This window comes from Nymphaea colorata, chromosome 2, assembly GCF_008831285.2.
Source record: "Nymphaea colorata isolate Beijing-Zhang1983 chromosome 2, ASM883128v2, whole genome shotgun sequence".
NCBI lineage: Eukaryota > Viridiplantae > Streptophyta > Magnoliopsida > Nymphaeales > Nymphaeaceae > Nymphaea > Nymphaea colorata.
The window spans coordinates 23,415,434-23,487,522 of record NC_045139.1 but is presented as its reverse complement, the minus strand read 5'-3'; the positions used below and the strand labels follow the sequence as shown (position 1 = coordinate 23,487,522).

The 72,089-nt window shown below is 38.4% G+C and overlaps 3 protein-coding genes and 1 long non-coding RNA gene across 5 annotated transcripts in view; 1 reads left to right on the top strand and 3 right to left on the bottom strand.

Annotated features, from left to right (window-relative positions):
• LOC116247900 (guanosine nucleotide diphosphate dissociation inhibitor 2) overlaps positions 1–12,823 on the bottom strand; it is an 18,885-nt gene extending 6,062 nt beyond the window's left edge. The window contains exons 1-6 of the mRNA XM_031620336.2: positions 12,546–12,823; positions 11,676–11,738; positions 11,470–11,553; positions 10,581–10,688; positions 10,316–10,488; positions 6,663–6,774 (exon numbers count right to left, since the gene is read on the bottom strand). Of these exons, the coding sequence (XP_031476196.1) occupies positions 6,663–6,774; positions 10,316–10,488; positions 10,581–10,688; positions 11,470–11,553; positions 11,676–11,738; positions 12,546–12,632 (627 nt within the window). The 5' untranslated portion in view covers positions 12,633–12,823. The remainder of the gene's footprint in view (positions 1–6,662; positions 6,775–10,315; positions 10,489–10,580; positions 10,689–11,469; positions 11,554–11,675; positions 11,739–12,545) is intronic.
• A 6,142-nt stretch (positions 12,824–18,965) lies between these two features.
• Positions 18,966–50,286, bottom strand: LOC116249091 (uncharacterized). 2 transcript variants are annotated; one of them, XM_031622218.2, is made up of 12 exons: positions 50,073–50,277; positions 49,878–49,933; positions 49,756–49,789; positions 47,054–47,152; positions 46,756–46,904; positions 45,482–45,520; positions 45,260–45,352; positions 45,069–45,167; positions 24,381–24,485; positions 22,230–22,313; positions 19,600–19,665; positions 18,966–19,235 (listed from the first exon to the last, which is right to left on the bottom strand). In XM_031622218.2, the coding sequence occupies exons 1-12, from the start codon at positions 50,140–50,142 to the stop codon at positions 19,146–19,148; spliced, it is 984 nt and encodes a 327-aa protein (XP_031478078.1). In that variant the 5' UTR covers positions 50,143–50,277; the 3' UTR covers positions 18,966–19,145. The 2 variants fall into 2 exon arrangements, with proteins under 2 accessions (XP_031478078.1, XP_031478079.1); XM_031622219.2 differs by lacking the exon at positions 19,600–19,665 and having other exon boundaries at positions 50,073–50,286.
• Positions 50,287–54,346: 4,060 nt separating this feature from the next.
• On the top strand, positions 54,347–61,154 carry LOC116249226 (peptide chain release factor PrfB1, chloroplastic). Its single transcript, XM_031622436.2, has 7 exons — positions 54,347–54,640; positions 54,905–54,991; positions 57,374–57,594; positions 58,146–58,349; positions 59,497–59,712; positions 60,071–60,257; positions 60,655–61,154. The coding sequence occupies exons 1-7, from the start codon at positions 54,475–54,477 to the stop codon at positions 60,957–60,959; spliced, it is 1,386 nt and encodes a 461-aa protein (XP_031478296.1). The 5' UTR covers positions 54,347–54,474; the 3' UTR covers positions 60,960–61,154.
• Positions 61,155–63,382: 2,228 nt separating this feature from the next.
• LOC126409733 (uncharacterized) lies at positions 63,383–66,642 on the bottom strand. Its single transcript, XR_007572363.1, has 2 exons — positions 66,197–66,642; positions 63,383–65,101 (listed from the first exon to the last, which is right to left on the bottom strand). It is a non-coding gene; the product is annotated as an uncharacterized LOC126409733 (long non-coding RNA).
• Between the last annotated feature and the right edge of the window lie 5,447 nt (positions 66,643–72,089).

Sequence of the window (72,089 nt, the reverse complement as noted above, 5' to 3'; positions counted from 1 at the left end):
AACAACAATGACAATGATGATGTAGTCAATAAATGTAGAAATACTTAATCTTGATTCTAAAATAGGAGAGACAAGAAAAAGGCATACAACAAGGACAATGTTGCAAGCATCAGCATGCCTGACAGAAAATGGTAGGGCTCTTGAGGGGTCAAATGACACGGTTAAATACAAAACTAGCATCCATTTGAATTTTGAAGAGTTCAAGCACATGATCAAATGTTTATGGACAGAGTACCTAACATTCCATTGAATAGCCTCAGATATTTAGAGTGATTAATGTGAGCCTCCAAAATGACATGAAGTGGTGAGCAAGAGCAAAAATTAGCTGAATCAATCAAGTTGGCTAGACTTACTTGTTGGCCTGGCCCTCAACATGTGGGATTCGTTTTTCCACCCCTCTTTTCTCCCTCATTCATGTACTTTTTCTGTCTCCCTCTATGTCACATGGGCACGGATGTGATTTAGGTGCTGGTTTGTGTATGGGTGCGGACCAAGATCAAAAATTACAAGTACAGGGGTACGCCGTACATATATATTTATATGTATAATAATAAGATTTTACACATAAAGTTATTGCTTATATTCATAAAAATATATTACTAAACAAAAAACACTAAAATATACCCAAAAGGTACAAAATATATTAAAATATACCCAAAAATTAAAAAAATCAAGGCTGCCGTGTCCAGGACCAGACCCATACCTGCACCCACACCCGTGTCGATACAGGTTCTTGGCCTTTTTATCCGTCCCCGTGTTTCATAGCTCTCCCTCTTCTTTTTTCAGTTTAACTTTTCTTTCTTTCCACAACCATCTTCCCCACCTTAAGGTTGGTCCATCATTCTAATTAAGATGGGATGGGACCTGAAAATCAACAACCAGTCCCAAAATGGGACTACTTTACCTAATTTCACAACAAACACACATAGATACACATATATATTTGTTGAATTAGAAGAGTTTATGTTTCTAGGTGGTTCTTTGCAATATTTAATAGTTAGGAGGCCTATTTAAACATTCCTCTATTTTCTATTGATGTACTTTGTAAATCTCTCTTCAACCATAATCTCTTTATTATGGAGATTAGGGTTAGTGAATGAATAAACGTTTCTCTCATGAAGGCTGCCGGCTGTAACATGGTATCAGAGCCGGCGATCTCCACCCTTCTCCTCCGGCGGCTGTCGTGATTTTCCAGTGACCCCTTCTCCTCTTCCTCTCCCATCTCTTCCCACTTCTTCTCTTCCTCTATCCTTCCTTTCTCTCTTCTCTCTGTTGATCAAAAGATAGTGACGCAGCATGGAAGGGGAACTTAATCACATGTGAGAGGTATGTGTGATTAGGTCCCCAACGTGGATGTAGTGGAGCGTAAGCAACTGCGTGGGAGTTGCAATGGAAAGCTGTAAGTCAGATCTAGCTTCGTTGATGAATAGCAGCACATGGACTCCATTATTATTCAGATCTAGGCTTGTGGAAAAAGAGCTGCATGTGGATTCTTGTTCAGATTTGGGCTCGTGGAAGATTAAATGCATGTGGGCCATATTCTTATCATATTTTTTGATTAAATGCATGTGGACCATATTCTTATCATATTTTTTGGAAAAGTGGCAGCAAGTGGAGTAGCTGCACGTTGGGTATATTTTTTTTTAGATTAAATGTCTGTTTTATAATCTGGTGGACTGATTTGGAACAACAAAGTCTTTTCTATATGCATATGTGGATACGTAGAAGTCTGGTGGACTGTTTTGAATAACAAGTTCATATATTCCTGTTCATTTATTGATTGCTGTGATTGGTGGACTGATTTGAACAGCAAAGTTTTTTTTTATATGCATATGTGGATACGTAGAAGCCTGGTGGCCTGTTTTGAACAACAAGTTCATATATTCTTATTCATTTATTGATTACTGTGATTGGTGGACTGATTTACTGAGCAGCAAGTTCACAAAATTCTTTTTTAAGGACTGCTTTTGGTGCGAGAAAAAAAAAATTATATATATATATATATATATATATATATATATATATATATATATATATATATATATATATATATGTTGCCTAAGTTTCCTCAAGTTGATTGTTGCACGCTATACTCTTGATTGTATCATAGGGCAATCAGATTGAGATCACATTGTCAAGTCATGCACTATGGCCGCTAAAGGCAAGACAGAGATGCAGTATGAGCATAAGAAAGTTAGATACTCCTAAGTTGGAAGACAGATGTTGGAATAAGCTTGGTCATCCTTCCGCTGTACTCCTAGAAAGATGCGTTGCATCTAAGCAGGGCAATAATTCATTACAGTCTCATATTGGATCTATCCAGGCAGCTTCATCAATAGTAGAGGGATCTTTATCTTCTTCTAATCCTGAGACTGTGATTGTGAATATCAACAAGTTAGAGTATGGCACACAGATCTACTCAACTGTCAGCCTCTACAGTTACGATAGACGGTGCTATGTTCGTTGATACTGCTCCACATGATACAGGTACTACTTGAATTATTGATTCAGGAGCATCGAGGCACTTTTGTAGTAGACCTTATATGTTTATCGTGCTACACTCATTACCTCAGACACGTCATGTGAGACTTGCAGATGGTAGATGGTCTTCTATTATGGGTTATGGAGATATTAAGATTTCTCAGTCTATAACAATTCCTAATGTGTTATATGCTCCTAAGTTTCTCACTAATCTTTTATCAGTTGGACAATTGATTAATGATTTACATTGTCGTGTTACATTTGACTCTAGTGTATGTTCATTTCAGGACTTGCAAACTGGGAAGACGATTGGTGGAGGCTATGAGAAAGGGGGCATCTACTTCCTGTCTGATTTTGTGGGTATTGCAGCCGTCTTAACTTCTTCATTGTCCTCCTCCTTCCAGTGACATCTCAGACTTGGTCATCCATCTGTCTCCAAGCTCCGTCACCTACTTCCTCATCTATCAGTTCACGAGTCGTTCCAGTGTGACACCTGTCAACTTGGCAAGCACACCCGTAGCAGTTATTCATCAAGTCTTAGTTCGTCCAGTTGTGGACTATTTGATCTTCTTCATGTTGATGTGTGGGGTCATAGCAGAGTTGCTAGTAAGTCTAGATTTTGTTATTTCCTTGTCATTGTTGATGATTATTCTCGAGTCACTTGGGTTTTTCTTTTGAAAGAAAGGTCTGAAGTCATATTTACTCTCAAGAACCTTATTGTTGAAATAAAGACCCAATTTGGTATTCTTGTTAAAAGCATTCGCACTGATAACGTTCTTGAGTTCAAGGCATCTACTTTAATGATATTTTACTTTGATAATGGCATTTCTCCTCAGTTTATTTGTCCCCATACCTCCCAGCAAAATGGAGTAGCTGAGCAGAAACATCGCCAACTTTTAAATGTGGCACGCTCTCTAATGCTTCATACTAATCTACCTGCATATTTTTTGGGAGATGTCATCTTCACTGCTTGTTACTTGACCAACCGTTTACCCTCATCCTCCATTGACAACAAGGTTCCCATTAAACTTGTGTACCCACAACGACCCTTGTTTCCAGTAGCTCCCAAAGTATTTGGTTCATGCTTAGTTCACATACTTGGACCCACACGTGATAAATTGGGTGCCCAAGCCATTAAGTGTATCTTTATTGACTACTCCAGGAATCATAAAGGTTACAAATGCTTTGACCCCTTGACTCAAAAGGAGTATATCAGTGCGGATGTGACATTTTTTGAGTCTCAGTCTTATTATAGTTCCTCACCTACCTCTACTGAGATGCCACTGTCATCTGACCCACTACCTATCCCTCTCATTCTTTTGGAGTCATTCCCTTACGAGTCTCCTTCTGGAGATTCTCCTGTTGTAGTATCCAAGTTTCGTGATCCTCCGCTGGTCTACACACGTCAACAGGACCCTTCTCATGATCATTCCCCAACCGCTTCTCAAGAGGTAAGTACATCTGAAGTGAGTATACCTAGTCCATCTCTGTCAGGACTTACCTATTGCTCTTCGCAAAGGCAAACGACAATATACTCTGCATCTTATATCTCATGTTGTTTCCGACGGTGTTGGTAAAAGTATGCAACAGTTTATTTAAGCTCTGGCGGCCCATGCAGTTCTTACTTGTCACCAACAGACCTTATTAGATACTCAATGGAGACAGGCCATGCAAGATGAGATGGCTGCAACTGTTCAGCGAGACACTTGGGAACTTGTTGATCCTCCTCTTGATTGTGACATTGTTGGCTCCAAGTGGATATTCACAATGAAATATAATTCTGATGGTTCTATGGAAAGATACAAAGCTCGGTTGGTTACTAAAGGCTACACGCAGACTTACGGGGTTGATTTCTTCGAGACTTTCTCTCCTATTGCTCGGTTGGGGACCATTCGTCTTATCATCTCTGTGGTTGTATACCATGACTGGCACATGTATCAGTTTGATGTCAAAAAGGCATTTTTGTACGGTGATCTCGATGAGACTGTCTATATGCAATAACCACCAGGGTTTGAACGACAGGAGGAGTGTGGAAAAGTGTGAACTGAAGAAAGCTATTTATGGACTCAAGCAGAGTCCTCGTGCGTGGTTTCACAAGTTCTCTGAGGTAGTCTCAAAGTATGACTTTGCGAGATCCCCTTTTGATCATTCTCTGTTTATCAAGAAGAATTCCAGGGGTATGACCGTTCTAGTGGTTTATGTTGATGATATTATCCTGACAAGTGACTCCGATCAGAAAATTTCGGACACAAAGTTGTTTCTTCAAAAACACTTTGTGACGAAAGATCTTGGTCAACTACGATATTTCTTGGGAATAGAGGTAGCTCACAACAGGGAAGGTTTAGTTCTCTCTCAACAGAAGTATGTTCTTGATTTATTGCAGAACACCGGAATACTAGCAGCTAAACCGGCCAATCTACCTATGAATCCACGCATACATCTTCATGATGACCAATCAGAATTAGTGGATTCTCGATCATACAGGTCTCGTATTGGAAAGCTCCTCTATGTTACTGTAACCAGACCAGACATTAGCTTTGCAGTGGGGAAACTAAATCAATTTATGGAAAGACCCACGAAAGTTCATTGGGATGCTGTTTTAATGGTGGTCAAATATCTGAAATCATCTCCTGGCAAAAGACTTTTGTTCACAAAAGGCAAGACCCTAGAAGTGGAAGCTTATAGTGATGCTGACTATGCTGGCTCAGTCGAAGACAGGAAATCTACCACAAGATTCAGTGTATTTGTGGGAGGTAACCTTATATCCTGGAGAAGCAAAAAGCAAGGTGTGGTGTCAAGATCTAGTGCAAAATCTGAATACAGAGCTATGGCTCAAACTGCCGCTGAAATGGCTTGGGCTAAATTCATACTATCTAGCCTAAGTGTGTCGATCATGCTTCCCATGAAGATGTATTGTGACAATTGAGCAGCCACATACATTGCGAACAATCCAGTTTTCCATGAGAGAACTAAACATATTGAAGTGGACTGCCATTACATTCGGGATCTCGTTCAAGGAGGAACCATAACCACCATTCATGTATCATCAGAAGATCAAGCTGCAGATGTCTTCGCCAAAGCTCTTCATATTGGTGATCATTCTAGATGTTGTGACAAGCTGAGCATGATTAATATGTATGCTCCAGCTTGAGGGAGAGTGTTAATTAAAAGAGTTTATGTTTCTAGGTGGTTCTTTGCAATATTTAATAGTTAGGAGGTCTCTTTAAACATTCCTTTATTTTTTGTTGATGTACTTTGCTCTAATCTCGTTATTATGGAGATTAGGGTTAGTGAATGAATAAATGTTTCTCTCTCGAAGGTTGCCGGCTGTAACAATATCAATGTTTAAAAACTCACTGAATGGACTTAGCAACTCAGATGACTGGATTTGATTGGCGAAGAGGGTAAACCTAGCACATGGACTTGGAATGGAACACAAACTCGGCAAACTCATCACTGTCCAAGTCATGAGTCATCTGCAACCCAATCGAGTATTTAAAAAAAAAAAAAAAACTGGCCAAATTTTTCATATGACTCAACTTACTCTGAACACAACATGAATTAGCATAAGTCAGTAATTCCTGCAATGGTAGAGCCATAAGAACAAAAAGATAATGGTTTTTTCAATTAAAGAACCTTGTAGTAAATGAGAACAGAGAAAAGAAGGGTTTCTCTCCCTGATGCTTCAAGATGCAAGTAAAATTAAAAGCACAGAAGCCTGGGTAGACAAAGAGAAAAGTTTACAAAGTTCACTTACAGTCGTAATTTTGTTTTAAACCTGATGCTTGTAGATATAAATAAAACCAAAACATATACGGTTTTGCAGAAAAAAGGAAAAAGATTACAAAGTTTAGGAGGCATGGAAGGGATATGTCTCAGTGGTAGAGTGTCACCTTGATGTGGTAGATTATGATCATAATTCTGTTTTAATACCAATGAAAAGTGGATTTTGCACCAATTAGTAAAGTAGAATCTAGATGCCATATCCATACATTTGTAAGATGGTACTACATATCACTCACACAAAAACACATGTTCTTTTGTGCCCATACATGGGTCTGAAACAAGTGGAGTAAAAGGAATATTCAGAGGATATCACTTTCAGACGGACCAAGGAGCCACAACCATGGCATTTGAGTGGAAGCAAATAAAAACTTTGTGTATATGAAATCACATTATACCTTCATTCGTTTCACAGTATCCATAGCAGGTTCATCTAGATAGCGGTCATCCCGATGAAGTGCCAATGCATGACCAATGAAGTCTACAGTGTTGTCATCTAAGCCATATTTCCTGCCAGAATGTTTTAAAATGAAAACAAAATCAGAACCAAAAACAAGTTGAACATTAGGAGGTTACCTTGTAAGTATCAATAGACAACTAGAAAGATGCAGAATTCAGAAGCAATTTAGTTCACATCTATTCAATGTACATTCGAATCCAGGATCAAGAATCAAGAAAGACTCCTACAGAAGTATGATGAACAAGGTATCAAGTGGGATGAGCAACACATTCATGCTACATGAACCAAAATTCACTTTTGTCATTGAAATAGTGTAACAACTTGGCTCAAAGCTGACCCAAGTTCCCAGTTTAATAGATCACAACCCACCCTGGAGTCGGCTTCAATTTGTGGCCCAAAAAAGGCTCTGCTATGAAGGTTTATATGCCATTAGTATATATCATAGTCACAAATAACTAGGGCTGCACAACGAATCGAACCAACTCGGGCTCGACTCGAACTCGCTCGAGTAAACTCGACTCGAGCTCGACTCGTTTTTATACGAGTCAAGCTCGAGTTTAAATGTAAACTCGAGTACGTTAACGAGCCGAGTTCGAGTTAGACAAACTCGACTCGGCTCGACTTTAATCTCTTTTTTTTTTACGTTTTTATTTTCCCTCTTCTTTTTTGTTTTGTATTTTTTAATTTTCCCTCCATTTTTAACCATGAAGGCACACTTCCTTTTCTTTTTTCATTATTTTTTCCCTCCCCTTTTTCTCTTTCCTCACCAAGCTTCCTTCTTTTTCCTCTTTTTTCGCCCCCACTTTGTCTTCCCGCCTTTAACCATTTCTCATGGCAGGTGCCATTACCGAGGACATCCATCACCATAATGGAAAAGAGCGCATGAACTCATGATACTCATGGCATGTGCTATTACTGATGACAAAAAAGGAGCGTGAAGAAAAATAAACGAGCCGCTCGAGTCGAGCTAGAGCTCGGCGGCAGCTTCTCGAGTCGAGCTCGAGTTGAAGATGAGAAGCTCGTGACGAGCTCGAGTCAAGCCGAGCTCGAGCTCGACTCGGCTCATGTGCAGCCCTACAAATAACGTTTTGGAGTTTTAAACGGCGAGGTTTTTCTCAGGTATAATACAGTGAGGTTGGAAAAGAAATGGGAAAAAAACGGGAAAAATATGGTAAAATTTTTAAAAATTTAAAAAAACTAAAAATAAGGGAAAAGTAAAATAAGTGAGAAACTAATAACACGAACATCAAAAGATAAGTAGATTTGCAACAAATAAAAAATAGAAAATGATAAAAAGACTGTTTGGAATTAAAAAAATAAAAAAAATAAAAAAAAACGCATAAAAATCCACTTTTCGTTTTCAACGTTTTTTAAAAAACGCGTTTTTTTTTAAACGTGTCTTTTTGTGACTATGATATATATATATATATATATATATATATATATATATATATATATATATATATATATATATCTTAGCTAGAGTTAACCCATATCAGCAACTAAAAAAGTCTAATGAGAAGTTAGTGCAATTGTCACAAAAAACACGTTTTATTTGCAAAAAATGGGTATAAAACGTAAAAAACAAATCATCCATATAAAACGTGAAAAAAACGTGTTTTTTTAAACATGCTTTTTTTTAAACCGCCAAAAAATAAAAAACACATACAATACGTGCATAATACGAATTTTTCATATTTTTATTAATTTTACTTTTTAATAGTTTTCAGGATTTATTAAATGTTTTTAAAATTTTTAAAATTCACCGAGATATTCCTGAAATATACAACTTTGCCATATTATACCCAAGAAATTTCTCGCCGTACCCTGTATGTAGCGGCGAGGCTTTTCTCGCTCCAGCAAGCGTGAAAAAAAGTGGGAAAACATGGTAATTTTTTAAATTAAAAAAATGAAAATTACGGAAAAGCAAAAATAAATGAGAACAAACATCAAATAATAATTAACTTCGCAACAAATAAAAATTAGAAATGAAAACGAGCAGTTTGTCATTAAAAGACATGAAAAAATGAACAAAATTAAAAAATAGGAAAAACTCAAGAAATTTGTGTTTTTCACCTTTTCCTCGTTTCAACTTTTTTTTCAAAAGAAGACATTTTTTTAAGTTTTAAACAACTGATTTATTTATCGCATTTTTTTGGTGTTTTTAGTAGGAAAAAACGTGTTTTCTGTGACTACAATATGTTATTATATCCAAATATATGTAGTTATTTATTTATAGTCAATTAACTTGCACCCAGTCAAACCACCTAGTCTTGACAAGTCTCAAATTCTCTCAATTAGTCATTTTGGGGTTATGAGTGACCTGTGCCCCAGTTTTGATTTTAACAACTTGATTATCATTCTACCACTAAACTTGACTGAAGGTTCACAAGGTGCCATATGTAAAGTTATATTTTAAAGTCAAAGGATAATTGCATTCATTTTTATGAAAAGTTAGTTTAAAATGAAACAATAGCTTTACATCAGACACTTCATGATCCACTTATCAAGTTTGTTGGATGGTTCATAATTAATCTATATAGTTTTCTTTTAATTACTCAGTCAACGTACTCTATTAACCTTATATATATAATTCCCAAAAACGTTTCTTAAAAGGATTTATTTCTTCTTATCAGAAAAGAAGAAAAACAAAATTAAGTGTATGACTGACCCAAAAACCTACTAATTGTTCATTCACCATAGTCACAAACATCGTTTACAGGTTTTCAACGGCAAGGTGTTTCTCAGGTATAACAAGGTAGAGTTGTTGACTTTTTCTCTAGAAAATCTTGGCAAATTTAAAAAGAATTTAAAAAATCTCAAAGTCAAAATATGAAAATTAAGATGTGATGGTAAAAAATGTAAAAAAAAAAGTGAAAAGCAACAAAAATTAAAAAAACAAAAATATATAAAAATACATGGAGAAAATGCAGAAAAATGTAGAAAAAATCCAAAACAAAAAAAATGTAAAAAGAATAAAACACATTTTATTCGTTTTGGCGTTTTTTCAAAAAAAAAAAAAAACATGTGCTTTTGTCATGCTTCTCGACCGACTTATTTTTCAAAATTTTAATGCATTTTTTTTCAAAAAAGAAAACGTGTTTTTTATGACTATGTCATCAAGTAGTAGCCACTAGTCTAAGGTCCAAGGCCTATCGACCATGTGGCTATCGACTGGTCAGGTGGACACAGAGAGGCAGGTTGACAACATAGAATACCAAACCCTCCAGCCAATAAGAATGAGACTAATGCAATGACATAAACAAAAAAATAAAGAAAATAGGATTAGACTTTGGAAAGGAGCAAAATAGATATGTTTTTACCCAGAAAAGCATGAACAGGACAATTCCATATAAGACATAGACTGACTAAATTCTACAGAACTGCAAGCAAAGATTTCACCAGAACTTAACTTGAGGATAAATTCATTATGAATTTTTGAGAATAGCAAGGGCAAAAAAAATCCATGTCTTCCATTTTCTGATTTGTGAAAACAGTATGAAAAGAAAGAGAAAAATGAAACATAGGGATATAGACAAGCAACTAGCAAGCTACCAACTTCAAAGTAATTGAAGTAAGGGAGATATATACGCTATTAATTCTCTTGTTGTCACTCTTGTAAGATCCATTCCCTCATGTGTCCTCGGATCATTCTCATCATAATCTTGGACGTATATGAAGAACTTACGAGCACGACGCTTTTCAAATAAGCCCATGAGTGGAGACTTCAGTGCTTCCATATCAGTTGCAGGAACCTTGTGAATCTGAATGTTGCATGGGGAAAATCAAATAGTAAGAGGAACTTACAGCCAACAAAATTGTTTCTTCAAAAATAGGTAAAGAATAACTATCTTACCTTTCCCTTATTGAAAACGAAGCTACCGTCAACAGCCTTGAAGTAAAGATATTTGGTGACGTCGGTATGGATAAGAACACGGACCAATGTACCATTTGCCATCATAAACTATTCAAGCAACAAGTGTATAAGAAACTTGGCCGATACAATACAAAATTAAAGAATGCAAGATAGGTGATGTAGGAAAAATAAAATATGGACAAATAAAGCTTAATAAAGAAAAAGACAAACGGATATCCACTTGCAGGCCTCAAGGTGCAAGGGCTTCCACAAGCAATAGGTAAGCTACAAGAGAGACAAAAATAACAACTAGAGAGCAAGCCGACTATATTTAAATCAAATACATAGCTTGTAAACTAACTCAGCAAGCCTGGGCCATATTTGATTCTAATATGCAATTCTTTTCATGTATTTGTCAACTATATCATCTTTGAAACTAAGAATAAAAAAGTAGAACAAAAGAACAATAGCATCAGTGGAAATATAAGAAAAGCTGTTCTCATTTTTAATTCTTAATCACAACTGATGGACTAGCTTGTGGCTATCTGAACCCTATGCATACGCTCAAGCAAGTTCTTTAGAGGATGAGATCTGTCCATACGAATGCATGGGCAGCCAATATGGACACAGAGAGCAAGACCAGAATCAAAGTATGTAATGTAGTAACATTAGGAAGCTTCACAACCTTTGTGCTCATACTTGCGTTTGGAAGCTTAAAATTCAACAGCAATGACAAAAATATATTGTTATTGGACAACTCAAAATGTGAACTTCAATCCTACAAGCCAAAACTATGTGTTACCACAAAGTGCTGATAACTGAAAAGAAGAATCTTGATTAGAAGTAATGAAGAACAAAATTAAGCAAACAGTTTTGAATTGTTAGCTACCTTGGGAACCATGTCAACATTGTAGTCCCTACTAGAACCCAAATGAGCAGGAGGCTTATCATTTCCTCTGAACCTCTTCCAGAGCTGCGAAGACAGTTTATGGTTTCAAAATTTTTGAAAAATGGATAGCACCAAAAGTTTTTCCTTCAGAAAATGCTAACAAAAATGAAGAGATGGCCTGCAAAAGCCTTCCATGTGTACGGCACCTGAATGAGATTTAGAGATGATGATTCCCCACCATAATAATCATTCCTGTCCATATGCAAGACCTGAAACACACACGGATAAAACACATTTGGAGTAGTTCATGTGCATGACCTGGCAACCACGAAAACTTAGGCACCTCATGCAGTCGATAAGTTGCAGGAAACCCTTAAAAGCAAGTACCATAAGAATCATGAACCGGATTGTACAGGATCACATCAACATGCCGAAACATGAAGGTTACTGGAATAACTATTTGATGCATAACCAAACGCGATAGTTAATCGTTGGTGGCCATTCGATGCATAACGGATAAACTAAGAGCAGATCGATAAAAAAGCACAAGCCCTCTTAGTGGATGCCTTTCGGCTTTTGGCATTGTGGATCGGTCATCAACCTTGTCGCTTTCTCACTTGTTCATCAAAAATCAGACGACTAAAAGAGAATCTTTATTACGAAGTTTGGAGCAAAAAACAAGTAAAGAAATTAGCCTTCAACTTATCCAGACATAATCAACGCCATTCAGGTAGACAACCAAAGAAAATTAACGGCATAAACACAGCGATCTCCTGCTGAACGCAATATTCTGTACAGATAATCAACAGTTCAAATTCGACACCACAACAGCAGAATTGAGATCCTATCGTCGATCTCGCATTAGTAGATAAACAAACCAAAGATCGATCATTCCTGATCCAAGCCTCACCAGAATAAAAAAATGGAAAAAGTAACCAAATAACTCGCGATCGATCCCGATAAGCAACAAAAACAAAAGGCTGAATCCATTCGCCCCAAACTAGACAAAGAAATTCGCAAGAAAGAGAAAAACAACGGAAAAGAGTGGCGAGCGGGTGAAAAGAAACTGGATTGACCTTGAGTCCATCCACAGAGAGCAAACCACTGAGGATGCATTCCTTAAGTCCAGTGCCCAGAACGATCACGTCGTACTCTTCGTCCATGGTGGGGAAGAACTAAAGAAGGTAGCTTCCACTCCCCTCCTCTTCAGGGATCCCCGCCCGCGACGGAGAACCGAGGACAGGAACAGATGAGATGAGAACAGGAAAGAAGGAAGGAAGACTAAAGAAGGGAAAGAGACAGCAGAAAGAACTTAGGAAGAGACGCGGTCGGCTGCTGACCTAGTGGGGAGGACAAATCTACGGAAATCAAGCGGCCCTTCTCTCTCTCTCTCTCTCTCTCCACCTTTTCCAAAATGACCGCCGGCCCCCACCTTCAGTCTATGGAAAAATTACCATGCAGTCCTTTGATGCCCTTTGGGAAATTTAGATTTTCAGACGCCGGAAAACAGAAATATAAAATCTTTTAGGGGCTCACTGTAACCAAATCCACTTTCTGAGAAAATAGCATCCCTACATTTTTTACTTTCAATAATCTTTAAAAAAAAAAAAAAAAAAAACTTAGACGGACGGTTGTTTGATGATTTGGAAATTTGATTTAATAATGAAAAACCCAGAATAATAATTCTTCTTCAAACTAAAATGGAATTAAGATTTCAGGCTTTAGTTTCCTAATTTCAAAAATAAAATACCTCGTTGTTTAAGAATTATAATTTCTTAAAAATTAAACATTTTGATTCTAAAATTCCATGATTTTGAATGTATCAAATGCCCCTAGGGAAGTTTGGATGGCAGCTGAAAAACCCTAGGTTTAGATGTACAATGAAGTTGTTTAGAGTGTGGCACCATCAAAATTAGATTAAAAAAAAAACAATTTGACAAGTCGGGTTTTGTAAAAGGAATTGAAAAATCTGGCCCCTTTATTGAAAACTCATATTTTGAGTGTATTATATAGATGAAAAATATATTTTTTATAATTCATTAAAAAAATGGTTTTCAGAAAAGCTAATTTTTACGAAAACTGAGTTAGATGAGGATATTGTGAGAAAGTTGAGCTGAAAGAAATGTTTCAAATGTCTCACAATTGAACAAAAACTTAGACTAAAACGCCTTGATGATAAAAGGATGATATGAGTGAGTGGAACATGCTCTCCGACCCTCACCTTATTTTGAAAGCAAAATTAAATACCATCAAAGTTGGCATGAAAATACCATTTGTCTATTTAACAAGAATTATATGATCAAACTAAGTTGCATTAATGTGTCAAGACAATTAGCAAAGTGTTTATCATGTCCGTCCTTTCCATGTCATCCAAGCGTCACTCAGGTATACTCATTTATAAATTTACAAACAGCCTGACTAACTTATGAAATATCAAAAATGTGCATAAAGTTTAGAAAATTGCAGAAAACCACAATAGTTTATAAAATAAACCACAAGCACGTACTCAAATATATGCATACAGCACTATCCGAAAAAATGTGAACTCATCCAAACAGGAAACTCTGTCAAAGTAGCAGGATTCTAAGAATTTGCCATCCAGCTCGAGTCAAGTCATATATATTGCTTGGCTCAAGCTCCACTCGAACTTTATGAGGAAAATTTGAGCTCGACTAGTTTAAACTTGTGTCACTTATTCATTTTTTTCCATTAGTTGAAAAAGGTGTTAAAATTTATCAAAAGCTACCAACATGTCCCCAAAGGTTAACAAACATAAAAGACACAAGCTGAATCCAGTTTAAAGGAGCTTATGCTTAACAGATGAGTTCAAGTCAAGCTCAAGTTTGAGGGATAAGCCCCCTATCTAGGGATGTCAATATACCCGATTTGAACAGGATATCTGACCGATTCAATGCGAAAAAATCAGATATAGAAAAAAAAAATATCCGATTAAGAAATCAGATTTAATAAATTGCATCCGATTCGGATTCGGATATATGATCGGATTCAAAACGGATTTATTTTTAGACAAATAGCTTGTATCTAATGCTATTAAATTTTAAAAATTGGCAAAATTCGGTTCAAAATCCGGATTCATATTCGGATATAAATATAAAAATCAGATTCAGATTGCAAAATCGGATTTTTTGACTCGGATTCATTTTTTTACTTTTCTTTATTTTAATTGAGTCCGAATATGTGAATATTCGAAAAAGTAAATATATCCCGATCCAAATCCGATCTATTGACATCCTCCCTACCTTTGACAAGATTTGCACTTGCTCCATTGCAACATTGGATTTAAGTGGTAAAAGAAAATAGTTTATAAAATGAGAAAAAAAAAAACTAAAAGTTATCGAATAACTCAGTAGTCGGTAGCAACTAGGCGAGCATGGAAGAACTGAACGCTACTTTGAATCTAAAAGAGTTATGGAGTGGGTGAGGGCTTATGGTAACAGGAATACAATTTAAAAAAAAAAAAAAACCATATTGCTATTCATTTTATTGTATATGAAAATAAGACTGTTTTTTAAATGAACCACAAATTGCCCATATCACTCGTCTAAAAAAATATGAATTCCTTCAAAACTGGACACTCGTTAGCGGAACCATGATTTTTTTTTAGTGGAGGCATTCATTCAATATCTTTAATTTGTTTGTAACAATTTTTATGTATAACAATTAAATATGTGAAAATGTTAACATAATATTAAACTAATTTTGTGAGGATGCTCACATGTGGCCACTGAAGTAAACAGGATCTTAGAATTTGCTCTCCATGACATTTGCCTCTTTCACTAGAGATGTTGCCGACCGGTTTGCGACTAAAGTGGCTTTTGAACCATCACTAACCAATGGTTCCATGAAATAGAAGCCGAGGACCAATAAGCTTTGTCAAAATTTGTTGAGGGGCAAACCTCCTATCTTTATTAACAAAATCTACGTCACAAGCATGGCCAAGCATGGCAGAAGGAAGGGGGGCTGGTCCTTGGTAGGGGTCATAGCCACCCTCACAGGACAAATATATTTTTGAAACTTTTAACTTGGTATATGTAAAAAAAATTAAAATTTTTATTTGGTTCCATACGAATTCAAAAAATACTATTAGCCCCCTCCCTAAAAAAAAAATTGGCCCACCTCTATCACAAGGTAGAAGATAATAGTCTTAAAATTGAGGGGAAAAATTAGGGTCCCACATGTCAGATGAGTAGGTTAGCATGGTTGAATAACTGAAGGCTAGTTTGAATTTAAATGGCATAACAAAAATGACTTGTTGACATTGTAGACGAAAATATAAGGTATTAAAACGCTTGAATAGGGGCACAATCGGTAGTTTTTTATTAAAAACAATACATTAAATCATTAATGGAATGATTTGCAGCTGGCTGGAATAGTTTCGCCTTCTTGTCAGCGGTGGAAAAGCTCATTCACAAATAACAGCAGACAAAAGAAAGTTTTGTTTTTTTTAAAATACTTGAATTACCTTTTTTATCCATGGAAAACCAAAATATCCCATGACCAGCTCCAACATGCAACGCGGTAGAGAGCCGAACCATGATTACAAAAAGAGAGAGAGAGAGAGAGAGAAAACGAGAGTATATATAAAAGGTCTCCTTATTTTAATGTTTTGAACATCTGTGAGCGTTCATGAATTATTTCATTAGTTCAGGCAGTTGTCTGTAAGTTTTCATACGTTAGGGAGCTCTTCGCAAATAAGCTAAAATGCAAGTGAATTTTAAAATTTGTGTCAGAAAGAGAGGGAGCTGGTTAGAATCTCACTATGAAGCTACAGTAAAGGGTAAAACGGTCTTTTAGTTCACTTTCACAGAAATGCTCCATTCAAAGGTACGTGCGCGCTCGTGGCAGCGTAAAAAAAAGGGCGTCAGTTTTCCATCATCCCAATAACGTTACAGGTGTGCTTTGGGAAAGTTTTTTCAAAACCTTACGTCGAGCACTCGTAATAATTAATTGTTCAATCAGCATTTTGTTGGCGGGTGTTTAATGGGCACACAAAACTGTTTATGAACTTTTTTTACGCAGAAAAAATTTATTAGAATGGGGTGGATGGTAATTTTTATTTGATTTGTGTTGGATAGATTAAATATAAATGATCAAATAAATGATTTAAATCATATTACAACAAGTTTAATTCATTGGTTTAACTATATAAACCAAATAAAAGGTTTAAATCTCATTTATAGTACATGAAATTGTGATTTCAATTATTTGAATCAATTAAAATATATATAACAATAAGTTAAACTTATTAGATTAACTACAATGGATCCAATGCATGAGTTGAATTTCATTCATATTAATGCAAATTTATGATTACAATCATTTTTTGTGCAGTTTGATGGACTTAACATAATAAACTTGCAAAATGAACCTCTATGGCAAATCACTTCCATCTACTAACCTGTTGTTTGCCATGTGGTTTTTTTTTTAGAATACTTAGAAATACGAAACAAAAGCCGGAAGTTGATCCAATTTATTTTGTGCTTCTATGAACATATTAAATCTTTAACAAGTTGTTTTGCAACAAAGACATTTTGTGAATATCTCATGAATATGTCCAAAAATTCGAGTATATTTATAAGAGACTAGAGCTAACATATTTTATAAATCTGCCATAGTATTAAGAGAGAGATTCAACAAAGTGTCCTTGCATTTGATCCCAAAATTTTATGTTTTTTTTCTGGGGGTTTCAAACGCAATTGATTTTTCCCTGATATTTGGGAAACATTGTCATGGCTCTGGGTCCAATTTTTTGCATCTAAAAGGAGAGAGGTAATGGTTCATTTTCATTAAATATTTAGACATACATATGCAATAATAAATACCTTTTAAATACATGGTCTTCTCTTAATTTGCAAAAATACACGATTGGTATGACAATGTTGATCTACCAAAATTTCAGATTGGTATGCGCGTCATTCTTCAAACAACGTGCGATTTCTGGGTGTTCCTCAAGTTGGTGATCTTGATCTTCCATCTCCAACTTGTTTCACAATTTAATGAATGCATCTCTACCTAAGGGCTCTCTAGCTTAGTGCAAAATTTTCATTTCCAATTTCCTCCTGCTTCATTGACAGAAATAACAAGTCTGAAGTTTCCCGTTGCGGATTTAATCGTTAGGCACTTTACCCCTCGTTAGAAAAAGGATTGGCTTCTATTTATCATTATTTCCACTCATAGCTTCCTTCACTACTTTCATACTTAGAGGGGTGTAGCATATCTAGTCGGGCTGGTTGGCCGGTGAAAGTCTGTTCATCAATTTAATTTCTGTGGGTGTTATTCATATGTACTGCAAAATATGGCAAAAAATATGGCAAATACTACTCTGAAGTTACAGGGAGTAACCGTAAGTTCATCAAAATCTGATGAGCAAGAAATTTTAGATGAACAAGAAGGCTTTGTTCTGACCCTACGGAAGAACACTAATTCAAAAATCTTATATCCTTAAATACATAGTAAAATAGTTGATGAATCACTAGTATGCAAATAAGCAAACAGTTGAGAAGGTACAAGTATGTGTATCAGTAAATTTATAGAACCGTATGGGCAACTGCCCACACGAGCCCAAGTGCAGTGCCCCTTACCACTGGCTCACTGCTGATGAGTCCAACACAGTAACACCGTGCACGCCCTTCATTCCATATGGATGGACGGACGGAAAGTAAGTTTCTACCCTTTTTCATTGTATTTATTTGATTTTTTTATTATTTTACATGAAATGGGAATTAAAAAATAAATTTTGTTCTCAAAATTTTAAAAATAATCTTGTTCCGTAGGATCGTAAAGAATTGATGTTGATCCAGACATTAGGTTAATCTTTTCTGGCTATTTGGCCTTCATATTGGAGCTCCATTGTCGGCATGGGATTTGGGCCAATTTCTGGCTGGCATAGATCCAGAGCATGCATTTGCACACATGACATAGATGTCCGTGCCCAATGTCCAACCTTGTTTAATTTAGTCGATTTTTTTTTTTGTGCGATTCCTTGCTTCTTGTTGTTGGAAACTTTTCAAGGTTTAATCTTGGAATTTCGAAAAAACCCAACAGAGATCTTTAACAATTGTGTTTTAAAATTGCCCACACCACAATTGTGTGGGCAATTTCCCACACAGATCCACAAGAAATTTATATTTTTATGTTGATATTTCATGGAAATTTTCTTTACATCGTGGTGCCTCTTAAAAATTCAAAAATTTTATAACTAGTACCCCTTACCCAGAATTATCTGGCTCTACCCTGTTGATGAATGATCACGGTGGTTGTCACCTTGTGATCCACATAATCATCTTTCTCAATGTTAGTGCCATGCATTCCGATCTAGCCATGGTTGTCTATGCCATATTCAATGCTTTCATGAAGGAGATGGCTGTCGACATTTAGGCTATGCTTGGTTTGCTTCTGACGTTAGATCCTTGGATCTAAAATGTGGAGGTTTCATATCAAACATTTTCAGATTCGATGTTTGAGAGGAAAGGAGGGGCTGTCGCTTATAAGGTTTCATATCAACTTCTCAGTGAAAGGGTTTGATCATCAACATATTTGACAGGAATAATCAGGTTTTAGGGACTCGAAAAGATATTTTCTGGCAGGAGTGATTTGGAATAAGTGTTTCATTGGTCGATATGCTAGTCACTAGAGCTCATAGTCACATCAACGCATCAGGCTCTCTTCTTTCCTTTACCAAATAGCAGATCCCACGCATAGGTGCTGGATTTTTGTTCTGCAGCCTCCACACGCTTCCTTCCAATCTGTAAAAATTGTAGTTGATTTAGTTACAGAGTTTGTTGACTAAATCAAATAAGACAGATGCACACAAATCCAATAAAATCACATTTACAGACTGCAAAAAGAAGCCACTGAGCCCATTTAGCAGCAAAAAAGTTCCTCCAAATTCTTCTTCTTTTCACAGGAGGTGGCTCCCATGTAATATTAGTCAGTTTTCCGTGAGCAAAAGAATAGGAGATTAAACCATTGAATTGGCTGGTTTTCATAGACCTTGATTCTTTATGAAGAAACTCTTTGCGAACATTGCGCCAACACTATTTACTGAAAACACATTCAAGAGTTTTCTGGAAATGTTTATAATTCATTTCCTTCCACTAGGAAAGGTACCTTGTCCATGAGCCAGAAACCAATGGTTGGGAAATATTGCGACAGATACATCACAAGAAGCACTGGCTGCAAACAATTCAATCACAATTTGTCCATATCAGTAAATAAAACATTCAAACCCAATACTATATCCTGAAGGATATTCCGAATAAGAGGTTCAATAGAGGATCTTAAGAGAGCAAATTACAAGCACTATAGAATGAAAACATAGATGAGACAACTTTTCTTCAGCAGTAAATGCATATCATAGGATGCCATTTCTGCATCAATGTTCTGCTGTTAAGATACGTAGAAATTTTTTTATTTAAAGTCACATTTCGTGGCAAAGACCTTCATAAACTTATTTGCTTATTTCAGACATCCAGCTACTTTATAAATTCAAGATTTCACATCTTTTCTTCATGTTATGCTTCACGGAGGAAGCAACCCTGTTTTTCACACTGATTGTGGAATTCCATGGAGGATTCGGTCTAGTAACAGGAGGTTTATGGATAACTAATATTGCACATGATCCTGCCACTGAACAGTGACTTCCCGGGCGAGCTTAACAGGCATGGTAGCCAAGATAGAAATTCAGCTAATGGCAATTAAAGGATCTGTCTGTCCTGAGCTAGTAGCTAGTGGCATATCACGCAATGTTTACTTTGTTTTGGATGCATAGGAATTCCCTGACAGAAAGCTATGGAGCCCAGGACTAGGTATTTTGTCAAAATGAAATGGCCTTACCATTTATAGATAATAGTTGCTAAATCCATTTATACTGTTATTCAAAAGGTTATTTTGTAGAACAAAAAACTGAAATAAAAAAAAAAAAAGCAAAGAAGATGTGACAAGAAACTCTTCAAACAATGTAAATCAACATCAATCAATGGTTGGGGTAGAGGGAGCTTCTCTTTGGTGTTCCTTCCAGTCAAGAATTGGGGCCTCACAATCCCTAGCCAGTATAAGAATTGTTTTGCAGGGATATAAGGTGCCATTCTATGATTCCATTTCCTAGTACAAATTTACTACTCAAGCTGCGTTATACACTCATAAGAAATGCATCCTAAGGTTCATCATGAAAGGGGCCTTTGCTCATCGAGCTATATTCTTCATTGCTGATTACAATCCACAGAACCAGCTCCTGGAGACATTGCGCATATCATAATGGGATGCACAATTGACTATGCAGGCAGTCTACATTCATAAATAATTTATACCATTCGTAAGTTTATATTTTCATTAAGTGTATTGGTTAATATCTTATAATTCATGATTTTCTTTGGGATGGATGTGATGTCAAATTGTGCAACTAGTTGGACAGCGACCTACTTACGCCACATATAGCTGTTCTTCTACATTCTGCATCTCAAACATGCAACGTCAACTGGGAGTGGAATTGAAGACATAAAACTTCAATCGGTGAAAGCTTTACTAAAACAGACTTCAATTGAAGCACAATCTTCAAAATAGATATTTCATGTTCCTGTTTTTCCTGTTTGTGAATAAATTGAAAGATCATTTAAATTAGTATATTCAGTGATCCTCCTATGAAATTTGTTTATTTATTATTTGTAGTGATTCCTCTATTTAGTTATTTATAATTGATCTACCATTTAATCTCTTAATATGTTATGCCCTTATTAGTTTCTTCAAACTACTCAGTACTTGTTTCTCTACTTTTCTCTGTGCATTAGGATGCTCCACCACAATTTCTCCTTAATTTCACTGCTAGATCAATTGATTCAATAAATTAAAATGAAACACACAATTTTCATACTAATTGAATATAATGAAATCAGTTTTCCTTCTTACGAACATATATAGGTGGACCAAACTTGAACATGTAAGCCTTTCCTTGTCTATCCCAAAGGAAAAAGTCTATCTTGTTCTCACACTTGCTTGAGACTGTTGCATGCACATCTAGTCTAAAATTTCAACGGTCTGACAAATTCAACATGTGAAAAAATAACTGCACCATATGAAGTGTTGATCCTGCTGTTTATATAGAGAAATTCCTACTTGTTCCAAAAAAAAAAGTAAAAAACATGAAAGTTCAACATATAGATCAAATTTTGTCAAGCAAGCAAAGGTAACTTCCTAGGAAGACAGCTGCTTTTTCTTTCCCCTTTAACTATTGCACAAAACCAAATTGACTGATTAAGTGCCAGGTGCCCTGCAGGTAAGCTTACATACTCCTTATTAGAGTAGCATGTGAAGGAATAAATCAACATGATTGTCTAAGTTATAATGGCAGTAAAATATCGGTCAAGAAAGTACATGTTATAATGTGAAGCTTCATCAAACATTTAAGGATGGACAATACCCAAGAGAAGTTACTAGATGAAAAGGGCTGCATAAATAAAAATATAAAGATTATGCATTTGGGACTAAAAGAGTTTCCCCACCTAGTCTATAAATGAGTTTTACTCTTTCAAGTAACTCCTTTAAGTTTTCTGGACCATAAAATTAGGCAGTAGCATCCAATTAAGAAGCACTTAAGAAACTCAGTAAGGGTTTTTTTTTTTTTTTCCTTTTCATTTTTAGAATCATAACTAAAATGTATCAATATCCAATAACTTAAAAACTAGACGGAAGATTAACAAAAAAGGTTAATATTCTCTTAAGCTTGAAGAGTTCCGGACAATGACCTGATATGAAATCCAGGCTTCCTTAAGTCCATGTGTAGCTGCAACGATAATAAGCTCAGCACACCTATCAGCTAGAACACGTCTCTGCTAAGGGAAAAACTGGTCAAAACCTATATCAAGCAAAAATGTAGTGTATGTGGCCAAATATTCCACATGCACGAGGCAATATAATAACTTTCATTCGCAAGAAAAAGGACTTCCAGAAATAGACAAGAAAAGCTACCAAGGTTTAATCAACTGAAGTAGCACTCAAATATGACAGTTATAATTACAGAAAAAACATAATATGTTCCAAAGCCTAATTCCCAAGCTATGTAGTCCACACGATTGAAGTGTCCATAAATTAATGTTTTCCTGTGATTGATGACATACATATTTTGGACCCATCAAGGACTTAGTACTGACCAGGCCATTGATCAAAATATATTCTAGATTTTCTAGTCCCTTTTTCCCTCTCTCTCTCTGAGCTACTTTTTTTCTCCTCCCCCTTTTCTTTATGTTTTTCCTTTTCAAACCATTCTCTTGACCTCAGGGTTGGTTGAGGGAAAGGGAGTTGAAATGCACACAGACACATTTTATATTCCTTTGTAATACTTTCTTCTGTTTTTTTGTCAATTCTTTTTCTTTTTCCTGTTGCAGTTGATTTTTCTCCCAACGGTTAGTTCCTCTTCCTCCTTGTATATACCTCTGTCAAAGTGCCTCTCTGCAAATCTGTCTTTAGCACTGCTGCTTCCACTATTGCCTGCAGCAAAGCAGGTCTCCAAGCTAGGTATGTTCTTCTTCCTCTTCTTTTTCTTATTTTTGTCCCTGATCTTGTTTTTTCTTTTCTCTTTTTTGTGGTACTGAGTGGCTGTACCCCTTTTGCTTGGTCACCTTCTTTCCCTTATTCTTCATACCTTCTTTTTCTGATACTATTTTTTTCTTCCATTTTCATTGCATACTGCCATCCTACTCCATCTGATTGAGCCAGTCTTCTATTCTTCTTTTACCTTTTTATTCTCCAGTTTTGTCCCCCACTTTTGTTACAATAACCCAGCCCTAAGGATGCAAGAGATCGTTCCCTTCCATCATTGGGTGATTACAAAAACATTGTTGGAGTTTCATTTATTAAACAGCTGTCTCAGTCTAGCTTCTATATTTTCCCCAAAGCTCAAAAAACTAAAGATTCTCATAGTTCATATATAATGCACCCTTCAAATGAGCATAGACTCCTTGTTTCTCAACTGTAGTGTATGTTGTGCTACATGGGCACACCTAAAAGGGGCAGAATGCATCTGCATCTACATGGCAGGACATGCGTGCACGCAGATGCTGCTCAGACGTGATCAAAGCCATTCAGGTGTAGTCAACACATCTTATGCCCTTTCCTCTCCAATTTTGGATTCAATCAATTTTTTCGGAGTCTAACCTTGTCCACTAAATTATTTAAACCTTCTAAAAATTATTATATATATTTCATTTGGTCAATTGTATTAGTCTTTTTTTTTAAACATTTAATATAAGAATAGTCAGCCATCCCATTAGACTCGTTTTTACAAACTTAAATATCTCCCACACACTTATTTATTTTTGAATACTGTTTAAGTCCCATAAATTGCCACAGCTCTACACTAGCCAGTTTTAAGTTGCTTCCACTTTCTTGACATACTTCATACTTTAGATATATCTTCTCTCCACTTGTTAGATCGCTTGTATGCACAATGTAACAATAAGTTAAATATTTATAAAATAGAGCAATGTGCTACTCATTAGTGTATATTCTGTTGTTTTACTAAGTGTTTATACTTTATACTAAATGTCATGATCTTCAAAAAATGACATACATTTAAATGTGTCTAACTGGCATATTGTAAGCAAAACCTTGTTTTCCAATAATGAGAACAGTGACCCATTTCCAAACAAATTATCATTCTCAAATATTCAAGGTACCTCAGTATGAGAAGATTGCCCAAGTGAGCTAGCATCTAACAATAAGTTGAATATTTGTAAAATATAGCAATGTGTTACACTAAATGTTATAATCTTCAAAGAAAAATGACGTACATTTAAATGTGTGTAGCTGGCATTATTGTAAGGCAAACCTTGTTTTCCAATAATGAAAACAGTGGACCCATTTCCAAACAAATTATCATTCTCAAATATTCATGGTACCTCAGTATGAGGAGATTGCCCAAGGGAACTAGCATCTCCTGTGCTCTTTGAAGTGTCTATTGGCCCTGGACAGACTACAGTTACCTTGATCCCTCTCTGACATAGCTGTACCAAGAAGCACATTATTAGGAGCCAAGAAAAACAAATAAAAAATTGGCTTCCGCTATGGCTAGAAGAAGCACTAATTCAAAATTACTTAAGAAAGGCTAACATGCAAATCAGAGTGATAAATAATCCTATAAAAATGATGTTGAATTTTACTTTAAGTTTCTAGGTGGTCCCTTGCAATATTTAATAGTTAGGAGTTATCTTTAAACATTTCTCTATTTTTGGTTGATGCTATTTGGAAGTCTCTACCGCTGCCCTAATCTCTTTATTAGTAAGATTAGGGTTAGTTAATAAGACAATTTTCTCTCTCTAAGACTGTCGGCTGTATCATGGTATCAGAGCTGGTGATATCCACCCTTCTCCATCGGCGCTGACGTGACTTTCCGGCGACCTCTTCTCTCTCTCATCTCTTCCCGCCTCTTTTCTTCCTCTACCCTTCATTTCTCTCTTCTGCTGATCAGGAGATAGTGGAGCAGCATGGAAGGGGAACCTAATCACACGCTGGAGGTATGTGTGATTAGGTTCCCAACATGGATGTAGCGAAGCGTGAGCAACTGCATGAGAGTTGCGTTGGTAAGTTCTAAGCCAGATCTAGGCTTGTGAAAGAGTGGCTGTATGTGGACCATATTCTTATCAGATTTTTTTTTTTTTGTTGAATGTGGAAAAGTGGTTGCAAAATGGGTATACTCTTATCAGATTGATCGTCTTGTTTATAATGCTGTATGAAGCCTACGACATGAGATTTTGGTGGACTGATTCACTGAAGAACAAGTTGATAGACTTTTTAAAGTACTTTTATTGATGCTGAAAAATTATGCTGCCTAGATCCTGTCAAGTTGATTGCTGTGATTGGTAGACTGATTTACTGAACAACAAGTTGATAGATATTTCTTTTAAGTACTTTTATTGATGCTGAAAAATTCTGCTGCCTAAATCCTCTCAAGTTGATTGTTGTGCGCTATACTCTTGACTTTATCAAAGTGCGACTACATTAAGGTTATATTGTCCAGTCTTGCATTATGGCTGATAAAGGCAAGATAGAGATGCAGTATGAGCATAAGAACACGGGCAATCCCTTCCCTTATGGCTCTACTGTAAAGTTGGATAGATCTAATTATGAGATTTGGTCCCGTGTGTTTATGATGTTTGTGATTGGACATTGGAAGGAGCATGTTATAGAAGAAAATGAGCTTGTGGTAAAAAGTAGAAAATATAGTACATGGAAGGAAGATAATAATACAGCCAACCAAATTCACTGCCTTGGATAGACAAATATACTTCATTCTGCTTCACAGACCTCTGGGTTTTGAGCAACTAATTTTGTATCAAGAGGCATACAACAAGATCTACAAGAAAACACAATGACAATAAAAGGTCCACTAAGACCTAGGGAAGAGACCCTCAACACTCTCAAATGGAAACCTCGAAAATTACTCACAAAGTTGAACTTTGAAGAATGATCCACTTAATTGTCAACAAATTGCATGGCAACCCATAACACAAGAGAGGGTGTCAACCAGAATACAAGTGGAAGGAGCTCACTCCAGTGGCTAGAAATCTCTACTTGGCTGAATGAAACTGAAATACAGAAACAATGACATAGAAATACAAAAAGACAAAAAGTAAAATAAAAATACTTTAGAGAGACTTGACTATGTTCATGTGTGTTAGTTGTAGGCAGTATTGCAGTTATACCAGGGGGTCTTTAGAAAAGGTTTTGCAATAATGGGTCGGATCCCCTGTGGACCCAAATCCCATACTTATATATATACACTCTTAACTTAGATTAAGGCTACGCGAGGTATAGTGACATTAACCTCTCGGTGAGAGGCTTACTAGCCTAACAAGAGTTGGGAGGGTGCGTGTGTTTTTTTCTGCATTATATGATTTCTGTTACGAGAGAGAGAGAGGCAGCAAAAAGTTGTCTTGCATTACGTTAAGAGATTAGGGTTAGGGAAAATTACAAGAGAAGTCCACTAAAAGTAACAAAACATTTAAAGAGACCTTCCCTAACTTTCTAATATTTCAGAAAACCCCTTTTTTGTATCTTTAACACTCCCCCTCAAGCTGGAGCATATATGTCAATCATGCTCAGCTTGTTACAACATCTCAGGAAATCGCCTATGGGAAGAGCTTTAGTGAGAATATCTGCTGCCTGATCTTCTGAGGAGACATGAATAGTGCTAACAATTCCTCCTTGAACTAAGTCCCGAATATAGTGGCAATCCACTTCAATGTGTTTAGTCCGCTCATGGAAGACAGGATTGTTAGCGATATATGTAGCTGCCTTGTTGTCACAATACATCTTCATTGGGAGATTCACTGAGACATCCAACTCTACAAGTAGTGATCTAACCCACGACATTTCAGCCACAGTTTGAGCCATAGCCCTATATTCTGACTCAGCACTAGAACGAGCCACAACATTCTGCTTCTTGCTCCTCCAGGAAATAAGATTACCGCCCACAAAGACACTGTTAACATATCATGTGTAGGGAACCGGGTCTGGATCCAGACCCGGTCCCATGGGCACGAGTACCGAGAGGGGCTCGGTACCCTAGGCGTTTTTCCCTCTTATTTAATCTCACTTATAGTGTAATTGTTGATTAAGTGATATAAGATTTTCTCTCTCCTAGGGTTGCGGTTGTGCACCTAGGTTAGAGCTTCTCCGTGGTTTTTCACCTCTCTTTGAGGTTTTCCACGTATATTGTGTGTTCCTTCTCTTTCTCTCCATCTTGGTGTGTGTTTCTACATGGTATCAGAGCCAACGCGTGAGAGATCGTTGGTGTGATAGTCGTGTTTCCGCCGTTTTTTTGCCGCTGCTGTTTCCGCCGTTTTTTTTTCCTCTGCCGCTGCTGCGCCGCCACCGTCCCGCGCCGCCGTCGCCCACTTCAGCGCCGCCGCCGTCCCGCGCCACCGCTGCCCACCGCCGTCGCTCTCTCCCGCACCGCCGCCGTTCAGCGCCGCTGCCTCTTGTTTGTCGTCTCTGGTGCTGGGTATTCTTTCTCCTTGGTGGTTGTGATGGCCGAGGAGATGTCCCTCAAGATCGATGATGCCCTAGACTCGGGCAGCAATACCAAGAGCGAGATCTTGCCTGTTCAAGTCACCTCCATCCGGCTGAACAAGGATAACTATCTCTCTTGGTCGGCTGCCCTAGAAATTGGGATAACCAGTCGTGGTCGCCTGCCCTACATCACTGGGGAGAAGCCTGCACCTTCAAAAACCGATCCGCGATGGGCTACTTGGACGTTGGAAGATAGTCAGGTTAAAGTATGGATTATTAGTTCTGTTTCTGCAGATATTCAGCCTTTGATCTTGCGTAAATCGACTGCCTACGACATGTGGACTGTGCTTGCACGGATGTATGGCCGTAAGAAGAGAGTATTGCGTACGTACCAAATCAAACGTAGCATATACTCTCTTAAACAGGGTGACTTGTCTGTAGCCGCTTTCTTTGCAGCCCTAAAGACTAAGTGGGAGGAACTTGACTACCATGTGAATGATGACGGGCACTGTGGGTCTGATCATGCCTTGTACTGGGACAAAGAGTGGATGGATCAGACGTTTCTTTTCCTCGGAGGCTTACGCGATGAATTTGAATCCATTAGGAGCCAAATTCTCAATTGTGACGAGGTCCCCGGAATTGAAGAGGTGTATGCCCGTGTGGAATCTGAGGAACAGCGTCGACAGGTGATGCATATTGACACCAGTCAGGGGAGTTCTCCTTCAGCCTTTGTTAGTCGTGCTTCTGGGATTGGACAGCGTCCTGTTCGGCGGTGTAGCCATTGCAACAAATCAGGACATTCTGTTGATTTTTGTTGGGATCTTCATCCTGAGAGGTGGCTTGTCCGGGGTCGTCCTCCTTCTAGCCGCCGGAGTCCTTCTGTGCCTGAGCCTAGTCAGAGTAGTCCTTCAAATGTTGCCAAATCTAAGCTTTCCTTCGATCAAATCAAAGAACTGCAAGCGTATATCAGCCGGCTGTCTACTACTCAGGAGGATACTTCCACGTCTGAGGGGGCTAAGTTAGCCCAAGCTCTCGTGGCCACTAGTGACCAAGGTAATTCCTCACATGGTGATTGGATTGTTGACAGTGGTGCTACGCATCATATGACAGGGGACCCTAAGATGTTCCAAGAATACAAATTGTCTTCGGGGCAGCAACGTGTATCTATGGCTGATGGTTCTTCTATCTCTGTGGCTGGAAAAGGGAGTTTGTCCTTGTTAAATAAATACTGTCTTCATAATGCTCTTCATGTTCCCAATATTCCTGTGAATTTGTTATTCGTCAGCAGTATTACTAAAGAGCTCAACTGTAATCTGATCTTTTCTGCTGATCGGTGTTTTCTGCAGGACTTGGTGACGGGGCACAAGATTGGGATTGGTTCGGCTATTGATGGACTCTACAGACTGCCTGTGCAGGTTGCGTCCGCTCTTATTTCAGCCACTAGTGGACAGTTGTCAGGCATGGGAGACAGATCTACTATTATGCGATGGCACGAGCGGCTTGGTCATCTTCCGTTTCCATTGATTAAGAAGTTGTTTCCTAGTTTGTTTCATTCTGTTTCCATGGACTCCTTCACCTGTGAAGTGTGTCAGTTAGCTAAACATGTTAGGGCCTCGTACCCTATTTCATTCAATAAAACCACTCGTCCATTTGCTTTGGTTCATTCTGATGTTTGGGGTCCTTCGGGAGTACCCACTTGTCGTGGTTTTCATTACTTTATGACCCTTATTGATGATTACTCCCGTTGTACGTTCGTGTATCTGTTGAAAGAACGTAGTGAAGTTCCCGTTATTGTCAAAAATTTTGTGGCCTTTGTTGAGACTCAGTTTCAAACGTCTGTCCAAGCTTTTCGCACCGATAATGCTCGAGAGTATGTCTCTCAATCCCTAGATGATTTCTTGAAGAGCAAGGGTATTGTCCATGAAACGTCATGTAGTTATACACCTCCCCAAAATGGCGTGGCTGAACGAAAGAATCGCCATTTGCTTGATGTTACCCGGGCTCTTCTGTTCCATCGTCAGGTTCCCAAGCGCTACTGGGGTGATGCGCTTCTCACTAGTGCCCACCTTATCAACCGTATGCCTACCCGTGTGTTGCAGGGCCATTCCCCGTACTCTATGCTTTGGCCTTCTCAGAATCCCTGGCCTCTTACTCCTCGGGTGTTCGGGTGTGTCTGTTTTGTTCATGACCATAGTCTCACCCTCAAGAAACTTGATCCTCGGTCTGTCAAGGCTGTCTTCCTGGGGTATTCCTCCACTCAGAAGGGATACAAATGTGTTGATCCTACCACCTCTAAAGTCTATGTTTCCCGGGACGTCACCTTCCATGAACATGAGGCATACTTTCATGTGAATCCTCTTCAGGGGGAGTATCTAGGACACAGTAGTGAAGAGTATTCCTCAAATCAGTTGATTCAGTTTACGGATTTCTTGGATTACAAGGCCAGTGAAAGTGTGGCAGACACAGTCAGAGATGATAGAGACCGTCACATGGACGAGGGTCTTGATGATAATCAGCCTACAGCCCGTGATCATTTGTTTGGCCAAGTGTACAGAAGGAAGAAGACAGATGTGATTGAAAATGTTGATGTAACCAATCCCAATCCTGTGAGCTCCCCGGATGACCCAAGTCTAATCAATGAAGAGCTTCCTATAGCCCTGCGCAAGGGCACCAGGTCTTGCACTTCTCATCCTATTCAGAGATTTGTCTCTTATGCGAAATTGAGTAAGGATTACAAATGCTTTATAACATCCTTGTCTAAGTCTGTTATTCCCAGGTGTGTGGAAGATGCTAGAGAGGATCCTAAATGGCTACAGGCCATGACAGAGGAGATGAATGCCTTGGCAAAGAATGACACTTGGGAAGTTGTGGATATTCCCAAAGGGACTCATTTAGTTGGTTCAAAGTGGGTGTTCAATGTGAAGTACAAACCAGATGGTACTGTGGAAAGGTATAAGGCTCGGCTTGTTGCAAAGGGGTTTAGCCAGAAATATGGTATTGATTATCTTGAAACCTTTGCCCCTGTTGCCAAACTGAAAACTGTGAGGGTCATATTAGCACTTGCCGTGAAAAAGGGGTGGAGCATGGATCAACTTGATGTTAAGAACGCATTCTTAAATGGCAATCTAGAAGAAGAGGTCTATATGAGTATGCCTCCTGGATATGTTCAAAGCGGAAAATGCTGTCATCTTAAGAAAGCCTTGTATGGATTAAAGCAGTCTCTTAGAGCATGGTTTGAAAGACTGAGGATAGTGATGAAGACAAATGGATACAAACAGGGAAATGGTGATCACACCCTATTCATTAAGCAGAGAGATGGCCTGGTGAGTCTTCTTCTTGTGTATGTTGATGATATGATAGTCACAGGTGACGATGAAGAAGAGAAAAAGAAGATGAAGGAGAGGTTAGCTGCTGAATTTGATCTTAAAGATTTGGGTAAACTAAGATACTTTCTGGGGATAGAGATTGCTCGGTCAGAGACAGGGCTGGTTATGAGCCAAAGGAAATACACTCTGGATCTTCTAAAGGAGACAGACAAACTTGGATGCAGACCCTTTCAAACTCCAATGGAGTCTGGTACAAAGATAAGCATCAAAACTGGCAACATCCTAGATGAAGAAGGAAAAGGGCGGTATCAGAGGCTGGTTGGTAAGCTCATCTATCTTACTCTTACTCGCCCTGATATTACTTATGCTGTGAATGTGTTGAGTCAGTTTATGCATGCTCCTACTGATTGTCACTGGAAGAGTGCAGAAAGAGTGTTGGGGTACCTAAAGAATAACCCAGGAAAAGGATTACTCTATACTCAGCAAGACCAACTTAATATTGAAGGATACTCTGACGCAGATTGGGCCGGATGTACTGATACTAGGAGGTCTACCACAGGGTACTGCATCTTTCTGGGAGGTAACCTGGTTGTATGGAGAAGTAAGAGGCAGGAAGTTTGCTCTAGATCCAGTGCTGAGGCTGAATACAGGGCTGTGGCTATGGGAGTTACAGAAATGTTATGGTTAAAGATTCTCCTAGCAGATATTGGTGTTGAAACAGAAGAGAAGATGAGGATGTACTGCGACAACAAGTCTGCAATTAATCTTGCGAATAATCCCGTTTTGCATGACAGAACTAAACATGTGGAGATTGATCGCCACTTCATACGGGAACGCATAGATTCAAAGGAGTTGATCCTACCTTATATGAAGTCTGAAGATCAAATTGCAGATGTTCTAACCAAAGCCTTATGTACATCTCAATTGGAGAAAAATGTAAGCAAGCTAGGCATGTTTGACATGTATGCCAAGCTTGAGGGGGAGTGTTAACATATCATGTGTAGGGAACCGGGTCTGGATCCAGACCCGGTCCCATGGGCACGGGTACCGAGAGGGGCTCGGTACCCTAGGCGTTTTTCCCTCTTATTTAATCTCACTTATAGTGTAATTGTTGATTAAGTGATATAAGATTTTCTCTCTCCTAGGGTTGCGGTTGTGCACCTAGGTTAGAGCTTCTCCGTGGTTTTTCACCTCTCTTTGAGGTTTTCCACGTATATTGTGTGTTCCTTCTCTTTCTCTCCATCTTGGTGTGTGTTTCTACAGACACAAAACCCGGTAGTAGACTTCCTATCATCTACAGATCCAGCATAATCAGCATCACTATACGCCTCGATGTCAACACATTCTCCTTTCTTGAACCATAGCCCCTTTCCCGGGGCTGATTTCAAGTATCTTACAATCATTAGAGCTGCATCCCAGTGAACTTTTCGGGGTTTTTCCATGAATTGGCTCAACTTATTCACAGCAAAGCTAATGTCGGGACGAGTGACAGTCAAATATAACAGTTTCCCTATCAGAGATCTGTAAGATCTAGAGTCAAACGGCTCTGAGTCATCATCATGTATATGAATGCGAGGATTCATGGGAAGTGTGGCAGGTTTAGCCCCCAATAGTCATGTTTCCTGTAGAAGATCAAGAGCATATTTCCTTTGAGACACTACAACTCCTTTATTACTACGAGCCACCTCAATACCAAGAAAATAACGAAGTTGTCCAAGGTCTTTCGTAACAAAGTGTTGCTGTAAAAACTCCTTTGTTTGAGCTATCTCTTGATCATTTTCCCCTGTAAGAACAATATCATCCACGTAGACAATCAATATCACAAGTCCTGCTGAGCCTCGCTTGATAAACAATGAGTGATCAAGTTGGGATCGGCTAAATCCACACTTAGATAACACTTCAGTAAGCTTTTGGAACCATGCACGGGGACTCTGTTTGAGTCCATAAATAGCCTTCTTTAACTTGCATACCTTGGAACACTCCCCTTGTCGCTCAAAACCAGGTGGTTGCTGCATATAAACAATTTCAGAAAGGTCTCCATACAGAAAGGCATTTTTGACATCCAATTGAAAAAGAGGCCACTCTCGTTGGACAGCAAGAGAGATAATCAAGCGAATAGTGCCCAACCGGGCCACAGGCGAAAAGGTCTCAAAGAAGTCAATACCATAAGTCTGAGTATAACCTTTTGCGACAAGACGGGCCTTGAACCTTTCAACTGACCCATCAGAATGATACTTGATGGTGAATACCCATCGTGAGCCAACCACATCACAGCGTGTTGGGGGGTCTACCAAATCCCAAGTCTCCCGAGAAAGAAGAGCATCCATTTCCTCCTGCATAGCTTGTCGCCAACGTGGATCTAACAGGGCGTGATGGTGCGAGGACGGGATAACATGACTAGATAAAGCTTGATCAAACTGTACTAAGTGTGTACTCAGATGAGCAGTAGAGACAGAATTAGATATAGGATGTAAGGTACACTGTCGCTTGCCCTTGCGAATAGCAATAGGGAGATCTGCTGCAGAATAGTCATCACTTAAACCTGAGTCAGTCTTATCAGTAGAGCTTACCTCTTGAGACGATGCTGGTGGACGGTTGAGAGAGGGACCTAGACGACGAGTGTAAACCAACGGAGGCTCAAGAAAACGTTCATGTGACCTAGGTTGAGATGATGGAAATGACTCAAGTGACACTGGTGGAATAGGAAGAGGTATAGGTGCATGCATCTCAGATGAAGAGGGACTTGACGGAGGGAAATAAGGACGAGACTCAAAGAAGGTAACATCCGCACTGATAATGTCTTTCTTGGTCACGGGATCAAAGCATTTGTATCCCTTTTGATTAGCTGAATAGCCAATAAAGATACATTTGATAGCTTGGGCAGCCAGTTTGCTTTTGTTCGGGCCTAGGATATGTGCGAAGCAAGTGCATCCAAAAACTTTGGGAGGTAAATGAAATAATGAACGCCCTGGATATAGAATTTGAATTGGAATACGGTCTTGAATGGAGGAAGAGGGTAATCTATTAATGAGGTAACACGCAGTAAGGATAGCATCACCCCAAAAATAGGCAGGCATGTGAGAATGTAACATGAGGGTACGAGCTACGTTTAGGAGTTGCCGATGTTTGCGTTCGGCTACACCATTCTGTTGGGACGTATGTGGACAAGTATATTGAGGTCGAATTCCATGGTCGGCATAAAACTGAAGTAGAATGGAAGACTTGAATTCAAGAGCATTATCAGTGCGAATATTTTTGACAATGAATCCAAACTGAGTTTTTATTTCCTTGATAAATTTTTGAAGAATACATATGACTTCAGATCTTTCCCTTAACAAGAAAACCCAACTGACTCTAGTAAAATCATCAACTAGAACAAGATAATATCGAAAACATGATCAAAAAGGAACCCGACTAGGACCCCATACATCCACATGAATGAGATCAAAAGGACTCTGACTCGATGGACTCTGACTCGAAGGAAAGCTGCTCCGTGTATGCTTGCCCAACTGGCAGGCATCACATAAGAAGGACTCTGATGCAGGAATGTCTGGAAACATGCGACGAAGTTTTGGTACGGAAGGATGACCCAATCTGAGATGCCATTGGAAGGGAGAAGGCTTGGAAGGGACTGAAGATGCAGCAACATCAACTGGGATTGACAAAAAATAAAGGCCCTCACGCTCATGGCCGCCACCAATCATCTTCCCAGTTGGTAAGTCCTGAAAAGAACAAGAGTCAGATTCAAAAATGACTTTACATTGTAAGTCGATAGCTAGCTGCTTCACAGATATCAAATTAACAGGAAACTGAGGTGCATATAGCACATGTGTAATAGTGCCTAAATGTGGAAGATAAATATCACCGCTACCCAAAACAGGGGACAACTTGCCATCAGCCAGCTTAACATACTGTGGTGTAGAAAATCTGACAAATGATGAAAAATTTTGTGGTTGATTACAACAATGTCTAGAAGCGCCCGAGTCTATCATCCATGTCATACCTGGATCAGCAGTAGGAGCACCAACAGAGAATGCTGAATCTACAACAGCAGCATTGGTAGATGTAGAGGCAGATGTAGAGCCAGACCTCTGAGCAAGAACACGATCATATTCATCCTTACTTAGGTTAAGAGAATATGACATAGATATAGAAGGATCAGTAGAAGACTCAACCATAGATATTGTTGCCTTTGAATGAGTTGCCTGGGATGAAGAAGGACCTCTGCTTGTGGTGATTCTACCTCCACCACGTCCAGAGGAAACATTAGACCTGATGTGAGGATGTTTGTCCCAACAACGGTCCTCTAGATGACCAATTTTGCCACAATAAGAGCACTGAAATCTGCCACGTCCAGCACCACGGCCTGTACCACGCCCCCTAGTGCCTCCAAAAGAACTAGGGCCCCGTCCTCCTGATATCACAAGTGCAGAGACTGGTATGTCATGCGTAGTCTGAGAAAGAGTGGCTGCAAAGCGACTCAGCCTATTATACGTGTCTGCTAAATCTGGAAGTTCACTGCCTGTTAGAATTTGAGACTTTGCCACAGAGTATTCTGAAGATAGGCCAGATAAGAACTTTGCCACCATACCAGTCTCAACGTGTGATGCATAACAATGCTGGCAAGGTGGGCGAAGAGCCTTTAACCGTTCATATGCAGCAGTCAAAGTAGCAAAATATTGAGATAGGTCCTGATCCCCTTGTCGAATGTTGCATAACTCCTCTTCTAGTTGTAGGATCTTGATTACATTAGTGGCATGCGAGTATGTCTTTCTCAAGAAAGACCACATATCCTTGGCCTTGGTATAATATGCAATAGTTGGGGCTATATGAGACTCCACACTATTCATAATCCAAGACATAACAATATAATTATTTTCATCCCACGCAGCATATATTCCTTTTTTCTCAATAGGTTCATCCTCCTCAAGAATATATTTCTTCCTATGACCAGCCACCGACATTATGAATACCCTAGACCATATTTCATAATTTGAGCCATTAAGTTTCATCGTGGTTCCATAAGAGAATGAATTCCCAGCCATCTTGTAGTCAGTAGACCCTTCAGATTTACTGTTTTCAGCCATAGTAAATAAAGAAGACCAGATTGACGCAAACGTTTAAAGAAGGAGGGCTAGGAAATTACTGTCACTTCAGATCTGATTTAGCCGATGACAAAAACAAGAATGAACTCCCAACGACTGAAGACTGTTGCTCCCAACGACTGAAGACTGCTGCCACTTATAACAGCAGCTAGTTCTCATAAAACTTCCTGTCCACGTGTCAAAGAAATCCACGAAATCAAACAAAAACTTGTACTAAGGATCAGCAACAGTCCTCACGCAGCCTTTCTTTACTGAATTTGTATCCACGATCTATAGAAAAAATCTGATCATATTCAAAAACCTGAATTTATAAGCAGCACATAGACTCCACAAAGCATCCACAACACCTCACGCAGCTTGACTTTACCGAAACTGTATTTACGATCATCACAAACCACAGCGTCACACGTCACGCTGCATCCACAATAGTCTCTTCATACGACCAATATGAGGATCTGATCACGCCTTCCACATAGGCGTGATCAGGTCCTCCTTCTCACGGCACGCCCAACCCCTATTCCCTCACTGTCTCCTTATTGGGTGATAAGAGGGAATAAGGAGTAGCGGTGACAAGGGAGAGAACGAGAGAAAAAAAAAGGAACGAACTCACTTGGCTGTTCGTCGGAGAAGATGGTGATCGCCGGAGAAGGTCACCGGAAAGTGCACTCTGCCGTCGACGCCCACACCCGCTCTGATACCATGTTACGAGAGAGAGAGAGAGGCAGCAAAAAGTTGTCTTGCATTACGTGACCCTAATCTCTATTAAGAGATTAGGGTTAGGGAAAATTACAAGAGAAGTCCACTAAAAGTAACAAAACATTTAAAGAGACCTTCCCTAACTTCCTAATATTTCAGAAAACCCCTTTTTTGTATCTTTAACAATTTCAATTGCAGGAACCAGAAGTAGCTTATCGCTATGTTATTAAGGCCTTGCCTAGGCGTGGACTAAGTGTGAGTCCACGCCCGTCGCCCAAATCCACCACTTAGGCGCCAACACACCTAGTCCATGGAAAAGTGTAAAGTCACCTTCCCTTTTCAATTAAAGTTTCCTAATTGAGTATATATTTTTATGTACTTTATATGCTGTTATATAATGTTAGTCACTAGTCTGTTATGTAGTATTGGATACCTCATACCTATTATATGTATACATTAGTGTGTTTATGTATGTACTTATATCATATAGTTATATGTATTGTTAATTTGTTATACCTGAACTTATATGTATATGCTCTTATTATGTTCGTTAAAGTTCTTTTTAGAGTCAATTTGAGGCTTTCTGTAATATTAGAAAGTGGACTAGGGACTACTTATTGTTTTCTTATATTTTAGTAGACTGAAATTGTAAATATGTAGTCTATACCATAATCTCTTTTAACCTGAGATTAGGGTTACGTGATCAATAACAGAAACGACTCTCTCTCTTGATTGCGACATGGTATCGGAGCCTCCACTGCCAGCGACAGCCAAGTAAGTTTTCCGGCGACTCCTCCTTCTCCGGCGACTTCTTCCTCCGGCGGCTTCTTTCTCTTTCCTCTTCTCGTCGCCCATCTTTGTTTCTTCTTACCCACCAACAGGGAGGCTGTAAAGAAATAAAGTTTGGGTGTGCTGCGTGGAGAAGGACTGATCACACCTATGTGGAAGGCGTGATCAGATCCTTAAGTAGATCTCGTGGCTGCTGTTTGATATGAGGAAAAACAGATCGTGTGGAGCAGATCTGTTTTTTTATGATGTTTGAGGCGTGATGAACGTGGATTTTTTTTTTTAGTGGATGATGTGCTCCCGATGGTGCGTGAGGAGACTAAAAACAACAACAGTTTCAGTTTTCTGAAGGTGTAAACAGTCGGCAGAAAGCAGAATTTGTGTTGACGGTGTGTGAGGAAACTGAAAACAGCAGCTGTTTCAGTTTCTGACAGTGTAAACAGTTGACAAATAGCAGCAGAAACCAATCGCAGTTTTTTTCCTAAACTGGAAATCAATAGCAGTCGACCAAAAATAACAAAAGAAAATTCTGTAATCTATCTTCTACTCTCCGTTATGCTGTTCAGACGTGGGCAGTTCCTGTGATTACAGATTTGTTTTGCTATCCATCATGCTACTCTCTGTTATGCTGTTTAGATGTGGGCAGTTCCTGTGATTACAGATTTGTTTTGTTATCTATCATGTGATACTTGTATGATCTTTGAAGATAGTAGAAATATATTTCTCTTCGGTATTTGACTGTTGCATCCTTACTATCGTGTGTCAGTTTTTTTTCTGTTTCCTTTTTTTTCTGTTTCCTACTATGGCTAACGGTAGTAGGTCAGAAAGTTCTAATGAATATAAGATGACTGGTAACTCCTTTTCGTATGGAACCACAATCAAACTTGATGGTTCGAATTATGAAATAGCAGCAGAAACCAATCGCAGTTTTTTTCCTAAACTGGAAATCAATAGCAGTCGACCAAAAATAACAAAAGAAAATTCTGTAATCTATCTTCTACTCTCCATTATGCTGTTCAGACGTGGGCAGTTCCTGTGATTACAGATTTGTTTTGCTATCCATCATGCTACCCTCTGTTATGCTGTTTAGATGTGGGCAGTTCCTGTGATTACAGATTTGTTTTGTTATCTATCATGTGATACTTGTATGATCTTTGAAGATAGTAGAAATATATTTCTCTTCGGTATTTGACTGTTGCATCCTTACTATCGTGTGTCAGTTTTTTTTCTGTTTCCTACTATGGCTAACGGTAGTAGGTCAGAAAGTTCTAATGAATATAAGATGACTGGTAACTCCTTTTCGTATGGAACCACAATCAAACTTGATGGTTCAAATTATGAAATCTAGTCCAGGGTATTTATGATGTCTGTGGCTGGTCATAGAAAGAAATATATTATTGAAGAAGATAAACCCCTAGAGAAAAAAGGGAAATATGCTGCGTGGGATGAAGATAATAACATTGTAATGGCATGGATTATGAACAGTGTAGAGTCTCGTATAGCTCCAACAATTGCATACTACACCAAAGCTAAAGATATGTGGTCTTTCCTAAAGAAGACGTATTCTCATGCTACTAATGTTATTATAATTTTACAATTGGAAGAGGAGCTTTGTAACATACGGCAAGGAGATCAAGATCTGTCACAATATTTTGCTACATTTATGGCTGCATATGAACGGTTAAAAGCTCTTCGCCCACCTTGCAAGCACTATTATGCATCACATTTTGAAACTGGTATGGTAGCAAAGTTTCTTTCTGGGTTATCTTCGGAGTATTCTGTGGCGAAGTCTCAAATTCTCACAAGCAGTGACCTCCCAGACTTAGCAGATACTTATAATAGGTTGAGTCGTCTTGCAGTCACTCTTACTCAGCCTATGCAGGACACCCCAGTCTCTGCACTTGTGATGTCAGGAGGACATAGCCATAGTTCTTTTGTTGGAACTAGGGGACGTGGTGCAGGACGTAGGAGATTTCAGTGCTCTTATTGTGGTAAATTAGGGCATCTAGAGGATCGATGTTGGGACAAACATCCTCATCTCCATTCTGCTGGTCCACCAGGACATGGTGGAGGGAGAACGAGTACAGGAAAAGGGTCTTCTTCTTCTACTGCAACTTTCTCACAGGCTACAACTTCTATGGTTGAGTCTCCTACCTGTTCTCCATCGTATTCACTCAACTTAAGCAAGAAAGAATATGAGCTGGTTCTAGCTCAGAGGTCTAACCCTGCTTCGACCAACACAGCTGCAATAGATTCGGCTTTCTCTGTTGGTGCCCCTACCAGTGACCCAGGTATGATATGGATGATTGACTCGGGAGCATCCAGACATTGTTGTAACCAACCACATATGTTTTTATCGTTCACCAGGTTCACTACACCACAACACGTCAGGTTGGCTGATGGCAAGTTGTCCCCTATCTTGGGCAGCGGTGATATCTACCTCACACATTTTGGCACCATTACACATGTGCTATATGCACCTCGATTTCCTGTTAACCTGCTATCTGTTAAGCAATTGGTTAGAGATTTACAGTGTAAAGTCATTTTTTATCCTGGTTCATGTTCTTTTCAGGACTTACAAACTGAGAAGATGATTGGTGGCGGCCATGAACGCGAGGGGCTCTATTTCATTTTAGTCCCTGTAGATATTGCTGCATCCTCTTTCACATCGAAGCCTTCTCCTTTGCAGTGGCATCTCATACTTGGTCATCCATCTGTGTCCAAACTTCATCGCATCTTTCCAGATATTTCTGCATTAGAGTATTTCTTATGTGATGCATGCCAGTTAGGCAAGCATACACGTAGTAGTTTCCCTTCGAGTCAGAGTCCATCGAGTCAAAGTCCATATGATCTTCTTCACGTTGATGTTTGGGGTTAGGGGTGGGCATTGGGCCGGGCCGGGTCGGCCCGTCGGGCCCGAAGCACAGGCCAAGGCGATCGGGCCGACCCGACCCGAGCTGTGTTATTTGGACCGGCCCGGCCCGGGACCCGGTTTTCCTGGCCCGGTTCCGGGCTCGACCAGGCAAGGTACCGGGTACCCGACGGCGGCCCGGCCCGACGCCCACCCTTATTTGGGGTCCAAGTAAAGTTTTCTTTCGTTCACGTTTCTGGTATTACTTTGTTCTAGTTGATGATTTCACTAGAGTCAGTTGAGTATTTTTGTTACGGGACAGGTCTGAAGTCATTTGTATCCTTCAGAAATTTGTCAATGAAATAAAAACTCAGTTTGGTGTTACTGTAAAAAATATTCGCACCGATAATGCTCTTGAATTTAAATCTTCAGTTCTACTTCAATTTTATGCCAATCATGGGATTCGACCACAATATACATATCCCCACACATCCCAACAAAATGGTGTTGCTAAACGCAAACATCGACAGCTTCTAAATGTGGCCCGCACCCTCTTGTTGCATACTCATATGCCTGCCTACTTTTGGGGTGATGTCATTCTTACCGCTTGCTACCTCACCAATAGATTGCCCTCGTCTGCCATCCAAGATCGCATCCCCATTCAAATACTATATCCAAATCGACCATTATTTCATATACCTCCCAAATTATTTGGATGCACTTGCTTTGCACATATCTTGGGCCAAAAAAAAACAAACTTGCTGCCCAAGCTGTCAAATGTGTGTTCATTGGATATTCTGCCAATCAAAAAAGCTATCGTTGCTTTGATCCCCATAACAAGAAAGAGATTGTCAGTGTGGATGTTACATTCTTTGAGTCTCGTCCTTATTTTTACACTCCAAGTACCATTGTGTATGAGCTTTCCGTGTTTGTTCCTCTTCATATTCCCCCAGTATCACTTGAGTCTATCCCGTCCTTTCAACCACTGTCAGGTGATCGTTTTCTTGATCCTCCACTAGTCTATACTCGGTGTCAAGGTTCCTCTTCAAACCGCCCACCAGCATCTTCTCATGAGGTAAGCTCCTATGATAAGACTGACTCAGGAAGGAATGATGACTATTCTGCAGATACTCTACCTATTGCTATTCGCAAGGGCCAGCGACAGTGCACAAGACATCCAATTTCTAACTCGGTTTCTATGGACCATTTGAGCACAAGTTTGGTGCAGTTTGATCGAGCTATGGCTAGTCACACTATTCTGACTTCTCACAATCAAGCCTTATTAGATTCACGATGGAAGCATGCTATACAGGAGGAAATGGATGCTCTTCTTTCTAGGAAGACTTGGGACTTGGTGGACCCACCGATGAATTGTGATGTTGTTGGCTCCAAATGACCAATGGGTATTCACCATCAAATATCATTCTGATGGGTCCGTAGAGCGATTCAAAGTTTGTCTTGTTGCTAAAGGCTATACACAGACTTATGGGGTAGACATTTTCGCCTGTGGCACAGCTAGGTGCTATTCACCTAGTTATATCTCTCGCAGTCCAACAAGATTGGCCTCTTTTTCAGCTTGATGTGAAAAATGCATTTCTATATGGTGATCTCTCTGAAACAGTCTATATGCAACAACCACCTAGTTTTGAACGGCAGGGGGAGTGTTCCAAGGTATGCAAACTCAAAAAGGCTATCTATCGACTTAAACAAAGTTCCTGTGCATGGTTCCATAAGCTAAGTGAGGTTGTCTCTAAATGTGGATTTCAAAGACCTCAGCTTGAACATTCGTTATTTATCAAGAGAGGGACTTCTGGTATAATGATATTGATTGTATATGTTGATGATATTGTCCTCACTGGAGAAAGTGCTCAAAAGATAGCTCAGACAAAGGAGTTTCTATAGAAACACTTTCTCACAAAAGATCTTGGTCAACTTCGTTATTTCCTTGGTATTGAAGTGGCTCGTAGTAGCAAAGGGATTGTGATGTCTCAAAGGAAATATGTTCTTGATCTTCTGCAGGAAACAGAGTTATTGGGAGCCAAACCTGCTACACTTCTTATGAATCCTCGAATTCATATGCACGATGATGAATCAGAGGCTTTTGACTCTCATTCTTACAAATCTCTGATAGGGAAACTTTTATATTTAACCATCACTCGTCCAGACATCAGCTTTGCTGTAAATAAGCTTAGTCAATTCATGGAGAAACCTCGAAAAGTTCATTGGGAGGCTGCTTTAATGGTGATAAAATACTTGAAATCGGCCCCCAGAAAGAGGCTATGGTTCAAAAAAGGAGAATGTGTGGACATAGAAGCATATAGTGATGCTGATTATGCAGGGTCAATAAATGACAGGAGATCTACTACAAGTTTAAGCATCTTTACTGGCAGGAATCTTATTTCTTGGAGGAGCAAGAAACATAATGTGGTTGCTAGATCGAGTGTCGAGTCTGAATATTAGGCGATGGCTCAAACGGCTGTTGAAATGTCATGGGTCAAATCAGTGCTTCTAGAATTGGGTATCAGTGAAACTTCCTATGAAGATGTATTGTGATAACAGAGCAGCTACCTACATTGCAAATAACCCTGTTTTTTTATGAGATGACGAAACATATTGAAGTGGATTGCCATTATGTTCTAGACTTGGTACAAGAAGGAGTCATACGCACAATTCAAGTATCCTCTGAAGATAAGCAACTGATATGTTTACTAAGGCTCTTTCGATTGGAGATTTCTTGAGAGGATGTAACAGTTGAGCATGATTGATATCTATGCTCCAGCTTGAGGGGGAGTGTTAAAGTTCTTTTTAGAGTCAATTTGAGGCTTTCTGTAATATTAGAAAGTGGATTAGGGACTACTTATTGTTTTCTTATATTTTAGTGGACTGGAATTGTAAATATGTAGTCTATACCCTAATATCTTTTAACCTGAGATTAGGGTTACGTGAACAATAACAGAAACGACTCTCTCTCTCTCTGATTGCGACAATGTTAAATTGTATTGTAATTTGTTATCCCTGTTATATGCATTGTAATATGTGTCATATGTATATACTGTTATGAACAGTCTGCTATACCTGTTATAAAGTATTGCATTGACCTATTATATGTATAATTGTTAGCCTATTATATAATATGTAGTATTATGATACCTATTATATGTATACGTTAGATGGTTATGTACTTATATGTATTGTTATTGTTGTGTACTTATTTGTATATTATTATGTACTGTTAGTTTTTTTATTACAGTATGTCTTTCTTTAAGTACAGATGGATCAAAGCCTTCTTGAAAATTTACATTCCTTCTTCTAGAGATTAGATTTAGTTTTTTTTTTTTTATTAAATTACATTTTATGAGTAATGTTAAACTTCTTCTATTGATTTTGCATATTTAATGAAGTGAACAATCAATTTTTTATTGTTTAAGTTTATTATGCTTGCTATATTACTACTCTCCACATTTCAAATATTAGTAATAGTTGATCAAAATAACTTGACATATTAACATAACTAATTTTTTTTTTTTTTTTAAATTGTCACCTTTTTTTGCCTAGGGCTCCTAAGCGCTATGTGCTGACTGGTGCCCAGGCAGTGCCTAGTCGCCTTGACAACATAGGTGTATCCCTATGCATGTGTGTGTGTGTGTGTGTGTGTGTGTGTGTGTGTGTGTATATATATATAGAAAATGAAATAAACAGAAAGAAAATAAATGACCACCATAGAGATAGTTGAGTATGTGTGCCTGTGTATATATATAAACTCAATAGATGGTAAACATATTTCAATTTTCAACACCCTCCTCAAACTTATGGTCTAACTGAAAGTCTGAAAGCTTGCTAAGAGAAGAAGGAAAACAAGAAGCCAAAGCCTCGGTCAAGAAGCCTACCAACTATCATTATGAGGAGACAAATGGTAGGTTGATGGTTTTTCCAAGTGTTTTTCTCAGCCACAGAAGTAGTTTATTTCAATATGTTTGGTTTTCTCGTCGAATGAGCAGTTGATAACACTATAGAGATTTTTGTCATTAAAACGAAGTTCTGAAGACAATGTGTAATCTATGTCCTTGAGGAAACTTTCGACCAAACAACTTATCATAGCTATAATCGCCATAGCACAATATTCAGCTTCATTAGATAAAGAGATCTTCTGTTGCTTCTTACAACTCTGAGAAATGAGAGACCATCCTAAAAAAAGACAAAACCAATGGCAGGGTGACAATTATTTAGGTCACCCCTCAATTTGCATCAATATAACCAATTATATCCAATGAATAAGACGAAGATAGGAATAGCCCCTTGGAAGTTGTATTCTTGATGCACAGACCAATACACATTATTGCATTCATGTAAACAGAAGTTAGAGTGTTGGTTTGCAACTTGAGCAACAAGAGTGATGTCTGGACACAATTGTAAGATAAGATACTGCTTCAAGTAATTGTCAATATGGCATAGGATTTTCCGATAGTTTCCATCATTCTTCATCTTCCCTCCAAGAACTAGTGTCTCAAGACTCGCAACAATCTTACTATCTGTTATACCTGTTCTTTCATAAATACTACACAAAAATTTATATACATTCACATATATTCATTTCCACATGCTTTGCAACAAATAGCTGGCTTACAACTTTCAAATAAAAAATTTGAATTTTCAAGTATGTTCAGGGAAAGGAATGTTGGAACATATTGGCATTACAATAAAGTTTGTTTACCTTTACTCAAGAATTTTGTTAGGTTAAATTGTAAGAAGATGCCCATGAAAAATGTCACTACAGCTTTCGAGCTAATAAATATCATACTAAAGTATGCTCACCTCAGAACGTAGTGTATGGAAATATCCATTCACAGCATATTTGGAAGCAGAATAAATAGCTTGTCCAGGAGATGGGTTTTTCCCTGCTGCACTGCTCACCTATGGCAGAACAATAACCAACAAAAGTTACTTCTAGAACAAGGTAGCAATTAAATAAAAGAGGCAGACAAAGAAATAGTGATTCCAGATACCACAACAAAATGACCTCTTCCTCTCTTCAGCATGAAAGGTGCAAGGTGTCGTGTAAGGGCAATTGTACCGAAAACGTTCACATTAAATGTTGCCTGGAGAAAATGAGAATACATATAATTTTTTCCCTTCAAAAAATCTAGAAAAGCCCATGTTACCCCTCAATCTGCTCCCATGAAAAATAACCATGACAAAGAAAAGAGGAAAAAAAATCCACTTGTTACCAGGAGAGCTTCGCTAGTTGCATCCAGAACTGCAGTTTTCTGTAAAGGAAAATGACAATCAGCAAAAAAAAAAAAAAAGAAAAGTTGGCCTACATTTCCTTCCGATCCTAAAAGACCAAATTAGATGGTACAAAGAAACAACAGCCTGAAGCGGAAACTCTAAGTCTCCATTTTCAAAAAGCATTCTCATCAAGTTCTCACTGATCATGACTTCAAAGACGTTTAAAGGAAATATCAAAATTTGAAACAAACTCTTTTCCTATTAAAATAGTCCAATGAAAAAGGAACAAGGTCAAGATCCAGCAGTCAGCTAGTGGATTAACTTACCCACATCTATGACAAATTGCATTTTCAGCTGCGCTTACCGTTGGTGTTTGAAAATCATGGTTAACTTGGTCATAGAATCTTGTATTACACAACGAGGTGCAACACTCTTTCTTATTTAGGAGAAACTAGTTTAAAAGAATGAACTTTGTTCATAACTTCATACAGTAAAAAAGATCTCACTTTTTTCTGAATTTACGTAAGAGCTAAGCACTCTTACTGTTTAATGCACATTTAAAGCTGCTATTCCAACCAGAGGGAAACTATAACTGTCCTAAATAATGCAAATCAGAAGAACAACCCACTGACTAGAGTGTGAAACAAGTGGGGATAACATATTTTACATAATTAACACCCTAAGTTGATCATATGAAAGATGTAAACTTGGCAATAGAAAGAGACACACAGTCCACTTCATAGCCTTGGAAAGAAAATAATGACCTAATAAGACAAATTCCTTATTTTTATTGATGAACAATACACCAAAAAGGTGAAAGAGGGGTATCATAATATGCATACATGCATGATGCATGCATGCACACACACACACACACACACACACACACACACACACACACATATATATATATATATATATATATATATATATATATATATAATTTGGAAACAGCTGGCTACCTCTGTGACCGGATGGTTTTTTTATTTTATGTTGCTCAAAAATGTTGCAAACGGTGCATTCCATCACTACAAACTGCGGCCAAGCAAGTGCCATTGCACATGCTCCTTTAGCAACAGTTTTTGGTGAAACAAAATTAAAAAAAAAAAAAACATCCAGCCACAGAGGTAGCCAGCTGTTTTCAAATCCTATATATATAATTAATACATATATGATGGCAAGTGCATGAGTCCCACAGATGAACAAAGAGACATCCTGCATTTTACTACATTCTAAGTGAAAGAAATAGGACCTTTCTAGAAAAAGCACTTACAGGGCGCTCATATGCTGCATTATGAACCATATAATCAATACCAGCAGGAGAGAAGAATGACTCAGCTTGCCTCACTGCTTCCCTCAAGGACTCATCACCAGAGGTTAGATCCAAAGGTAAAATTTTCACTCCATCCGGGACATGTTTACCTACAAAAATACAAGGCTTTTTGCACATCTGAAAAGAACAATTTTCTATATAATTATGTATATGCATGCAATAATTAGTTATCATTTACTTGTTGTGTGTGTGTGAGAGAAAGAGGGAGAGAGAGAGAGAGAGAGAGAAAAGTAACTACCTCTAAGTTCTGATTTGACTCTTTCTAGTTCAGATTCTTGTCGTGCAGAGAGGATCAGCTTTGCACCTAAACTTGCAAATTGCTTAGCAAGGGCCTCTCCTAAAAATGAAGTGTGAATCAGGAAGGCAATTAGTGGTTATTTTTTCCTGCCCCTCTCCCTTCTTTATCTTCTAAAAACTAGCACCAGCAAACAGCAAATGAAGCATGAAATGCCATCCATAAAATGTGGAATTCACCAACCAGGAAAAGGTTGAACACAAATGCAAATAAAATTGTGAGTTTCTGTGCATAAAAAATGTGGAAGTACATTGCACTATCATAAATCAAATGTATAATTACATGAAGAATAAAAAGGGAAGAAAAAGGTGCATTAAGCACTCATGGTTGACATTTCAACTTCTATAAGACTGTATGAGTTTACCACAATAAAACTGAAATGAACTTACCAAACTCTTGCTTGAGTTCAAATATTACATCACATAATAGCTGAAGTAACAGTTAACTAAATTGAAATTGCTCCTCTGTCAGCTATGCACTATGCAATTGAGATCATGCAGCTGTGCCTTCAATATGAGTGCCAACAGGCCCACTTCAATAATCACTACTGTTTTGCCACATTAAATAAGCAAAGCCTGTTCTCCTAAAATTCCCATTATTTTCCATTTTATATATATATATATAAACTTTCTGTACTGATGAAATTTAAGCAAAATAGTGGATAGTCAGCTTAGTCCTTAGAAACCGAACCATGTGATACCTTTGAGTCCCCTCTGGTTTGCTTTTCTCAGCATAATGCCATTACCATTCACAACTTCAGTCTCTCCATGGTATGACTGCGGGTTGTCCATGTGGACATAATGTGATCATGCTAGAATTCAGTCTCAATGGCAAGCCACTCCCAGGAAATGGTGGATTGTCAACTGCTACTCAAGGCATGGCAGTGCATGCTACAGCATGTAGTTTGGTTCCAGAGAAAGTCCAAAACTAAAGATTATTTCCACTCAATTAAATGGACTGAACTGCTTAGCTTGGTTGAAGGCTGCTTTCTTATTCTTGAGTGGACTGTCCATGTCATATTATGTGCATGGCAAAATTCCAAAATAAATGTTGATGATTGGAAATTTTCCAATTGTTTGGTTATGGCATGGCTCTTGAACTCAATGGAGCCATGCGCGGTAGAAGGATTTATCTTACCTGAAACCATGGAAGGAATATGGAAAGACACTAAGAAGGTGACATTGTTCGCATGTATCCACTCACCCAAGAAATTTGAGTACATTAGAAATTTGAACAGATCTTTTAGTGAATACGTTGGTAACCTTATCTCATTTGAGATGAATTTGACTCCTATCATAGATGTGATTACAAGTTAAACTCATGGGATGAACTACAATGTGTAAACGAAGGACCTAACACAAACTCAAGATGTGGATTATGAGAAAACCTTGCCCCTTGTTGTGAAGGCAAGTGCCATTTACAGTCTCTTGTCCTTAGTCTGCAACTGTGCTTGGAGTCGGATTGATTCAGATAATGCTTTCTTTCAAGGGGAGTCTGACTAATCAGGGAGAAGGTTCAAAAGAAAAGAAATATGTGCTGCTTAAACCAGAAGTTCGGAACAGTTCACAGATGCTTTGACTAAAAATTTATCAAGAGACACATTTAACGAAATCAATTGCAAGTGGGTATATAATGATCCCTAACCACCCAACTTGAGAGGGACAACATTGCTTCTCTGTCAAGTGTCAACGACCCACCATCAACCATGCCATTGAGATCATGCAGCATAAAACATCAAATTCATGCACAATTTTGCCTTCAATATAAATGCCATCAGTCTCCTCCAACGATCATTCCTCCCTTGTGCTATTGATAAAAGAAGCACAGGTTATTCTCCTGAAGTTATTCATTAATTTCTTTTTCACTATGGTATCAAATAAAGAAGCAAGCTTATTCTCCTCAAGATACCATTAATTTCTTTTTCACTACCTTGTGTCATTGTATCACATATATCGACTTTCTGTGTCAATGAAACTTAAACCAAAATAGTGGCAAGCTGTCATTGGCAGTCCATGGAAGTTGGTCCTTACAGACTGGACCACGTTAGAATTCTTGGCCCTCTCTATTTCAATTTCTCTTCTAAATGCCATTATTGGTCACAACATCAGTTTCTCAAAAATGGATTATAGAAGTCTAAAACACACCTAGTGAATCAGTTAACTCCTTTTCTTGCTGTCCCCTTTTAATGGACGAAGCATGCTTTCCCTAAGATTTTGTCACAATGTGGAAAAAGGTTTAGCCATATGTAACTATTTCATTCCAATTTACGTTTGGGCATTAATCCCGACAGGCCTCCTCCAACCAAAGAAGGAAAAAGGAAACAGCATCTTGAGAGGGTTGGATCTAACCCATGAGGTTCAACATATGATTCTTGAATTAATAGCAAAATTCTAATGAAATGCTTAGAATTGGCAGTGTATACGCTGAACCACAAAGATACATCACCACTGTGTTGCGAACGGATAACATTTTGCTTAACTTCTATAGTGGAAAACCACACAATTGACACGCCTAGAAAAAAAGAAAGTTCAAATCCTCATTCAGAACAAGAACAGAAGTGGTCAACCAGATTAAAAGGACTTCAAAAAAAAAAAAATTGGTACATATCAACAGCTAAACCAAAACTCAAGACAGAACTGGCTTACCAATCCCGCGGCTTGCACCCGTAATCCACACGACCTGAGCACAACGAAGATCCAAAAAAGCCGATCAAAAACCAAATTAAACGAACCTGAAGAGATTAAAATTCATAGAGGTAAGACCCCACCTTGTCTTCCACTTCCTCCCGTTTCACTGACCCTTTTGCTAACAAAGTAAAATCCCCTGCAGTTAAACAGAAGAAAACGTGACAAGATGCTCCAAGTTTGCAGTCTATGCAGTCACCTTTATCAAGAAAGAAACTTTCAAGGACCCAAACGGAGCAGTGTACGCCACGAAATTGGCAGGAAAAATTAAAACTCACCATCGGCTGTAGCGAATCGAAACACAAGGAAGCATGCCAAGAAGACGAGGACCAAGACGAGAAGCAGCATCCTCTGTGTGTGTGTGTGTGAGAGAGAGAGAGAGAGAGAAAGACCGTTGAGTTGATCTCAAGCGGTCATTATGTATAGAAGCTCTTGGGAGCATGGGTCGCACGCGTGCTCCGAATAAATACGTCAAGAATCGGCACAGTAGCAAGCATTTATGTCTGCAGCCAACCGCTCCGCTGACTGGGCCCTTCATAAAACCCCGGCCCCCGGGTTTTCTTGTCAAGGAGATGAGGAGCTATCGCGAAAAGGGCAAACAGCATCCAGTAAAACGTAACGTTGCGACTAAATTGCATCGAATGGTCACACATTTAGAAAAAACATAAGTGGCTGCATTGTTGGTTTAATTTCGGATCGTAGATGTGATCTTAGTGCTATAATATGTAATATTTACTTGAACGGAACTTTTTATGTTTGCTTAAAGCATTAGAAAATAACCTTGCATGTTAAACTATGGACATTAGGACAACAATTTATAACTTGCAAAGTATCTCGAACTTGAATCCCTCTACAGCCCCCATTTTCCTTTTCCTTTTTTTTTTAAGTACCAGTGGCGGTATGATCAACTGATGAAGAAGACTGAATTGGAGCTAGAGGCAACTGTTAGTTGGATGAGTCCTATTTTCAAACCAAAATTTTCACATATAGGTCTTATAGTTATCTTCTTTTTTGGTGTGAGCACAAGGTTAACAACTTATTGTTTTGAAAAGAGACCCGAACATCCCCTACTTTCCTGTCTCTAAGGTCATGGACTGTATCGGGGCTTGAATGAGTTTGAATGGACATTAAGTCAGCTTTAATTTGACCAAACATTACCACCTTTTGCAGTCCAAAAAAGTAGCATTCACGGTAATAAAAAAAAAATACACGGTACCCCACCTCTGACCAGTTACGCAAAGTAGTCAATATCTTTTTTTTCCGATTAAGAAAAGAAGGGCATTTTGAGTGTTCATGATCTTCCTCCGCTACCCTTTTCACCGTGCCCTTTAGCCCACCCAGTCGGGGCCAACGAGGACAAGTGGGCAATTGAAAGAGCTATGAGGCATGTATGGGTATACTGCCTTGAGCTAGGTGAACAAACTGTGGACTGAACTTAGTAAGCTTGATCCTAACTCATGTTTTTGTGGACACATTGGGAGAAAATCACAACTACATGGCCTGAATCCTAAAATTAGAACTAGATGTATCATGCCACTTCTAAAACCATTCTAACACCTAAAAATCATATCAAAAAGATCATGGTATCTTTTCTAAATGCATAAAACCAATAAAAAGAAAACCTGCATCCCAGTTTTAGTTCATTGTGGAAGTGGATAGAGAAAAAGAGGAGATGAGTTTCGCCTGATACAGATTAGAGAGAGGTTGACACTAGTTTTACTCAAGCGTTCAAGCCAATAGGAGGGGTTTTTCGAGTCATAAAAGGATGCACTCTTATTGCCACATTAAAGAGAGTAAAAGACAGGATCATACCCGTTTCTCGAATCATAGAAGAATAGCGAGAATCAAAGCCAAAGTCGTGGATTACTGATCCTTACAAATCTCTTTGCTAAAAGTATGTAGCCAATATAGTAAAATAGTGAAGGAAAAGCCAATGACCAAGTGGGGAAGGAAGGAAGGGATGAGAAAGAGATGAAGGATCTTACAAAACAATTTCGAGGCGTTTGATTACTTTGAATTTGAAATCTATGGATCTGACATGAGAGGAGGGTCTGATTTTAAATCCATGGTTCTGAAATCCTGAGAATCTCAACTCTTAATGTAATCAGACCAAGGGAGAGCGAAAGACAAGTCAAGATGTGTAAAGAGGGTAGAAGGCGGCTGAAGGTCACTTAAAAAAAATGTAATTCATCGACGTGTGGGAAAAAGGCTGTCGATGAAAGTTCATTTTTTTACCGATGTCCTGACAATGATGTCGGCATATGTTTCTATTAAGCATGGGCATCAAGCCGGCCCAGCCCAACCCAGCCCGACGCCTGAAACCCAAGCTCAAGTGAGGCCTGGTTAAAATAAAAAAATATTTTTTAAAATATAAAACATTAAATTTTTAAATATAAAACTTATTTTTAATAATACATATATATTATTATTAAATAAAATGATATAAAAAAATAAATCGGCTCGGACCCGATGTCCAGGCTTAGGTTCTACTAGGCTTAAGATGAAGGAACTCAATAAATCATGAAGACATGAACTGGCAGTGATGGTAGTTATGGCTAGTGAGAAAATGGCACAAAATCGAAGACATCTTTGGATTTCCACCAATGTTTTGGATCTAAATTCAATGCCCCTACTTTCCGGTATCTGAATATTTGCTTTTTTTTTTTTATCTTCAACTCAAACCTCTAATTTTCTTCTTGATTTTAACTCGAATTTTCACATAATTTTAAATAGAGCACCTGGGATTTAAAATTACTTCAATACAAGTTTTAACTATTTTAAAAATATAAAAACATGACTTAAAGATTATGAATTGCATTTCATCAATGTGTCATGACTTGCACTCAGTATTCTAAAAGAATTAAGACCATGAAAAGCTAACTAAAGCACCATCACAAGGATTACATATCAGATGTCGTATCAAAATCCTAACATCCGTTTGTTTGTATATGAGATAACTCAAGAGTAGATTACATATCCATCATCCTTGTATGCTGTGAAGTGAAGCCGGCTAAGGGACAGGTTGAGATCAACACATTAAGAACATATACATTAAAATGGATGTGTGAATTATTTATGTTTTACCGCGTCATGTCTTTGTATCTCTTTTGTTTCTCACTTGGTCCTCATAAATTTTGATAGTTTACTCATCTTTCTTCCTAGAACTTCTAAAGAATCATGTCATCTAGAGAGAACTCCATCAACGGTTTATTGCTTATACGCGCTACAAATCAATTTAATTCATTTGCTTGCATTGATAACTGCCCATGTTCAGACAACATAGATTATTTTCTCAAGTTGATCAAAACCTTCAATTACGTTGGCCTTTATAATTTCGTCAGGTTGGGCTCATATGCCTTTGTGATTTATGTAATCACAATGTTTGCAATTTAATAACACTTACATAATTGTTGACAATACCCTAAATCCCTTGATGTCAGGCTCAACATCCACACGAACAATACAACCAAATCTATGCTTTGCATTAAACTTAAAAAGCCTCCCTTTTATCATAAACCACAATCCTACAAAATCGACCACACAATAAACCCTATTAACCTTTCATTTACACTGCTTTATAAGCTAGGCTAATGGAGTGGGCAATGGCCCACCCTATGTTTTGAAAAAAATTAAAACCTGCCATGTAAATTTTGTCAAATTCACTTGGTCCCAATGAAAATTTTGGAAATTATATAACGTCCTGTTAAGAAAAAATTCCAGCTCTGCCCTTGAGCTAATGGTAAAACACAATGTAGGCAATATACGTCGTATATGTACCTGCATATGAGTCAACAACCCATTTCTTGAACTAAAAAGTTGAAATTTGAAGAGAATGACACAAACACGAGATACGGTAAACGCTATGTAGGCAATATACGTCGTAAATGTACCCGCATATGAGTCAACAACCCACTTCTTGAACTAAAAAGTTGAAATTTGAAGAGAATGACACAAACACGAGATATGGTAAACACAATGTAGGCAGTATACCTCTTAAGTTTACCTGCACATGAGTCAAGAACTCACTTCTTGAACTAAAAGTTCAAATTTGAAGAGAATGACACAAACACGAGATTATGAAGTGCAAGGGCGTTGTTGTAGTGCTATTGATGACCGCAATGGCGGAGTCAAAACAAATTTGGCATGAGGGGCATTAATAAAAAATTTCTCATATCTAGATAGATAGATAAATACACACATATATATATATATATATATATAACAGCACCCTACCTGGCTTCGCCACAGCCTTTAGGGTTTAGCACCCCTGTGTGAACGACTAAGTCTCACTCAGTTTCAAAGGCCAGGGGTGGTCTTTCAAGTAAAATCTAAAAAAAAAAAAAAGGGTGAAGTGCATGTAGACATGCTTGGCAATGAACTTTGCGTATTCAAACAACTATGGAAAAACGTTGTATTTTTAGAAAATTGGGGTACTTTTTTATTATTTCACTAAATTTATGGTTCTAACGAACCGTGTACGAAGGAAGACTCAAAAACGCTCTGTATCTTTGGTCTATAGTCACAAATAGAATGCCTGTCTTGAAATCCAGGAAAGAGAAATGGAAATCGTGGATATGAGATCCGAGGAAATCAAACGCGTCCAAGAGGAAAAACCGATCTTATGACGCGAAGAAGAGAACAGCATCATCTCTCATCGTGAGCTGCTGCCTCTTCGCGGCGATGGCGGAGTGCGTAGGAGCTCTCGCCCCTATCCACAGGATACTCTCTTTACCGCTATGCAGGAGCCACGGAAGGCACATGCGTGGCCCCTGTTGTCCTTTCTTTCCATCTGTTCGACATGGTTTTCTACCAATCGCTTCAACGACTCTCTCATTTTCTCCTTCTGGTAAAGAGTTTCGTCCTTCTCTCCCATCTTGAAGTTCTTCATTTATAGCTGATATTCGGCTTTCAACGATATCCTTGTTTTCGGCAATGTCCATCACAATTTTCTCTTTTCCTTGCTAACGCTTTTGGTCTTGCTTTCTGCTTTTTCTAGTTTGCGAGCATCTTCTAATGGCAGCGGCATCCATGACAAATTCTCAATTTTATGAATATTGGTCTTCTGATTTTTTTCTTTCATTCTGTTTACGTTCTTGTCTTTTTTTCTCAGGGTCTTCTGTTTCAGTTGTCCTCGCTGCGGCTTCTGGACAATCAAGCACTGAAAGCGCCTCAGAAACGCCTGAATGGGCCATCCAAGGTGTGCACTTTTCCTGTTCGCTTATTGGTTAGCATCGTGGTTGAATTCATTCTGTTTCTTAACCGAAAGGAAACTATCAATTAATTTTGTGGGTAGTAGTAGAAGAAGAAACATTTGCTGGATACTCATTGGTTGAATTAGTGTTCCGTCGCAATTGCACCATTAGTGGCTCGACTATCTGGGATGCCGCTTCTTCTTCTTCTTCTTCTTTTTTTAACATAAATGTTTTTCGCATACGAAGGTATATTTTTAGTTTCGGTGCTTTATCTGTTAACGATGATGAATATCTTTATGGTTATTTGTTTTGGAATTTCTCGTTCGCCATGCAGAATTTAAAACTGGAACTAGATTAAACATTCTAAAACAATTGTGACGAACTTCAACCTCCAAATTTTATGTTGGTTCTGCGTATTTTGGATTTCTATAGATGAAGTTTTCTTGAAAATGTCGTCCTCTGGTTTTTCTTTCTTTCTTTCTTCTTTTTCCTGAAACGTGGTATATCCACTTTCATTGACGGTTTCTATTAGAAGTAGAACAGAGCACTTGAAACATGCTTGTGACCAAGACGGAAGTGCACACCGGACCAAATTCCTCTGGAGTCTGGACCATTGACCTTATTTTCCTGAGGTCACGTTAATAAGGCGGAAAAGGTTGGGAACAGTAAAATTGGCAAAAGAGCACACTTTTGTCGTCGTTCTAGACAAGGGAAAAGTTTTGCGGGCAAAACATTTCTAAAACCACAGACTTTTCTGAGGAACATTCCAGAACATTGTGTTCTTCTGCTTTGTGGTCTCCTGCTATGCTCTCTTAAACTTTCCTCGCATACGTCTATATTTTCCAATGTCATTGAAGTTGTGAAAAACTTCTCCTGGGAACTATGGTTTTGCGTAACAGATATTTCTCACTTCCAGACATAAGGCAATTTGTAGCAGATATTTTGGTTGAGAATTTTTTAATTAGCAAAATTTCCTCTTCTTTGTATGACATAAGCTGATCAGGGTAGGAAGAATGGGTAAGATAGTTTCAGTGACAAGTTTAAGTAGCAGGCTTTAAAGAATTTGGATACCAAATTTTTCCCCTTGTTTGGAACTGCAAAGGAAAAAAAAAAAAAAAGAAACTTACTTTCCTGTTCCACCTCAAATTTCTTGTCATTTTCCCACTTCCAGAAAGACTTTAAAGCTGAAATTATATTCTTCATTGTCACCTTTGGCAAGTGTCAAAAAGCTGCAAAATGCTGTTCTTTTTGTTGTCGTCAAATTCCAGGTCCACAGGAAAATTTCGGCATAGTTACAACCATAATCACAACTATGGACTATATATTGGAAATTTTGCACTTTTATTTCCAAAAAGGCATAAGCCGTTTTAAGTGGAAAATCTTGTGATATTTTCAGAATATCACCAAAAGGTATTTCTTGCAAAAATATCATGATATTACCATGATATGAAATTACAAGTATACCCTTTAGGAATCTTAGTAATTTCCAGTTCCATCTTCCCCTACAAGCTGCTGCAAACTCTCCTTTTGGCATGGGGTTGATTAAGGGTAAATTAAATATAAAATAAAAATCGAAGGAATATCAAGTTAGAACCTGAACATAACTTTGAGGTCTTGCAGTTAGACACAGAACGAAATGTAAGACAAAGAATTTGGTTACATTGTCTTTTTTGTTACTAATTGAACTATGTCAGTGACTGCTGGAAATAGGCTGCCACACTCTAGTTGGCTGCATACAGGTGTGAGTGCAGACTGGGTGCTTTGTGGACACTGCTGTTAATAATCAATTATTATTATACAATCATCTCTAGTTCGAATGCATATTTTCTCGTGTTTGTACTTATAAGCTTCTTTCGTACACACACAAAATGCACACACACATTATATTTTCCATTGTGTGCTGCATTTTCAAGCTATGCCAGAAAGGTTAAGATGCTTTCTACTGCTAGTATGACTACTGGTGTTATTAATATTATTGACTATCTCTCGGAAAAGAGATTGAAAATTATGTGCTGATAAACTAGCAAAAGTTATTTTTACATGAAGCTCAAAAGAAGTTAATTTACTTTTTGTGCATCTTTATCAGTGCCTTAGATGAAAAATTGTGTTCCATGATGATGTTCCACGATTGTCGGAGTCTCTTCTAACTCTTTCTCTTTCCACATAAGATTTAATCTTTTGGATAATTTCTTTCCAATATCAAAGATTTTATTTGAGGCTTATCGCTTTTCTCTCATCATTGAGTTGTTGTACAATCATCAAAGCAAGTCCAGGTATCATGAAATTCCTTATCATCCCAAAAATTAGTTTTACTCTTTTTGGGTTCTTCTATACCTTGTTTTAGAAGGTTTCTTAGACAGTCACTTATGTACATGGTTTGTTGACAGAGTTTTATACACTGAGGAAGGATGTAGAAACTACGAAGAAACGTGTAGAAGAAGTTACAGAATCTGCTGGCATGGAGCAACTGGAAACTGAGCTTGTTAATCTGGAAGAAGCAGCTGCTGATAGTTCTCTCTGGGACAACCCTACGAAAGCACAAGAAACTCTACTTTCCTTGAATGATATCAAAGAAAAAATTAAACTGCTTTCTGAATTCAAATCTAAGGTTCAATACTTTTCTCAGTTCTGAGGTTTCGCTCAGTCATCATATTGTTATAAATGTTGATATCCGTACATTCTTCTATTAAATGTTTTTTTTTTACGCTATCAAGAAAAAGTGATATTTTTCTTTCAGGAAAATCCAGTTGGTTATCCACATTTTGATTTCTCAAAGGATTATGATAAGGAATATTTTAGATTTTTTGTCATTGATTTCTATGGTTAAGACAATATTTTTTTTTAATCTTCTTAAACTGTGTCAGAACCTAAGCTTTTCATGTGTCAGATTCAGCCTATTCCATGTGCGTGTGTGTGTACCTGTAAAGTGAAGGCTATTTTCTGGTCTGCCCATGAATCTATGCCACTGTAAGGTTCAGGACATCTTTTTTTATTCTCATCCATCATTTTTAATTTTATTCTACAAGGAAGTGCATTTTTTTCTAAACCTAATTGTCAAGAGACACAGCAGCTTAAATTTAGAAGCCTATATGATGGTTCTTTAGCTTTTTTTTTTTCCGTTTCCTTCTCTAGCAAAATTTATTTGGCCAAGTGAATTAGGTTGAAGATGCAGAAATGATTGTCAATCTAACGGAGGAGATAGATTCCATAGATACTGCGCTTCTTGAAGAAGGCTCTAAAATTATTCGGGAGCTGACCAAGTCATTGGATCGTTTTGAGTTGACCCAGCTGCTCTCTGGACCATATGATAAAGAAGGTGCTGTTCTTACTGTTACTGCTGGTGCTGGCGGTACTGATGCTCAGGTATTGCATGCTATCTGTTTGCATGACTCTTAGGAATTAATTATTTTCTTTTCCCTTGAACATTTTTTATGTAGTTGACAGTAGAAATCACAAGTGGAGTACTGGATACCAAGATTCAGAAGCAAATACTTCAAATTTGAAGATGTTTCAGGAAGCAAAAACAAGTAAAAAGCGACAAAGAGAACCTCTTTGGAGAGGGTGTCTGGAACCATGTTAACTTATTGATGAAGTATGTGAGAACTTTTAAGGGATGAAGACACTTAAGGAATGATATCCAGAGAAATTTAAAGTAAAATGACTTGGGAAAAGTCCCACGGTTGGGTTGTTTGGTATCAGAATATCTGAATAGTTTTGGTTTTGCTTTATGGGAGTTATACGTCCTACTTAGAGTGAATCCAGAAACTATGGCATATTTCCCTAGCGAAGTTCAAGATGGGTAGAATTTAGTAGTCACCTTATTGCATCTGTGTGGTTGCACAACACGGGCAAGGTTAGACTGCAGACTTGTATCTTTCTTAAACAAATTCTTTTGATGTTGAGGAATGTCACTGGTCAAGTTTTCGCTTCTATAAGTTTTGTATTGGCAAGGTTAGACTGCAGACTTGTATCTTTCTTAAACAGATTCTTTTGATGTTGAGGAATGTCACTGGTCAAGTTTTCACTTCTATGAGTTTTGTATTATGTCCTCCCATGGAGCTTAAGGACCCCACCTAAAGGAATTTGTCTTAATATCGTGGACCTTGCGACTCTGTTATGCTATATGGAATTCATGAGGTAGGTATTTTAGTCGAGTCTAGGATTCTATTTTTCACAACAGGTACTTTCTACATTTTTACTGCTTCACCATGTTGTATGGGGTATCTTTATCTTAATTACAGCACCATTGCAAGAGAAAGCTTTTTAGCACATTATTGAGGGAACCGGTGCTTTATTTTCATGCTTACATTCATGAGATACAGTTCAAAATATGGTGGCTGTTTTGTATTAAAAGATTTATTTGGAAATGACAATATAGTGTCGTGGTTACTCTTCAACAATTGTTTTGCTTTTATTTCCCTAGATATTGTGGTATGGTCCCATTCTATTACGGGACTTTAGTTCCAGGCTTGACAATGTCCTCAGGTTATTTGCTTTACTTCCAGTGCAGGATTGGGCTGACATGCTTCTGAGAATGTACATACGATGGGGAGAGAAACAGAGATACAAAACAAGAGTGGTTGACAAGTCTTTGGGTGAGGAAGCTGGAATAAAGTCTGCTACTGTTGAGATTGAAGGCCGTTTTGCCTATGGTTACTTGTCAGGCGAGAAAGGAACACACCGTATTGTTCGGCAGTCTCCTTTTAATGCTAAAGGACTTCGTCAGGTGAACAGACTTTCCTTTTATGTTGGCTTTTTTCCCCATCTGTTTGCACCAGGTTAGACAACAGCAGCCTCCAAAGGCTTTTTCCTTCATATTCATGTCCTGGTTATTCCTAGTGAAAAAATACTTTTTCCTGTATATTCATGACCTGGTATTCCTAGTGAAAAAACGTTCTGCTTGAACCTTATTGCCTAGCATAGGTACTTCTGACGCTACATTCTTCCTCTGCGTTGAGGTTATCTACCTCCTTTTTCTGTTTTGTTGTTCTATTTGTGAAGTTTGTGGTTGGTGGGAGTTTTCTTGTTTGCTGATCTATCAATATTTGCTATTGGGTAAAACCATTTTTCCCCCTTTTTCCCAGACAAGTTTTGCTGGAGTCGAGGTCATGCCTCTTCTTCCTGAAGAGTCGCTGGATGTTGAAATACCAGAGGATGATCTGGAGATAAGCTACTCAAGGGCCGGTGGTAAAGGAGGCCAAAATGTGAACAAGGTTGAAACAGCCGTTCGTATCGTTCACATTCCAACAGGCATTATGGTTCGTTGCACTGGTAAGATACACACACGTACATAACAAGGGGTGTAGGGTAGTCACATTGCATATGCACCTGCATTTATGCACACATCATATGCACGCGGTGGCACTTGTCAAAAGTTATTTGTATGTTATATGCATCCATTACCGCTTGTCAAAGCTTCTTTTGCCATTCTTTCAAACCTTAATGCTTTCTCTGTGTGGCATTGCCTGAACTGAAGGACATGGTTGCAGTCCATGCTCTCTTGAAGTTCTTCCACAAGTAAGGTTGCATAAAAATATTTCAAGTGTCGTGCCTTTTATTTTGCCACACACTTGCATTCTGCATCCTATTCTTCCAAAAGTGAACAGCTGTCCTGAATATGCATGTGCAACTAATTTATGAGGTTCTGACAAACAACTGCGTATTGCAGAAGAGAGATCCCAACTTGCAAACAAGATCAAAGCTTTGAGCAGATTGAAAGCGAAATTGCTAGTGGTAGCTGAGGAACAACGTGCATCTGAGATCAATCAAATAAGAGGTGATGCAGTCAAGGCGGAATGGGGTCAGCAGATAAGGAACTATGTATTCCATCCATACAAGCTTGTGAAAGATGTGCGCACGAGTCATGAGACATCTGACATAGTAAGTGTCATGGATGGAGAGCTGGATCCTTTTATCAGGGCTTACCTTAAATTTAAATACAACAAAAGCTCAGCTGCCAGCATCACAAAGTGATGTAAATTTCTACGTGCACATCTTTCGTTTTGTATGCAGACGTTTCTGCTCTTCCTTCCTTTGGATTGCCGGGCGATTCTGTCTAGTGCATTTTTTCATCTAAATCTTCGTGATGTCAGGTAAGATGCACGCCGACACATTATATATGCATGTGTATCCAGAATGGTGATCAAGCATCTTACAGATTTTGGTTTACACTGATGGATGGGACTTCGTTGGATGCACCATCTTGAATTAGATTTAAGCAAAGATTCTTTCAGAACTGACACCTAAGTTTGGCTTCTCATTGCCGGAGCGTCGTATCCCACGAGTAGTACATGACGAGTGCCTTAATGATTTCATCGGATCCCTTGGCAGTGGCCCACAATCGGCCACTTGAGAAGGACATTTTCTAAGCATTCTGTCTATTGCACTAGTTACCGCTTCACGCCTCCGGTGTCACTTCACAAACAACCAGCATTTTTTCGGAGGATCGCTTGTGGCGCATGAGCCCAGTCGCCAGATCTGCAAGATCTCCAAGATTACCAGCCACCAGGGGGTCCCAACAAGATCCAAATTTTTCACAGTAAGTTGGTGCATGTTGGTTAACGCCCTCAGTTTTTGGGTATCACTATAACCTGTTTGAATTAGAAAATTCGTTCTCATGTTAGGACCAAAAGATTGAGATGTGCGCTCAATTTCTCCCTTGGTCATGTTTTGAAAGGAATTTTAGATTATTCAAGATTGGTTTGGGATTTTGAAAGTGGAATTATTTATCCTTCTGATGCTGACAAAAATTCCCCAGGTTGAACTGGGAACAGATGGATCTCCAATATGTATTATGTTCAATTTTTTTTTTCCTTTTTAAAAAGGATAACAAAAGAAAAGGGGAAATGGTTGTGTTGGATAACATATAATTTTTGAAGAAAGAGAGGAGGAAAGGGGTAGAGGAGGTGCAACCACAACCCTTATCCTGAGAACCGGCAAGACGTCACCCTCAGCCTTTAACCTCCAACGCTGACAAGAGGGTAACTCCCATCCCATAGGAATCAAACATGAGATGCTTTAAAACCGACAAGATGTCACCCTCAGCCTTTAACCTCCAATGCTGAGGAGAGGGGAACTCCCATAGAAATCAAACATGACAAGAGGGTAACTCCCATAGAAATCAAACATGAGATGCGTTGTTCACATGCCATAGGTCTGACCAGTTACACTACCAGTCTTTAGTGTGCCCAAGGGTTTCAACCCCTTTATGAGCAAAAGGATTAGAGAAAAAGAATGGTCCGTGGCCCCATCTCTATGGTGAATCCGAGAAGGGGGCACATGCCACTTTATTTTTCCAAAAACGTGATGTAAATACGTAAATTTACAGATTGATGATCTTTTAAATTGGAAATTTACATGTTGATGGCATGTTCATCAAAATTTATAGCTGTACAGCTGCTCCAATGGGAAAGAGAGAGAGAGAGAGAGAGCACTGGCCATGAGACCTGATCTAGTAAGGATGGTGCATGTTTGTTGGAAAGGTCATTTGGACCAAGCATCTTATCAAGCCAGAAAACTCTGAGTGTCCCACGTGGTGGTAGGGCACCAGTATAGCATTGTCGGTACTGGGATTGACCGTGGACTCTCAAAAGTAGGCTCTTTCTTCTCATTGGCATTTACATATTTGTTTAGGGGCAGCTTTTTCTTTTAAAAAAAAATATATATATTTTTATCTTTTCAAATTTGTCCTTATATAAGAAGAGGGTTCTGTATTTTTTTTATCTTTCTTAAAATAAAAAGGATACTTTGATCACTCGGCACTCAAGAATTGACTTGAGTGTTCGGGGCAGAGGATTGGATCTGTTTTGGTGTTAAAAGGATGAAAGTTCAACACAACCTCCAATTGGGACCCAGCATCTTCAGATTTTTCCATGGAGTACTGGAGCGACTTTCCAAGATTGATCCTAGTGGAATCTTTTCAATGTTTTTTACCTTTCCATTGACAGCGATGGTAGAAGAGGTCGAGTGTTCGAGCCAGAACACGCTCCCATAATTGATCCCCCACATGATTGAAGGGTAATTGTCTTCTGAAAAATACCTTTTCTCATTTTTCTTTTTTTAAACAAACCAAGGAGAACAAAGTGTCAAACATGGTTCCCAAAAGTCCCACTCTAAACCCTAGTCAAGTATCACATGCTTATCCGATCTAAAGCTCAAGTATTCCATTCCTGTGGACCCGCTGAGTTAGGTGAGCTCGTCCTAATCAGGCAATTCAATTCTTAAATCAAAAGAGAGGCTTATCCTTCTCCATCTGAAATCACTATCGAATTCAAAAGGGACAAATTAGAATGGAACTTACAGCAAAACTGGTTCACCCAACACTCTAAAAACAAACTTTATATATATATATATATATAGAGAGAGAGAGAGAGAGAGAGAGAAAACTGCCTTACGCATAAAACTTTAAAACTTCTAAAGCCCTACCCTTATGCATTTAAGGTTTTCTTGGATGGAACGACAATACACATTTCAACTCAGGTGTCGCATTTGCCACCATTTGCAACCCAAAAGAATAACATACAAGAGCTTAACAACAACCACAACAAGATTCAAACATCAAACCCCTAATACACTAGTCATCATGTTGCCCGGTTGAGTTATGCCCCTTGAGGCAACCCTCTAAGGGTAGAAAGGTACAACAAATTGGTGAGCTCACCCTCAATTAGTGGTATTCCCTTTGTAACCCTCTATTGGTACAACCACATCCCAAGCCACTTTATGGATGAGCCTTGCATTCTCCAAATTTACCGGCTTCACATATGACTCCCCTTCTCCAGGATGAGGTGTGTGTTCTCCTTTCTCTTCTTATGAGACAAAGTTGTGTGGATCACTAGTATCCACCATTGTCATTGTGGACTTGCCATTCATAAGAGCATAGAGTTATTTCAGAGGTGCAACACCGGCGTTTGCCACACCCTTCAAAATATTGAACACAGAGTTCTTTCATCTTCAAACCTTCGGTTTCTTCATTGTCTTGCATAGTCTAGGCTGGACGGCCGAGTTTGGTTGCTCCCAATATTCGGACATTTTGATGCATAGTGCTTTCCACTACAATGCCAGCACTTTAAACTAGTCAGAGACTGATTCGGCTTGAGATTCATATTATCTTGTCCACCTCTGCACTTACTCTCTTGAGCAGGTGCATTGTCATTTCTATTATGTTGTTGCTCATTCATCTTAGCATTGTCATTACTGCCCTCATTCTTCCTTAAGTTGCAGGGTTTATACTCGAACTTGGGAGCGCTCTGCAGACACAAGTGCAGTATTCAGATCCTTAGGGTCTTGTCACATGATTTCCTGTTCCACCCATGGTTGCAGTCCAACCATGAAGTAGAACAGCCGATCTGCATCAGACATATTTGAAATATCTAGCATTTTGCTTCTAAATGCTTTCACCGTTTCACGTACTCATGTATGGAGCCTGTTTGCTTAAGCTGTCGTCTAGCCATACGCTCTACATCCTTTGGTAGAAAATATTGACGCATTTCCTTCTTGAACTCATCCCAAGTCTCCATAGAGCAGAGACCCTTTCCAGCATCATTATGTCGCCGACGGCACCAGCATGGCATCCTCCACCAAAAACATTGAGGCTATAGTTATCTTCAGGTCATCGCCTTGAACTTGGTTTACCTTAAGATACAGCTCCATGTGCCACAGGAAGTTTTCCAACTCATTCACATCACGAGCGCCATTGTAGCTCTTTGGTTCAGGAACTTTTGCTCGAGGCCCACCCATGCCTCTGGCTTCTACCAGCAAAGCAAGTTGATTTTCTAAAGACTGGTTTTGGATCTTGAGGACGTGCACCTCATCCTCCACAATACTCAGCCGAGCTGCCAAGTTTTCCAACTGAGCCTGCAACTGGTCCAACGGTGGATAAGTTCCTGTATTGTAGTCTCCAAAACCTCCAGCATCTTTGCTCATGGACTGATTCAATGAATCGATGTAGGTGACTACTTGACCTACAGTGCTTTCGACAGTGGACTTAGCGATGTGTCCACTCGCCTCTTTCCTTGTATTGTCTGGATGCCTTCAGCCAAAGACCCCATTTCCTTCTCAGCCATTGGATTGAGAACAAGTTGTCGGCTTGCTCGACACCAACTAGATTCCTGCATTTCCTGGTATTATCAAATCACTTCGATTACTTCACCTAAATAAAAGTAAGGAATTAGAATAGGAAACCTTAGAATCGACTAATATTTTATTTTATGTATATATATATATATATATATATATATATAGTGTGTGTGTAGAGAGTGAGAGATGAGTATATTTTAGCACGAGTGGTTGGTTATGAGAAGGTGAAATCTCCAGCCATCCACAGCCGCCCATCCATTGCTAAAGACACTACATCATGCATTTAGAGGCCCAACTAGTCCTCTGTCCTGGATGGAGAAATCCAGGAAACATACACACATTCTATCTATGTTATATATACAGACACCCCCAGCCAACTAAGTGATTTGATCTACGAGTAGAATGGATGTGACAGATCCAAAATCCACATGTCAGAAAAAAAAATTAAAAAACTGATTTTGATACAATATTGGTTCATATATTTTTGGATATTTGAGACTCATCTATGCAATTAGGTTTTTCCAAAATAGACATATCAATGGATGACCAGATGGTTGTCCAGAGGAATCCAACTAATTTTACATGGTCCCATTTATCTGGCGCTTGATTATTGTCAAACATTAGAAGGTCGTCTTTTATAAAATCAACCTTGTTCAGCGGATACAGAATATTCAAACTCATGGAATTAAACAAACATGAAAACAAGATGTGCAGATTTGAACTATACAAAATTTTCAAAACTAACAGTCTTAGCTTTTATATTTTATGGGAGTTTATATAGTTGAATTTTGAAAAGAAAAAAGTTGAAGAGAAGGTTTGGTTTCCTGTTCTTGAGATGCCAGGAACAGAAATGCGGCTACAACAATATTTTCATCCTTTATCACATCAGGATCAGATAAACCCACAATACCTTCATACATCAACATTTTTGCCAGCGTTATTTCTTTCTCCGACACTCTTTCAGAAGAAGAAAAATCCAAACAAAATACTCAAAAACATCTCCCATAAAATCGTAAATCGCTATCGCATTTACAACATCAATCCCGTTCCACAGTATGAAGAGTTCACATGCTCATATGGAAAGACGAAAGGCTTTCTTAACAACTAAATTAATGGGAATGGTGCGTTTACTTTACCAAAATCAAGAACGAAAGGCATCGCGTGGTTCGTGGCGCGGAGTGTGGCCGGACCGGGGTCGCAGGAAGGCCTCAATTGATCGCCGGAGACCTGAAATGCTCGCCCGTGGAAGCGATTCGCGGCCTCCCTCACCACTCTTATCTCGTATGAGTTCCTCTCCTTTCCCTAATTCCCTAGAAACCAGCACCAACAACCACAGCAACAAAAGCCCACACCCAAAAGGATTCCCCGTTCTCCCTGAACTTTCGACCTCTCCTGCATTTCCCCCACCCGATTCTATGAAGATACAAAAACACAGAGAAAGGGAGAAGTAGAAGACGATGATGCACTAAATTGGGTAGGGTTTGGTAAAATTTTTTTTATTAATTTTAGTTAGATCCTTATATATATATATATACATTTTTTTGATTTTTGACGCCGTCTTTGAAAAAAAAATGGTACTCCATAAAACAAAGTTCAAAAATCAAGAGAAACTTGTTTGTTTGAGCGAGAGATCATCTTTAAAAGCGAGGTTGGAAGCTCTTTTTTTTTGCACCCTTTAACTTAGATCCACTAGTCATCAAATGTAGTATTTTCAAATATAATATTTTAGTGCGGTTTTTATTTTTTTTGGAATTACTTTTGTCGATGGACTCAAGTTCCTCCATGGAAGAGTGGCGCTAGATCAAGCAATTAAAACGGAAAATATCAAAACCTAACCACGTTTTTGGTTATTCCACTCAAAACTAAAGCTATTTTTTGCAAAAAAATTGTTGATTTCCCGTGTAGAACTGACGAGAGCAGACCAAAAAGGATTCGGTAGATCCAAATTTGCCAGACACATCCATGAACTCATTCAATGAGAGTGTCCGTGCTAAGCTCCAATTATTTAAGTTTTTGAGGAATTTAGATTCATTCATGAAACCATTCCTTCGATCTTTGAAGGAGGTTTATGTAACAATCATCGTTTTGACAAACTTTGTATGGTGGATTAGAATCCAAAAATGAAGAGGATTTAGTGGGCAACAGATTCATGAAATCATTTCATCAATTTTTGAGGCAGATTCATGAATCTAATACTCACTTGGAGTCAAACTATGTACCAATGATACGACACACCAGAATTCAAAAATTAAGAAGATTGAATGGGCAAATTGAGCTTTAGAAGAAAAGGAAAAGAGTAGTTTAGATCTAGTAAAATTGTATGGAGGGTAGAGCAGGAGTCCAATTATAATTATAAATTTTAACAAGAGTCAAAATATAGTTTTTTAAAATTTTTATACAAGTTAAATTAAAACTTACATGTAAATTTTAAAAATATAAGGGAGGGCCATGGCTCGCAACCTGGCCCTGCCTCTGCCTCTGCCTTGACTGCAGCATTATTACAAACATCATTTTTTTTTAGTATTAAATTAGAAAGGTAATTTTTCTCGAAAAAGCTTTTCACATTTTAAAAAACTCAAAATTTTATATGTAAATTTTAAAATTTTTAATTTAACCTGTACAAAACTTTTAAAAAATTATACTTCAATCCTTACTAATAGATTTGGATCTCAGATCCTAATCTAAGATTCCACAATGTGAAAGAACACAGGATCCTACCACTATAGGAGTCTAACAATTATCTCAAATCACCTTTGATTCCTTATGACTCCAATATTTGAAGTAATATACATCATGTCCCGGTGAATGTCGGCGATGTGCGTATCTGCCACGTGTCACTTTGTTCATCTATATCCACACAATTCATATGCATCTGATCAGCCTTTTTTTTTACCAAATTACAAATAATAATTTAAATTAATTTTAAAAATAAATATGCATAGGCCTGGCCCCTAGAAGCACTACGACTTTTAAATAAAAAAAAAAAATCTTCCTCCTGTTATTGTGTAATTATTATGTATTTGTTTAAATATAAAAGATAAAAAATTCATTTACGTCTATTATACTTTTAACGGTTAAAAGTAAGTCAACTCGGAAGACCTGAACCTGCTTGATTAAACTTAAAAATATTTTTTAATAAAAAATTATATAAAAATAATTAATCATAATAAAATATTATAAATATATATATAAATTAATAATTAAAAAAAACTCATTATCGAGTTGACCCGAGTTCCTTTTTTCTGGGCTAAGCTCGGGTACCTGGCGGGGCATGGCCTGGTGCCTAAGCTTAATTAAAAATAGATATCAACCACATGTAAACCTTTAATACGGTTATCCCTTGAGAGCGCGTAAGTGACCCACTTTGACTTGGCCTTATTGCATTTCTATGGGTGTGACTCGGAGCAATACTCGAACTCTTGCCGAGTCTTTCATGAAACCTGTATGAGTGAGCTAAGTGTGGGCAATTGCTCGCATCATGAGTATTATTTTTATTTTCGTTAGAAATTTAAAATTTTATATAAAGTGCCTCATAATTGTTTGGATCCGAATAAAACTAAAAAAAAAAAAAAAAAAAAACCCACTTCATTCCTTGACTCGGTCGCGAGAGCAGACACGATGAGAAATTATTTAATCCAATGAATGATAGATAAGCTATCACCCAAGGAAGAGAGAGAGTGTCGACACTGATGACGCGAAGTCTCTCCCCCGAAGGCCGAAAGAAAGCGCCGTGTCACTCGTTAGGTAGAAGTATTCAACCATGGAATCCAAGTTCCAACAAAATAAATAATGCACATAACAGAGCTGTAGACCACATCAGCGTCGACTGACTTCGACCATTTCTAACTCACTAAAAAATGGGAATCAGATCAGGAAATCGTGAGAAGAATATATAGATATGGAACCCTGTTAGATGCCAGATGTCCTCTGATATTTAAAGTTTAAAAAAAAACCATTTCTACGGCATTAGCGACAGAATGATGCCAGATGTCGTTTCGTTAATTAAAAAAATTAAAGAACAATTTGATTATATAAAACAGTTGCTACATTGACATGAGCGACATTTTATAGTTGATAATGGCTTTAGGAATGGTTTAATTTTAAAATTTTAACCATTTGACAGCATTGAACTTTTGAATCTTCATATATATATATATATATATAATGTTTTAAAGCATAATCTATAAGGAATCATCTTGGCCAACTCCCTCTCTCTCTCTCTCTCTATATATATATATATATATATATATAGAGAGAGAGAGAGAGAGAGGGAGGGAGCTGGAGGGGAAATTCTGATTTTCACAAAATTTTATCCATATATCTGGATAATGAACTTTCAAACTTATAAAATTAAGCAAACATGAAAAGAAGAAGTTTGAGAGAACGTTTGATTTCTCATCCTTCACATGCCAAGGACGCAAATTCCAACAATATTTTCATACTTTATCACATCAGCCTCAGATAAACTCCCAACTTGTTCATAAACAATCGATATTTTTACAATAGACTTGAGACCACCGTCACTTCTTCGACCGACACTATGAGACAAAGAAGAAATATCGCCAACAAATTCCTGACGCTTTCATATGGTGATATATTTGAAACGTAGCTATAAATATCGTTTTCGGGTTTTAAAATATCGCCTACAAAATCCTAACTCATTCATATGGTTGATATATTTGAAACATAGCTATAACTATCGTTTTCGGATTTTAAATTATGAAATTTTTGCGTGAGTATGAAACGATGAAGCTGTTTTTGACAGGAAAAAATGAAAAACATTTCTGTAAAAATCTAAAACGGTCATTTTTTCGGTTAAAATAAAATGCAAAAAATGTGAAATAGAAATTTATTAGCCAAAAATTGCAAAAAAAACATGAAAAAAACACGTTATCGTTTTTGACGGTTTTTTTTAAAAGTATTTTTTATTCGGGTGACCAGTTTTTTAACATTTTAAACGTATTTTTTTTTTATTACTACGTGTTTTTTTGTGGCTATAATTTTAAAAACATACCTTTGAAATCTTGAATCGGTAGCACAATGTTTACAAACTACAATAATACATTAATTGAAAAACGGCAAGACGCCCCCCCCCCACCACTCTTGACCTCATTATCAGTTCACCTCCTTTCCTTTATAGACTCCAGAAATCTATTTTTTTTTATATTTGATATTTTTGAATAAATTTTTTATTTATATATTAGTGTCCCTTATAAATTTTATACATAACTATATTCTTACCCACAAAATTCTTCTTCTCAATATCCCCCTGAACTTTAGAAGTCTCCTCAACTTCGCTGATCAGATTTGTTGGATGACCTATAAAACTCATAGTTGGCAACTTGCAAGCGCTCAAGTTAGCTCGAATCGCTAGAAAACCTGGCCACAATTCAAGTTGACTTGGCTCATCCGTGACTCGGCCCTTACTCGTCATGGCTCACCCTATTCAAGTTATTTTAAAACTCGATCGAGTCGACAAGTCAAGTCATTGACCCGGTAACCCGATCATCTACCTATCCAAGTCTGATTCATGGGTTTGCCAACTATGAGAAACTAACTGAAATGACGAAGAGACACGGGCGCAGAATCTAATGACTCCAGATAAATGGCACAAGCGGCGAGAGCTGGAGGGGATGCTAGGTTTAACTTTTTGGGCAGGAAAATGGGGGAAAACGAATTTTAAAAACAAGTTCAACTTTCAATGAGACATCCATCGCAACTTAGAATTTGACTTAACATGGAGCACCTAAATGTTATTTACTAAAAATTGAACTAATTTTTGTCAAAAGTTGAAAAAGAGGTCCATGACTTTTTGTTAGGGGTCGGAAAATTTTTCCTTGATTTCTTTTCCCTTTTCTTTGTACTTGGTTTCAGCTGTTGGACCCACGCGCAAAGTGGCAAAACTTTTCTCGTTCAGCTGATTTTCCCTCTCAAATCAAACATATAACTGAATTTTTGATTTATTTGAATTAACCACCTACATTACACGTCATTCAAGTGAAAACCACTTGGGTGTTATGGTTTAAGAGGGGAGGTGTAAAAGGCACCTCCCTGCTTATGCCATGCAGCCGGGAGGGCCTAAGCATTAGGGTGGGCATCGGCGTTACCCGGATTAACATGCTCAAATTCAAGTCCAATTGCTTGATCGGCCCCCCGGTCAGATTGTTTGCCCAAGGCCCAGCTTACCCAGCCCGGCCTAGTCCGACCCACCTGATTAGTAATGGGTTGGGTCGGGACTGGCCGAGCCTCATCAAGCTGGGTCAGGTCGAGTGGGGTGTGCAGATTTCAGAATTTCAGATGTAGTTGAGGCAAAAGAAGAAGAAGAAGATGGGCGCGAGACAAAGATGACAAGGAGGCAACCATGTCGGGGCAGCAGTGGCTGCAGATGGGAGTAGGTGACGGTCTGATTGCTGCGTTCGATGGCGAGGAGGCGATGGTGCTATGTTCCGAAAGAAAGTTGAAACTTCAAAGGCTCACACTCAAAGCCCTAATTTCAATTCAGACATTGATAAAACTTAAATCTTAAAAAAAATGGTAATAGCCCATTGGGCTTATCAGGCCCCTGACTATAGGGCCCGTGCCCAGTTCATTAGCCGGACCCGAAAGGGCAGGTTTGACATGACCTCGAACCGAGGCCTGAGTTGGGCTAGGTATCAAGTACCCATCGGTGTCGGCGGCCCGGGTCGATGCCCAAGCTTACTAAGCACGGCCCCCCAACCCAAAGAGGGGGGGAGGGGTGGGGTGGTGGGTGTTCCTATTAGACCATAAACCATATAACCTCAAACAATCAAAATAATACAATAGTGAAACCATAGGTGTTTGGATTATTCCATAAAAAGGTGGACCTTATTGTAGTAAAAATTTTAAAAAGAGAACCATATGTTAAGAGGGTGGAAAAGTTTTCCTTGTGGGTGTGTTGAAGATGTATAGAGTTCGACAGGACAGCCCCCTTCATGAGGAGGGGAGCTAAAAAGTTCTGGTTAAGGGGGCACTATATATAACATTTTAAATTAAAAAAATATAAAAATA

What these genes read in the sequence shown, in the direction of transcription:
- LOC116249091 (XM_031622218.2), bottom strand. Translation starts at nt 50,142, where the DNA reads ATGCTGCTTCTCGTCTTGGTCCTCGTCTTCTTGGCATGCTTCCTTGTG. An exon ending in ATGCAGCATATGAGCGCCCT is followed by an intron (nt 45,521 to 46,755) that starts GTAAGTGCTTTT and finishes TTTCCTTTACAG; the next exon opens with AAAACTGCAGTTCTGGATGC. An exon ending in AAGCCTGGATTTCATATCAG is followed by an intron (nt 19,666 to 22,229) that starts GTCATTGTCCGG and finishes AATTGTTTGCAG; the next exon opens with CCAGTGCTTCTTGTGATGTA.
- LOC116249226 (XM_031622436.2), top strand. Translation starts at nt 54,475, where the DNA reads ATGGCGGAGTGCGTAGGAGCTCTCGCCCCTATCCACAGGATACTCTCT. An exon ending in TCTCTCATTTTCTCCTTCTG is followed by an intron (nt 54,641 to 54,904) that starts GTAAAGAGTTTC and finishes TTTTTTTCTCAG; the next exon opens with GGTCTTCTGTTTCAGTTGTC. An exon ending in CATTATGGTTCGTTGCACTG is followed by an intron (nt 60,258 to 60,654) that starts GTAAGATACACA and finishes TGCGTATTGCAG; the next exon opens with AAGAGAGATCCCAACTTGCA.